Source organism: Momordica charantia (genome assembly GCF_013281855.1).
Source record: "Momordica charantia cultivar OHB3-1 chromosome 3 unlocalized genomic scaffold, Mcharantia_2.0 BLBB01000003.1, whole genome shotgun sequence".
Lineage (NCBI taxonomy): Eukaryota > Viridiplantae > Streptophyta > Magnoliopsida > Cucurbitales > Cucurbitaceae > Momordica > Momordica charantia.
In genome coordinates this window covers 10,566,271-10,638,359 of record NW_028275161.1, presented here as the reverse complement: position 1 = coordinate 10,638,359, position 72,089 = coordinate 10,566,271, and the positions used below count along the sequence as shown (strand labels likewise).

Genomic DNA, 72,089 nt, shown 5'->3' with positions numbered 1-72,089 from the left:
ATTAAGTGGTTTTAGAACACGTAATTTTAGAGACAACTCTCAAATTTGTTCCCAATTTAATATTATTAGCGACAACTGAAAATCGTCGGAAATAAAAATAATAGCGACACCAATCTCAGTTGTTAATAATAGTAGTAGTGACGTAAAGCAGCTGTCGCTAATAAATCTCTTAGCAACAAAAGGACGTCGTCGCTATATATCTATTAGCGACATCAGACTGTTGTCGTTAATAGATTCATTAGCGACAACCAAATAATGTCGTTAATAAGATTATTAACAACAGCGCAATGTCGTCACTAATAATAATATTAGCGACGTACGCTCCATTGTTGTCGCAAAACGTAAAAACGACGTGACTTTAGCGACAACCTTTGCGACGAAGAGTGATATGTTGCTAATATTATTAGCGACGAAATTAGGTTTTCAGCGACACTTTGTCCTTGTCGCTGAAAGCCTATTTTCTTGTAGTGTAGCTTGAGTTTTGTGTTTGGTTAACTGTTTAGTTTCGTATTTAAGAATGATTTAAAGTTGTGAATTTACAATTCTTTTGAGAACTATAGCTTTGGTTATTTGTTCGGATTGTGGAATTGAAATTTATTGAAGATAGCCATCATTTGTGTCTCAGTGAAATGAAACTAGTGTCGACTTTGTTGATAACAGTTGTTTAGTTGATAATTTATGAAACTTAGTAAGGTTCCTTAGTTGAGATCATTGAATAAAACGTAGTTATTCTCTTGATTGATTTGAGTTGAATAACATGTTTTAGTAACGTGCCCCATTTATGTTGTTGAAAATTTGGGGGCGTTACAAGTTAGATGGGTGATTACCCATCCAATTAATATACTCTATTGTTCTTCGAGGTCGTTGACCCACTTTTTATTGTTTGTCCTACCTCCAGGTGTTAAAGCCTACCCCTGCTAAGCTCGGGGGACCCTTCGGCATGAGCAGATAGGCCGATCTAAGAGCCCGGTGCTCTTCATGGATCCCACAGCTCGGCCTGCCAGAACTTTCCTTGAATTGATCCCAACACTAAAATTATTATAGAAAGAAATAAGATAAAAATGAATTTGCATGGACCAAAATGGTCACTTTTTTAAACATATATATGGATCAAATAGACATTTGAAAAGTACAGAGACTAAAAAGAAAAAATATTGAGAGTGTAGTGACCAAAATGAGCATTTTGAAAGTATATGAACCAAAATGAACCAAAGTAAAAAATATAGGAACTGAAATCGAATGTTTTGGGAGTATAAAGACAAAAATCGACTAAAATTTGGAAGAAATAATATTTAAACAAAAAATTTATTATCGAGAGAAAAAAAGTAAAGGAAAAAAAAAACAGAGAGGATGAAAAGGATGAAGACAAAGTCATTATCGTTGAGAAAGAAACAAGAAAAAGGGCAAAGAGATGGATTGATGATCACAATCACAATCACAATCACAATATCTTGAGGCCAAGGGATAGTTTGAAATATAGACTTTGCCTAATTAATGTACTGTTTGACAAAACAAAACCAAGTGCTCTTTCGTTTTCACATCCCTAACTCAACACAAACTTTCTAAAGTCTAAACCCAAATCTTATTCTTTTTTGAACTATTCAACTCAAATATCTCTGTTTCAAAAAAAAAAAAAGAAAAAAAACAGCTCAAATCTCTCAACCGCACAAAATATATATACATACATACTACAATATGTTTAATGGCGCGTTAATAGTAGGGGAGGGTATTAATATTTATATGTAAACTCGTTCAATTTTTACTACAAAATTTTAATTTCATTAAATTCAACTTGCAATTTTTATATTTCATGATAAATAATATTATAGATTTTACCTTGCAATAGCCTATTGTTTGCAAAATTTGTAAAAAGAAAAGAAACTACTCTTACGTGAGTTTAATGAATTATAATGTATATATGTCCAGCTACGTGGAGCGGAAATTTTGTTCAAATTTGGGAGTTTTTTGTTCAATAGTTTATAGTTTGTGGAACTTAGTTAGTTTGGGGATATTCTTGCTTTTTGATAAAATTGATGGTTGAATTTAACAAAAAGTGAATATTAGGGTATAAGTTGCCACACATATTCAAGTCTAAATCAAGTCTAAAGTTAAATTCCATGAAATTTAAAAAAGGAGTTTTTGTGGAAATTTCTAAATATTTTCATTAGGGATATTGCTAATGTATACAATCGCTATGTTTAAGTCAAGACGTAGACTATTTGGTGACATAATAATTATTATTTAAGTGGGTTGATTACGTGTGTAATGAAGGTTGGCGTCCACACTGAGATGGCATGGTTTGGTTCAATTTTATGCTTTTTGGGAACTAGGACGACAATTCTACCCACTTGGAGTTGGATATAAAGTAAAATAGCGACCTTCCACAAAACAAATTATCATTTAGGGTTTAGCTTGGGGCCAACAAATTAATATTTACCACTATTTTACAAAATTTATCTTCTATGTGATATCAATGATAGATCTTAGGTTTAATTTGGTTCACATTTTTCGACATAATTAGCAAGTGTTTTTTCATTGAAATTAAGAATTTTTTAAATATGGTCAAAGCGAGCATAGCTCAGTGGTAATTGGAATATATCTCCAACCATGAAGTTGTGAGTTCGATTCTCCGTCCCCACATGTTGTGCTTAAAAATAAAAAGAATCTTTTAAATATGTCTTTTAGATAATTCACTAAAGATTATTTATTAATTGGTTAAAAGTTTTCAAAATAATCATGGACGGGATGTTTTATTTGATAATTCGGGAAGCAAAAACTTTCCTAACTTGCGTCTAAATCTTACCTTCGAACCCTTTTATGCACCTATTCTAAAACTTTTAAAAGGGCAAATTAGTGAGAAATTCTAAATAATTGTTTGAACATTAAACAACTATGAGGATATAATGACAACTCATTAATTAATATAAATTAATATAAATAAGAGATAGAGATTCAAACTTATGATATTCTATTCAAACGGTGTTTTTAGTTCAACAAGTATAAGATTGGAATCGAGCGGTTAACATTTGAGATAGTAATAAATATCTTATCTATATGTTCCCATTCACATCTCAGTTATGTTTTAGACCCTATTAAACCAGGTGGGTTAATTAGTTAATTTGGTTTGAATTGATTGTCTCTTCATATCTTAATCAATCTACTCCATTTTCCATTGTAGATGAGATGTAGGTTTCTATTCATGTTGAATTAGACTGTTTGGAAAGTATTTGACTCACTCGTTAATATAACGGAGGTACTGACCTTTTTGAAATTTGCATGTTTATTATATTGAAGAGACGCTTCGACCTGTTGAAACTAAAAAAGTTTCATCTCGTTTAAATTATGAGAGGGAAAATAGTTTTTTCTTAGTTGAACAACATGTAGGGGTAAGGATTCGAAACTTCAACTTTTTGATATATGCCTTAACTAGTTGAGTTGAGTTATGTTCAAGGTAGTGCAAGAAAAAAGAGCCTGGCCGCTTATTATAATAGAATAACCTCTTAAATTTTGTTGATATTGTTTGGAGAAGAAAACCAGTGTGGCACGTGGAGGACAGTGATTCGCCCAAAGGGAATATCCCTATAAAAATTTTCAGGCAGGTCCACCTCGGCACCTTCCAAGGTGGAGGACTAGGCCCTTATTTCTCTTATTAAAACCGCCAATATTAAGGATAAACTGTTCGGGTTCGATCTGTTTAACCCGACAGGGCCGACCTCAACTCCAATCAAGGTAACCGCCTGCCGTAACCCCTGTCGGAGCCTAAACCTATAAATAGAGGGCCTCATTTCAACACCAGGTATGATATTTCTCCTCGAACTTAATATTGAGTCCGAGCTGCTTACTGACTTGAGCGTCGGAGATTTTGCCCTCTTATGTAGGTCCTCTTGCGGTGATTCAAATCAGAGCCAGGACCGAGTTCGATCTTGACCCAGGTTTGACGTTGTGCATTTCTTTGTATAAACATTTGGCGCCATCTGTGGGAACGACAACTTAAGTCATCCCTAACACGAACTAAACCATGATGGTTCAACCAACTACTTCCGTTAACTCAACAAACCGACAAGGTCTAAATGGCAACAATGGCCTCCAGCAAGAGATCAACACCAAGGTGGTAGAGGATCAGGTCCGAGGAGGTCACGAGGTTGATCCGCCTCGGAGGTCGACTTGCAACGCGAATCCAATCTTGCCTCCTACTCATCCGAACCTCGCCAAGACACACCAAGGTCGAGGTGGGATGTCCAAGAGAACCACTACTCGGAGGATCGTACCAGCTGCGGATCCTGATGTTGTTGCTATACTCCAGTAGGAGCATGATGATATGCGCAATCAAGTGCGCACCATGGAAGAGACCTACAATGAAATGATGCTGGCAAACCGAACTGTGTCCCAATCCAGAGACCAGGGTGGAGCAGACGACCTGCAATATGATGGTAAGAATCGAGATCCACCGTTCCACCTTGATGACGATGTCCGCGTACCAACAATGGGGGGGTCGATTATAGCCGCCAGGAGGACGATCTGAGAAAGGCCCTCGCTGACAAAAAGAAGAAGAACTCCATTTTATTGTGTGCAGATGTTTCTCCTTCTTGTTCACGAAAAAACTCAAACTTCAAAGCTCAATCCCAATATAATCCATTGACACCCGAAAGGGTGATCACAAGGGAAGAGTTCGACCTGATGAAGAACAAGTTCAATGCACAGGTCAAGGCTCTTAAAGCGAAGTGCGAGAAGAAGCAAAACTCGCTTGATGATGGCGATATGGGTGAGTTGCAATTCACCTCGGATATTCTGGAGGCTCCCATTCCTCCTAAGTTCAAAACGCCAGCTATGAAGTCCTATGATGGGTCTAAGAACTCAAAGGACTATGTTGAGGTCTTTGACGGCCTCATGGACTTTTAGCGAGCATCTGACGCCATCAAATGCAAAGCATTCCAGATTGCCTTGACACGGAGTGCTCGACTCTAGTACAGGAGGCTGCTAGGGAGGTTGATCTCGACCTACAGTTAGCTGAAAAAGAAATTCATAAGTCAATTCTCTTATCGGCATTACAATAGGAAGACAACCACTCACCTCGTCATCATTCGACAAAGGAAGGCGAGACGCTCAAGGAATATGGGACCAGGTTCCAGGAGGAACAACTCAAGGTTGTACACTGCTTAGATGACTCGGTCATCTGTTATTTCAGGTCTGACCGATGAGACTCTGACAGTCAAGTTGGGAGAAGAAGCTCCCGCAACCTTTGTTGAGGTCATACAAAAGGCCAAAAAGGTGATTGATGGGCAAGAACTGCTCAAAACAAAAACAAGTCGACAGAAAAAAGTCTGACCAGAAGAAATCAAACTATCAGGAGAAAAGGAAGTCTGATTCTAAGTCCAAGGACAATGGATCGTCTTTTCATACTCCGACAACCATCCCTATCTCTGAGATCCTCACAATATCAAAGAAACAGAGATGGAGAAGCTCCTCAAGTGCCTTGAAAAACTTAGGGGAGATCCTGAAAAACGCAACAAGGATAGGTATTGTCGTTTTCACCGCGACCACGGCCACGATACCTTGAGTTGCTGGGAATTGAAGCACCAAATTGAAGACCTGATTCAAGATGGCTATTTCAAAAAGTATGTTGGCAAGCTGAGATCGAGCTCAGCATAAAAGAAAGAAGAGAAGAAGTGTTCAAGGATGCCACCTCAGAGGGATGACTGACCTGCGGTCATCAACACCATTTTTGGAGGTCCAAGTGAGGCCAATCTGGAAACAAAAGGAAAGAGCTTGCCAGAGAAGCTAGGCGCGAAGTTTCTGCCATTTAGGAGTAGAGGCTGACCTGCCTCGTATCCTTCTCTGACTCTGACTTGGAAGAGGTTCATTTGCCCCATAACAATGCTTTGGTGATCTCTCATTTGATCGACCATTTTAGGTTAGAATTGTACTTATTGATGGCGGCGCCTCTGCCAACATTTTGTCCCTAACCACCTCTATAGCGTTGGGATGGACCGGGGCGCAACTCAGGAAAAGTCGAACACTCATAGTTGGATTTACATGGTAATTTGTAACCCTTGAAGGAGGAATCAACCTCCCCATCGCAATTGGCCAAGGCGACACCCAAGTCACGCAGATGGCGAGTTCGTGGTGATTGATGGCAGATCGACTTACAATGCCATGTTCGGACAACCGATCATCCACTCACTTAGGGCCATTCCATCGACCCTTCATTAGTCTTGAATTATTCAACTGTTAACGGGATGAGAATGGTTCGAGGTGAGCAAAAGACTTGCAGGGAGTGCTATTCTTCAACGCTCAAAGGATTGATGGTTTGTGCCTAAGAAGATGAGGCAACCCCGCCCAATCGAATCGTCCTACCTTCTAAGGACGAACAGCCCAAGGACAGCCACCGGGAGGTTGCTGCACCAACATAGGAACTAGAGCTTGTTCCTTTGCTCAGCCCAGAGAAGCAAGTGTGCATAGGCACCAAGCTGTGGGCCACTGATAGGGAAGAGCTCATCTCCTTCATTGGATCCAACTCAGATGTGTTTGTGTGGTCTCAGAAAGACATGCCCGACATTGATCCGAAAATAATGGTGCACTGCCTCAACATTGATCCATTATTCCGACCTGTAAGGCGAGGAGTGATGTAATAGTTGAGGAAGTAAATAAACTTTTAAAAGCTGAATATATAAAGGAAATTTTATATCCCGAGTGGCTCTCTAACGTTGTTTTAGTTAAAAAAATCTAACTGGAAGTGGATAATGTGTATGGATTTTATCAATCTTAATAAGGCATGCCCTAAAGACTGCTTCCGACTCCCGAGGATTGACCAGCTCGTAGATGCTATGGCCAGGCACGAGCTGCTCACTTTTATGGATGCGTATTCTGGCTACAATCAGATAAAGATGCACGAACCCGACCAAGTCCACACCTCCTTCATAACTGACCAAGACTTGTATTATTACAAGGTCATGTCGTTTGGCCTATAGGATGCAGGCACAACTTATCAGAGGATGGTGAACAAAATGTTCGCCAATCAGATCGGACGTAATATAAAGGTATACGTATACGATATGCTTGTCAAGAGCAAGCAGTCCAGGTTGCACCTTGCCGACCTGATTGAAACCTTTGAAGTTCTTCACAAGTACCAGATGAAGCTCAATCTGGCCAAGTGTGCCTTTGGAGTTTCGTCTGGAAAGTTCCTTGGCTTTATGTTGAACAATAGAAGAATGGAAGCAAACCTAGAAAAAATCAAGGTCATGCTCGAGATGCAAGCACCGAACACTCTCAAACAGCTACAATGCCTGAATTGGAGAATCGCTGCTCTTAACAGATTTATCTCTAGGTCTACTAATAAATGCCTCCCATTTTTGGAAGTATTGTGAAAGAAGGGGCCATTTGAGTGGACATCTGAGTGCGATGAGGCTTTTGGACAGCTCCAGAGCTACCTCTGCTTGACGCTATTGCTCGCAAAACCTTTGCCAGGAGACAAGTTACACTTGTACTTGGCTATGTCCGACAATGCCGTGAGCTCGGCCTTAATCAAGCAAGAAGGAGTGCACCATAATCCGATTTATTATACAAGTAAAGCCATGACCGAGGTCGAGACCAGATATCCCCAAATGGAGAAACTGGCCCTCGCTCTGGTCACTTCGGCACGAAGACTTAGGGCCTACTTCCAGGCCCATATCGTGACGGTGCTCACAAACTTACCATTGAAGTAAGTCTTTCACAAGCCAGAGACATCTGATCGGTTAATGAAATGAGCGGTGGAGTTAAATGAGTATGATATTCAGTTCGAACCATGAACAGCTGATAACTCTCCAAATAGAGAGTTATTTTGGTATAATGTTGGTATAAATTAGTTAAAGATAGCATCACTTGCACCCTTATTCACTGTTTCTGTGCTGAAAAAATCATAAACACTAGCTTTCTACATTGTAGTATTGTCAATTGCAATTGAGCTAATTTTTGTGCATTTTGCTACAGGTTTGACAATGCTACAACATCAGATTCAGATTCAGAAAGCAGCAAAAAACGACAAGCTAATAGTGAAAGGACTACCCAGGGATTTACCACAGTAATTTGAGGTTTTAACCAAAAGTGATAGCTGGGTCCCTCAAGGTCCGTGTTGTTGCCCTAATATCTGAACGAGGTATAAATACAAACAAGAGAAGAAGCCTCCAAGGAGACACACACATCAAGAAACATTCCTCTTGTTCATTCTTGAAGAAATCCACCCTCACTCTAAGAAACCCTCTCCAAAAAACCGTTGGAGAAAGTCAAAAGAAGAAGAAGACTCTTCAGTGGCATTTGGGAGCTGATCTTCAGCTCATTTTCTTCATTTTCTCATCTTTGTATTATTTTCATTCCTACATTTTGTTTGACTCTCCTTATGGCTTTGAATAGCTAACCAACTTATGTAAGGGGGAGATGTCCTAGACTTATTTTCTGGGCTATAACTATGCTGTTTGCTTTAATGAAAGTTTGCTTTGAGTTGAAGTTGCTTTATCAATCTATTTTCAACATGCCTGATCACCATTTTGAAATACCTCTTTGATAATGTTTGGAAAAATGTATTAAGGAGCGAAACCCTTCATCTTGGGCTAGAGTCTACTTGAGTTTAGCGTATGGTGACTTAGGGATAAGCATCACCTATCTTGGTCATAAAAACGGTGCGTATATGCTATTGATGTTCGTCTATAAATGTTAGTAGTAGAAAATTTGAGGTGTTTGGAAGAACACCTTGTCTGTTTGACCACTACAATACTCCATTAATGCTACAGCATAGTTAGAGTGGCTCAGACGAGTCGACCTCCTCTCCCCTTTACGCCCTTGTTTTTATATGGTGTTATTAAGTGATTGTGGATGTGTGGTAAACTAGCAGACTTCACCCTTGTGTTTGATTTCAGATACTCGCTTTAAATAGTCTTTACCTCAATATATTTTAGTTTTAGTAAAAGAAAAACTACTTGGTTTATTGTATTGTTTCCTTGAGTAAATATTGAGTGTTTAAGCATTTAGTCTCTACGGATTCAAACTTTTATTACTTGCTGCGACGATTGTGTACACTTGCATATATAAGAATTGGTAGAACAATTAGTGGACAACAACAGCTATGAAGGGGCAAGCCATGGCCGAATTCATAGCCGAGCTCACACCACCACCACCCAAAACCTTCGAGTCTGACCTACCATGGACCATGTATGTGGACGGGTCCTCTAATGAAAAAGGGTGTGGTGCAGGCGTACTTCTACTCACACCTGATGGCATGCGCTTCGAGTATGCCTTCCTCTTCAACTTTCGTACCTCAAACAACGAGGCCGACTACGAAGTCCTCTTGGCAGGATTGCACATGGCTAAAGAGTTAGGAGCTGCCCATATCCGGATTTTTAGCCACTCACAACTGATTGTGAACCAAATTAAAGAGGAGTATACCAGACGAAGGATTCTTGGATGGAGAAGTATCTAGGTAAGGTCACGTCGCACCTTACTCAGTTCCAGACTTATGAAATCAACCAGATTTCAAGGCCCGAGAATTTAAACGCAGACGCCCTAGCCAAATTGGTTTCTGCCTACGAGACCGACCTTGCAAGATTGGTCCCAGTGGAGATACTAGATACCCTTTCCATCCTGGAGCCAGACATGATGGAAATTGATTCTAAACCCCCGTCATGGATGGATCTAGCCAGAGCTCCATCAGATCCCAAACAAGCAAAGAGAATGGCGTGAAAGATAGCTCGGTTCGTACTCTGAGATGGAACTCTATACCGACGAGAGTTCTCTCTGCCCCTTCTCAAGTGCATCTCAGCAGAAAATGGGAATTATGTTCTAAGAGAGAACATATTCTAATTTTGTGCTATATTTGAAAATTATAAAAAATATATATATATAGGTGATATATTTTGAAAGGCATAAAAGATTTTTACTACCTTTGTAATTCCCCTCTAAATTATTATTAAATAAACCCTAGACCTAACTTGTATACATAGTGCCTAAAAAAAGAAAAAAAAAGTATATATATATAGTAATGCCAATTTATTTTGAATGTTCCCGTGCACACTTCTTATTGATTTCCTTACAATAACTTTGATTAATCTTTGGGTTCACCCTGTTTTTGAGTATTCAAGGTGTGTTTATTGGTGTTTTGAAAACACACATTTAAAAACAAGGAGTTAAATGAAAATAGAGTTGTATTTTTTTATTTCTAGATTTTCGAATGCGTATTTGGTAGTATGTTTAGAAATTAAATCTTAATTAAAAAAATTGTTAAACCTACGTTAGTATATTTGTATAGCAGGTTGTTACCAACTAAATATTTAGTTCACTCTACAATTTTGTTAAATAATTTATTAACACCTACATTATATTTTTTTATAATTATTACATAATTTATAATATATTATGTTTTAGATGTTTTAATTTTAACAAAATAAAAATAAATTTATAACTAGAAATAAGTATATTTATCAAAGTTTTTTTTATTTTTCCTAATGTAATTCTGTATTTTAAACTTTCAAATTTAAAATTTGAATAAAAAAACTGAAAACATAGCAATGTTATTTTAAAAATTCTAAATCACACTCCAAAAACAATTTAAAAAAAAAACAAATATGCTAGATATTCACTGAACCCTTCAATGAATTAGAAAATAAGAACCATAATTTGATTTGCATAGGAAACCCAATATCAAAACTTTTCAAACGTTAGTTGTTATGATTTATGTTATTTCTCAATGAAGAAATAAATAAAAATTCTTGGCATCTCAATAATCTTATAACGTTGAATATGACTATATATATGGCTGTAATATGTATACCTTTATTTATAAAAATATTTTAAAAAACGTTTCATGTATCTTAATAAATTGTCTATATGCCTCAATTATTCAATCATGTTCCAACATATTGACATAAAAACGAAGGATGAAATTAATAATATCTACAAATATTTCCCCACACGTGAGATCCATACGTACCAAAAAGCAAATCTACAAAGATTTATACAGTTATAATTTTTCTTCTTTAAAAGCTTAATCATGCTTTCCCATACTTGGAGGCTGATTTGAAATATCAACTCCTGGCAGCAGAGCCCCACAACCACCCCTCCAGCTAAAAAATTCAAAAATAAAAAATATCCCCTTTTGCCCCATATGTTAATATTATATACCAATCAAAAAGGAAATGAAAAAAAAAAGAAGTTGATTTCATGTTACTAAATCATGAAAGGTGAAAACTTAATTAAATTAGAACACAACTTTAGGCAAAGGGCTACTCTGCGGCGGTGAACTTTAGGGGATGTCGGCCGGCGGCGGCGGCGGTGGGTTCCCACTGCCGTTAATGGATTCATCTTTAATAATATATTGAAAGTCAGAAATGAGCCAACTTATGAATCCCACTGATCCCACCCCCACTCCCACTTGTTTGGTATTATTTACTCATTGCATCATAATTAAACTCTAATGTTGTGCTTAGGACAGGATCTAGCTCGGCTAATTAAGATTTTTAATTAGCATACTCTAAGGAATAGTTTTAAGGATTATAATTATATTGTTTAGGCTTCAAAAAAAAAAAAAAATTATTTTCTGTCTTTGTTGTTTGAAAATGTATTAATGTATGTGAACACTTTCTTCTATTGCTCTTTATTATTTTAGGGCTTTTGATGTTTATTTGTAGATACCACCTCGGACGAGGATATGGGCTACTTGGATGTTATGTTAACGAATAGATATGAATTTGATGAACAGGTGAGTTTGTATTTTTGTATATGGGATAAATGCAAACTTTATTCTTTTGAGTTATCTATATTGTTCCCTGAGATTATGTCGACAAAGTAAATATTCGTGTAATGTAAGTTTAATTTAATAAATTTTGACATTGACTAAAATAAAGAGTATAATTAAAAATGGTTAGAGATTATTTGTAAACAATAAAGACTCAATTGAAAAAAGAAAAAGAAAAAACAAACCTAAAAAATTGGAAACTAAAATATATATTTAGCCTAAACTAGGTGTGGCTCAATTAAATAATGAAAATTTTCCATGGGTGACAAATCACATTGTCAGATTTGTAAATATAGCAATAGCAATGTAATTTTACAAATATTACAATTTTACTAAAAAGTTAAAAAAATTACGAGCCTATTTAGACATTTCACGTGATTCACTTTTTATCCTTATACATCACTCATTTATATCTATCAATGGTGATAGACTATATCACAATCTATATTTAGTGATAGATGTTTGATAAGCTATATCATTAATACACCAATAATTCATAGATATTTGATACACGTCTATCAATAATATAACCTATCACACATCTATTATAATATAATCTATCAGACATATATTCTGATATATTCTATCAGTGATAGGCATCTAGGCATCTATCGATGAATAGACATTTCAACACTGTTTTGGTATTCTTTTCGAGTGAGTGGGTTTGGGATTTTTTTTTTTTTTTTTTGTTGATATTTGCAAATTCAAAGTGTGGAAAAATTGCAACAACCATCCCCTAAACTATTGATGTTATAACACTCAAATTTTAAATTTGATCGACGTTATAACACTCAAATTTTAAATTTGATCGATCACTCTGTAAAGAAATTTTTGCAATTAAACCCTTAGTTTATCAAAATGCACAAACCCATGTTTAAACTAAATAGACTGTTACAATAAATAAATAAAAAATAAATAAAATCTTGAAGTACAGGGCTGTTATAATTTAAACCAATTTTTTTTTCAATGTTATTAAATTTGAAAACTAATATGAACCATGAAAGAAAAAAAAACATATTTATATTAATTCTGAGGCAAGATCTTGATTTAAGAAAATAAAAAATAAATGTAAGACTTTTGGGTTTGATTGGAACAGTCCGAAGGTTCAATTATAATAATGCTTATATAGTTTAAGGATGGTTTTTATATTTTACTATATTTATGAGTTTAAATGCAACATTGTAAGGTCATTGTAGCCAACGTGAACTTAAGCTCAACACTAATTGACATCTAGCTATAATCAAGAGCTTGTGAGTTTGAATCCCTCACTCCACTTGTTGTACTAAGAAAAAAACGAGTGCACGCGTCTCTAAATTAAATGAAAAGACATAAGTGTTCACGAATCATATGCACTTGTTTTTCATAGGACTATCTAATTACATAAACTAATCTAATTAAATTATATCACATGGTGGTGGGCCTAAAGCCATATAAGTCTAAATCCACCGAAGAGGAATGAGCCAAATCCAAATAAACCAAAGTAGACTAAAGGTAATTTGGCTAAAATCCTAATAAACTCAAGTTCACTAAAGAAGATTGAGATCTAGAACTCACTTTCGGTTGCTTCGCCATCGACTACGCTCCCATTGGGAGGGAAGATCCCATGAGTCTGGTCGCCCACGATGACTTCCATTAACCTCCCTATCTGAGAGGCCATATGAGCGTTAGCGGTTCGCATCTCGTTGCGGAACCCCAAGCTTTTGTGGTGGGGGCACCCCGCATTTCGTTTGCCAATATGGCTGATCTGGCGAGGGCATTGACAGCGTCTCGGGCCCCCTTATTTCTTCCAGCGCAGGAGGGGTCAGAGCAGGTTTATCAGTGGGCTGCTTACTTCGATGCTCCTCGTCAATGAGATTCTCGTAGGATGACTCCTTGTCGGAAGTCATGCCGACGGTAACTTAGTGCTGGGAGCTAGTTTCGTTTTGGCTTGAAAATGGTGTTCCCACAGACGGCGCCAACAGTTGGCGTCGAATTCCAGTCACAAGCCATGTGTCACTCAAACGAACAGTCCGACCAGAAAATGGGTAAACCTGAAACCGAAGTTACCCGACGTCGATGCTGTATCCCGCCTAAAACACTCCGACAATCAAGTTAATCATCGGAGAAGAGATATAAATAAGACACCTAAAGTATTAGTGACAAAATTTTCACTTACTAGTAGAGGATGAGGATCCTTCCTTTTATAGTCCCGGGTAACCAACCAGGAAGGACGACGGTTAGGGGTGGCAGAGGTGCGACCTGCTATCTGGAAAGCGTCTGGGACATACTTTCCACAACCGTAGGGTGCTAGCACCTTCTGCGGCTCAAGGACTCATTCCCTACAACTGTAGGGTGTACCCTTGGTACCGACAACATACACCCTCTCTTACTATGGTTATCTATGGGGTATAACCGCTTGTGGTCCCTTGTTCTGCGCGTCCTGCTCGACAACGTCAGGTTGTGGAAAAAGCCATGCGTGATCCCACTTCCGCTCGGAAGCAGAGACATGTCCTACTCGGGTTTTACCCTCAATAGAGATAATATGTGGAAGGTATAGGTGCAAAGTTGAGAGATAAAGGATCAAATGGTTCATAAGAAGCCGAAGATAAAGGTTTAGAACCAACATAAATTTTAATTTTGACGGGAGAATTATGATGGTGTACTTTCTAAACCACATTTCATGACATTTATGTAGCAATTATTTGAGAATTTTCGACTGTTCGTGGCATATTTACATACATAACTTATATGTTTGCAGGATTGAGCCATTAGAATGAACTAGAGCTTAAGTGATTTCAATTGAGATGAAAATCAGAGTCAAAGTAGGTGAAAGTAGGTGAGGGAAGCTTAATTCTATCCAAACAAGCGCCATAGCGCCCATATAGCACCATGGCGCCTGCAAGACATAGATCCAAGCAAAAAAATCGAAGAAGCAGCATCGCAATGGTATCACACAGCGCCACGGCACTAGCAGATGTAACTTGGGTTTTTTCCCTTAATAACAGTGTCGTAGCACTGTCATGTAATGCCATGGAACTACGATATTTGCGTGTGTTGGCTTTTTGGCCCTTAATCTCAAATTAATTAATATTTTGATGATAACAAACTTAATTTTATTTATTGACATTTTTTCTAGTTTAAAGCGTCCACAGCGTAGAGTTTGTTACAATGATTTCAACGACTGTTAGATCATCCAAATCGGAGCTCAAACTGAGAAGTTACGATCGAAACAAGAAAGGAAAATACCCGAGAAGATGACGTGGACAGTTCGTAGGCTTGACAAATGACAAGCTTGTTTTGTTAATATATATATAGGAAAGGAAAAGAAAAAAAAAGTTAAAATTTTTTTTTACATCATGTAAGCATTAAATGCTAACACGTGTAAGTAAAAAAAAAGTTTTGAAAATTTTTACCATTTCTGACATATATATTATTTTATTATTATTATTATTATTATATATATATATATTTCAAAACTTGTCACATCATATTATATATATATATATTATTTTATTATTATTATATATATAATTCTTAATTCATTTTTTTCAAATTTATCTCAACCCTTCCTTTTTAATAATTAAAATCTAATGGTCCAAAATTAAACTTTATTTATTTTACCATTTTCTTCCCTCTATTTAAACTCAACTTCTCCTTCAAAATTATAGAACAATTCTCTTATTCTCAATCTTCCATAACTTCAAAATTCTCATTTGCTAATCTCTCCAGATTCACAACTTTTCTTTCCATCTTATTTGTGAGAGAAGTTTATTATTGTGAAGATTGCAATTTTTGTGAGCTCAAATTTGTATATTTACTCTATTAGAGAGTTTGTAAGCGTGTTTAGAAATTTCCAACTCATTGTAACGGTGTGATCCTCACCGTGGAGATGATCATCTTTGCTCTTGTGAAGAGCAGTGTACCGTTTTGACTCTTATCGTGGAAAGAGTCAGAATTTCAATTTACATCCCAAGAGGTGCTTGGTAAGTGGAGTAGGACAGTTGTGCCGAACCACTATAAAAATTCCCGATGTCAAATTTCTCTAACCCTCTCTCTTATTTATTTTTGCAATTAATCTTAGAATTTTATTGTTTGCTTTAAATTTCTCTTGTTTGCGTTAGAATTTATTTTATCTTACTTTGTTAAAATTGCATATCTCAAAAAGTGTATTATTTTTGTTTAAATTGGGCCCATTTATTAAAAAGTTTATATTTTGTTAATTAAACCCTATTCAACCGCCCCCCCTCTAGGGTTGCCATACCGATCCAACAGCGTGTTCGTCACAATTTTACGACAGTGTTATGGCACTCACTAATGGCGTTGTAACGTTGCCCTTTCATAAATAAAGGGTTGTCGCCATTTTGTGCTCTTTTGGACAATTTTGAATTGGAGATTTTGATATTTGAGAGGACCAATTCAAGAACTCAAGCTTGGAAGGCGAAGAGACTCTTTTTTAAAGCTCGAGATCGTGGAGATTGAGTTGGTAGTAATGTCCTAGGCCTATGACTCGAACAAAGATTCAGAATCCGGATTTAACCTTAATCGCTCCGGCATTCCACTACAACTTGGCTACACCACTATGTAGTTCTTAGCTATTTAGAAGAGCGTCTTAAATTTGCGGAGAGTGGGGAGTGATAAGGTGGGTAACTATCTCTCACCTCATTATTATATTGCAAAAGAGTTCTGCAATTTAAGTGCTGGACAACTTTCTCTCCTTATCTAAAAATCTTTACTGAATTCCCTGTTTCAAAGACGGCTCCCACAAACCAGTTCTCGTCCAGAGAATAGCGAGGAAGTCCTTGTGGTGGTGTCGGTGTTGGTCTACTGTGAAGAAAAGAATCTTCAAAGGTAACCCTTTTTTGCCTCTTTTTTTTAGTTCACTGTGTGTTTTAATTCAATCGGAAAATTCGAGCAATGCGTTCACGCGCTTTCTTTGGGGATCAAATCTCTTAATTGTGTTGGTCTGTAGGGATAATCTACGCTCTTTTAACTAGCTGAGAACTATATAGTGGTGTATCCAGGTTTTAAGAGAATGTCGGGGCGATTAGAGCCAAATCTAGATTTTGAATCCTAGTCTAAATCGAGCAATCTTATGTTGGGTGACCTCCTAGTTGCTTTACTAGGAAGCATGTGAGTGAGGACAAAACATACTGAAAAGACTCGTGTTGGTCTGTAGGGATAGTCTACGCTCTTATAAGTAGCTGAGAACTATATGGTGGCACAGCCAGGTCGTAGGGGAATCCGAGGCGATTAGGGCCAAATTTGGATTTCGAATCGTGGGCTTAAGGCGTTATAGGGACGATCAATGAGCACAACGAATTTAGTTTCTCTCCTTTCCCTTAGCTTTTCTAATTTAGATAAACTTCTTATTGGTATTTTGCCATATTTTCATGAACATGAGTAGCTAAATTTCTTGTTCTAGGGATTGATGTACCCGCTGGATTTATGAGTTCGATTTATTAATAATTCCCTTGATTGATTTGTTCTTAATCTATTTGTGCATTTATTTATTTAATACATTTAATTTATTGGTCATTGATCAATTGATACTAAATTTGAATCTTACGCTCGGGAGAGGTGGTTTAGATTGGAACTTGAATGCATGACTTGGGTAGTTCTAAAATGGAAAGATTTAGAATGGCTTTAGAAATTGTTAAAAGAATTAGACTTAAGTATTGCTTGTTAACGAAACTATATATATATATATATATATATATATATATATATATTTTGATAGAAACTAGATAGGGATATGGATTCTTAATAAGTTGGAGAATTAATTGTGGTTAGGAGAGACAGTTATGATTTGTGATTTAGATTAATTGCATATTTAATCTTGGCATGCTTGATTTATTTTCTCGTAAATTAGGTTGGTGAGGTCAATTCTCTAGGACCTGTTTTACATAAAAATAAAAGAAAGACCATTGTTGTTTCTCTAGATAAAATCAAGCATTAGTACTTGCGGTATTTGAGTGGACTAGAAACCCAATCAAGTGAACGATATCGGTATTTACTTACCCACTTATATTAAAACTGGACACGTAAACTTGCAGTAAGCAATTTTTGCTAGGAATTAGAAGTCTAGTGTGGAGTCAATGGAGAAACTAGAAGAAGGATGTGAAAGATCTACAGGAGAATTAGAAGACACAGAAGAAGCAAGAAAATGAATAGGTTGAGAAATCACAGAAGAAGATGGGGGAAGAAATAGAGTTAGTAGCACCAAATTGTTAAACTAAGGAAAGGATAATTCATCAAATAAGACATGGCGTGAGATGGAAATTCGACCATCTAAACACAAACACTTGTAATCGTTATGCTACTACAATATACAAAAAAAACAAACAAACAAACAAAAAAAAAACAAAAAAAAAACAAGAACTAGTGATGAGATGAAAAATACACTCATATGTTATATATTTATTTTACATTTTATTAATTTATTATGTTTAAATATTTGAATTTAATTATAATTTATCTTTTTGTGGCAAATTGAAGATATTCAAGAATAATAATCTAAAACCACAATTTTAGAGGATAATACGGATTTCACCAAATTGGGGAGAGCTCAACGGATAAAATACAGACACAATTATTATGGCGGGATGCTTCATATTGAGAATTATTAATTTTTATGATATTTTGTAAATAAAGACATATAATTAAAGTAGACAACATAATCTAAATTGATTAGAAACCCTTTTATTTAATTTGTTTTCTTTTAAATATGATCTTCCCAATTAGTTAGGAATTTCTTATTAGAGATAATTCCTCTTTAAAAAATATAAAATCAATATCCATTAATAGAGGAGCATCCATCATTCTAGTTCCAACGAAAAGCTATTTTCTCGTAAATTCAAATTCTGTCCTTCTACCATGAGTGGCTAGACTTTCATTTTTCCAATTCAAAGGTGATTCAAGTCCAATTGAAAGCTTGAGAGGCTCGAGTACATAAGGATTTTTTTAAGTATTATTTGTTTCTCGTTCTTATTATTTATGAACAGTTTATATTTATTAAATTGACGCCATTGTCTTTATAAAATTAAAGAGAACCTCGAAGATGAAAATAATCATAGGTTTGAGGCTAGATTAGTTGCTACGGGATTCATTTAAAGAGAGGACATAGATTATGATAATGTTTTTTCTCAGGTAGTTTGACATACTTCCATATGCATCTTGCTTTTGTTGCCCATTATAATCTTGAGTTATAACAAAGGGAGGTTGAAATCGCTTTCTTGCATGGTGAGATTGAGGAAACCATTTACATGGAACAACCTCTTGGATTTGAAGCTCCCAAACAAGAAAAGAAAGTTTGCATCCTTAAAATATCCTTATATTGTTTAAAGCAATCACATCGTCAATTGTATAAACGTCTTGAACACTTATATGATTTCTATCAACTTTAATAGAAGTAAATATGATAGTTGTGTTCATTTAAAACAAGTTTCTAAATCTGGTTTAATCTATTTACTTCTATATGTTGATGGTTTGTTGATTGCTTATAAATCTATGCATGAGATTAACAAGTTAAAGAATCTTTTAAGAATAGAGTTCGAAATGAAAGATTTAGGGCAAGCAAAAAGGATTTTACAGATGGATATTACTAGAGATCGAGTTACTAATAAGTTGAGTTTGTCATAAAAGAATTACATAGACAGACTAATCAAAAGATTAGCTTTGCAAGATAGTAGGAAGGTTAGTACACCTTTTGTAAAGCATTTTAAATTGTCTTCTAATGATTCCTCTAAGATCCCTAATGATATTGATGATATGCTTGATATTCCTTATGCTAATACTATTGAGAGTCTTATATATGTTATGGTATGTACTAGACCTAACCTTGCTTATCCATTAATTGTTACTATATTTTTTTGCTAATCGTGGAAAACAACATTGGATGCTATAAAAAATAGATTTTAAGATATCTTGCATCTCATTCACATTTCTGTCTTGTTTATGGTGAAACAAATAGAACTACTAATGATAAAATAGGTACAACAATTGAAGGGTATGTGGATGCTGATTATGCTACTGATGTTCATAAGCATAGATCTTGTTGGTTGTGTTGCCCTAAACTCGTAGTTTGTATTTATGTAAAAGCAAATATATATTCAATAAAGTTTTATTCAATCAATTTGTTGTTGAATTCATAGCATTGCATTGTCCAAAATCCAATAAACTAAACATCCAAGGTTATTATGATGTAACCGAGAACAATATATCTATTAGGTATATATTTGATATACTGGGTATATATTTGATATACCCCTGATATACTAGGTATATATTTGATATACACCTGATATACAAGTGGATAATGTTCCGTGAATAACCTAAAGGGTCTATAGTATATGGATAAGACTGAGTACTTTATCCTGGCAACACTATGGATACGACCCACTCTGTAAATGTTACAGACGACTCGATCTAGGTCGTTCGTGTAGAGACATGCGAGTTGAGGTATCCTATACAATGAGTTTGTACAAGATCGGACTGTGAAATAGCCAATATTTAGATGTAACACCGTTGACTAACAGATTGCTATTTCATAGGATGATCAATCAACTCATTCTCAATCTTTAGTGAGTTATGGACTCCTGCCTATGGGGGCTCGTCCTTTAATCTGTATGGGTGAGACTGGCCCGAGTCGCCGACTGAATATTCCTACCATTTTGGGGACGAGACCGAGTGGAGAGCTGGGAACATAACTTGACAAGGTGTAATTCACTCCTCCCCGACTTTTAAGGAGTGGATGAGTGTTCTCTTAAATGCTTACTCCGGGACTTGAACAAGGGGCCCCACCCTCTCACTGGCCGAGAGGAACTTTTGGTTATTGGTTGGACCATAACCGGGTTGTTCATTAGAGGAGCAGTGATATTTACGGAGTAAGATGTAACTCAGGGGTGACCCAGCTTGAGTTACGAGCACTCGTGAAAGATTGACTTGTCATTAATGTTCATATATCCATGGACACGAAAATATTCTGCAGTGAGAATAGTGCAACTGCGGGTCTTTAGTGGAGTGACTCGTAATTAACGAATGTTGATTAACTCGGTCAATGAGTTTGACCGATTAATCTCATATCGTTGGAGCTTCTGATATGTAGGTCCATTAGGTCCTCTTGCTAGCTCACAACAGGTAGAACGAGGATCAAGTTTTTTGGAAAATTTTGAAATGTTCAAATTGCTCAAGAGATTATAGGTATATCGATACATTATAATATATAGTTAATTATAAATTAAAACTATATATTATGAGAGATATTATTTCAATGAGATTCAAATAAAATTAATATGAATAAGATTCATATTAAAATTATAGATTAAAAATACTGTGCATAAGATGTACATTACGACTATAGGTTATACAAGATAAATGCTATAGGAATATGATTCTATTTTTATGATAAATAATTAAGTGTTAATTATTTATTTGATTTACATATATACATATATACATATATATCAATTGATTCTTAATTAGATTAATAACTAATTAATATGATTAATTAATTAATTATTATATATTATATATATTAATTATTAATATTAATGTAATATTAATATTAATATTAACACTCGTTTGCTTAATTGTAGGGGAGTGGGGGGACAATCCCACGTCATATGTGATTAATGCAGAAGAGTTCTGCAATAGAACGATCCCTACCAAGCAATTCTCTCAAGCTCTCTCTTCTCCATTCCCTATGGATCCATATCAAACGCTCCCACAATCGTGTTCTCGGTATCTAGAGGATAACACGGAAGGTCTATTGGTGGTATTCGTTGGTTTAACCCATTGAAGAAGCGTTCTTCAAAGGTAATGGAAACTTTATTTTCCCCTGTATTTACATTTGCACATTGAGTTTTGTTTCTCAAAATTGATGAACGAAGATCATCGTTTCTGCTGCGGGATTCACATCTCATCAGGTCTTTGACTGGTTTTGTCTTAAACTATTTGATTGCACTATTAGTTTGAAAGCATGTTTACAACCTATAGTTGTTTTTATCTACTACTGAATTTGAATACATTGCGTTAGCTGAAGCTATTGAAGAGTCTATATGGCTTAAAGGAATAGTCTTTGAATTGTGTGATTGTATTGCTCATGTTACTATATTATGCAATAGTCAAAGTGCCATGCACTTATCTAAAAATTATTTTCACAATGAAAAAAAGAACTAAACATATTGATGTTACATACCACTTTATTAGATATATAATTAATGATGATTTGCAGTTTCTATTAAAAATATATCAACTGGTTTAAATGCAACTAATATGTTTACGAAGTAATTGCCTAGGAAGAAATTTTAACCTATGTGTGAGAATATTACAGCTTGACACTGGGTGAAGATGTTGTTTGATTAGTAATGGGCTCCCTTTGGTTTCATAAAATTATGAAATCAAGGTGGAGATTGTTAGTATATATTGGTTTAATAATTTCTAAGTTGTTACTAGTTTTATTAAACATATTTTAAATGTTGTCGTGTATTTAGTTTTTGGACATCTTATTTGTCTTTCATTTTTTTTAAACAGATTGTTGGTTCGGGAGTCTGATTGAGTGTAGGGAAGATGTTAGCACCCTACAACTATTAACATTCAAAACTCTTACCAATGTGGCAACACCTTAGGATGCAATTTAATTTTCTTTTTTTAAATACAACCTTTTATTTTTAAACTTTGTTTCAAAAAAAAAACTCTAAACTAAATATTTTATTTAAAATAATTATTTAATAAAAACAATGATAAAAAAAAAAATTTATTTTGAGGCATGCGACGACTCGAACTTGAGTTATGTATATTAAAGCACAAGTTACGAATTTTGTTAAATTATAACAAAAAAATAAAAACAACTTTTTTATTTATTTCGAAATTAAAGAGATTCTTTAAAAGAAAGATTTTTATTTCAAAATTAACAAAATAAATCAAATTTACTTAAAACAAATTTTAGTTGTTTAGATTCTTTCCAACAACTATAATTAATGAATTTATTTTTAAAGTTTTATTCCTTTATTTATTTTCCTAAAACTTGAATTTTATAGCTTTAAAAAGACTTTTTTCTTTTAAAGTTAGTTTTTACTAATTCAAAGAAATTTATTTTAAATTCATTTACAAAATCTTTACTCTTTTTCCAAAAGAAAATTACTTTTAAAAAAGGTTATTTTAAAACAAATTCCTTTTTAGAAAAAAAAAAACCTTTTATTTGTTTTGTATTAAAAAAAACATGTTTTAAAACAAAATATTTTCCTTTTTTTTTAAATCAACTTTTATTTAGCAAAAGGAAAAAAAACTCTTTTTATGTAAAAAAGAAAATCATTTATCAAAATCATTTACTATTTTTCAAAAACGTATTTAAACATATTTTAAAGGTTTTGTTTTATTTTGACAAGTTTTGTTTATTTAAAACAAATCAATTTTGTTAAAAAAAAAAGATGATTTGTTTTAAATAAACAAAACCTTTTATTAAAAAAAACTATTTTGTTAACAAAAAAAAAGTATCTTGCGTAGGATACTTTAAACTTTTTTTCTAAAGAAAACTTAGTATCAAACTATACCGTCTACCAGTAACAATCTGTGAATCTTGCTTGTTCGAGGTCTTGCTTGGTTGTGGAGGTCACCGAGGCTTGGCGTGGGTTGGTCGTGTATGCTCGCTGGTCTTGCAGGTTACTAGAGTTTATTGTAGAGAGAGAAAGAGAGAGTGGTGAGAGGTAGAAGATGAAGGTGGAGAAAGACTGAGTGGTGAGAGGTAGACGATGAAGGAGAAGATGTCCCTTTTTAAGAGAGGGAAATAAAATTGAATTGTTCCAAGGGGATAGTATTTTCTCCTTCTATGCTATGTGTGCCCATGTGTCTCTATGTGTGTGCCCTTTAAATACACAATGCTCCAACGGTAACAATGATAGGATTAGAGAAAAGAGGGAAGGAAAGGAAGGAGAAGATGCATCTCTAGAACCTTGACAAAAAAAAAATCAAAGGGGAAAAAACAGTTAATATCAAAACGTTTGTTAAAATAAAATATTTATTTTTTAATTTGTAATTTTAAATCAAAATCTTTAAAACAAAATCTATTTTAATTTAAGTTAACTTAAACTTTATCTTTAAAATGATATTATCTTTAACAAAAACAATTAAAATAAAACATAATGAATAATGAATTAATAAAAATAATAATAAAATTTAGGCCGGACCAAATACGGTGTCTACAGCCTGCCCCTTTGTGTATCCTTGCAGAACTAAAAGGGTAGAGAAAGGCAAAAAGACAGTATTGGAAAGGAGAAAATTTTATTCAAACAAAGCAAGATAGAGATGGACCCAGCTTGACACTAGGTGGGATCTCAACATGCAAATGACCTGTACCTGACACAAGTTTTAACCTCGATCTTGGATTGGGTTTTATTTAACCAACATGATAAGTGCGACAGACCTGACTTGACACAAGCTTCGACCTCGTTGGATCAGGTTCGATTTAACCGAATGATAAAATGCAAAGGACCTGGCTTTAATGCAAGCTTCGTCCTCAGCTTGGATCGGGTTCGATTTAATTGGAAGAGAAAAGCAACGGAGCTGGCTGTAACACAAGCTTCGACCTCGACTTGGATCAGGTTCGATTTAACTGAGAGATAAAATGCAACGGACCTAGCTTTAACACAGGCTTCGACCTCGACTTGGATTAGGTTAGATTTAACCGAAAGATAAAATGCAATGAACCTGGCTTTAACATAGGCTTCGACCTCGACTTGGATTGGTTCGATTTAACCGAATGATATAATGCAACGGACATGGCTTTAACACAGGCTTCAACCTCGACTTGGATCGAGTTAGATTTAACCGAATAAGATGCAACAGACCTAGATTTAACAACAGGCTTCAACCTCGACTTAGATCAGATTCGATTTAACCGAATGATAAAATGCAAGGGACCTGGCTTTAACAAAGGTTTCGACCTCGACTTGGATCTAGTTCGATTTAACTGGAAGAGAAAATGCAACGGATCTGGCTTTAACAACAGGCTTCGACCTCGACTTGGATCGGGTTCGATTTAACTGAAAAATATGTTTGATCAAAAACTGACCAAGCTTGTAAGCTCGGTTCGGACGGAAGGATGACCTTAAGGATGAGCTGAAATGTGTTGAGCAGGAGACTTGCACGAGAAAACACTCCGACACCCAAGTCAGGAAGAATCCGAGTTATCTTCGAGATAAAATACAACGTTACCGTACCTGGGATAGAGGGGTAAATGATGTCTATTTATAGGCGAGGTCTCTGACAAGACCTCAGACAAGGCCTTCAACGGCTCTTTAAAGTATGAGGCTGAGCAAGATACATCTAGGTCGTTTCAAACAAATAATGGGAACGAGACCAAATGAGATCTTGTCAGCTCAGCCATAACGAGTGTCTACTCGTTAGATAGTCGAAATACCGAGGTGATAAAACTTCGCTTCATAGAAAACCACCTCCAACATATAAAAATGTAATTTCCAGAAAAAAAAAAACTGAAGTGATTTGATTTACTTGAAATCTCTTTACCTAAGTGCATGGTTTAGGGTTTAGAGATTCTTTTAAACTTGCCAAGTGCATGAGATATGCACTTGACGCATGACGATAAGACTAACAAAAACCACGTGTTCATGCTAATTCGAACTTCCAATGGCAGTATGCAGTACTTATCATAGCGGGAGTCTGACATCCGAGTGAGAGGTCAGACCAATTCAATTCATCCTGACAACCGACAATACACTACGTAGGTACTTGTGCAGGTGAGGCGTCGATCAGTCATTAAAAACAGTCGCAACAGCGTGAGGAGTTAACGACTGGAATGTCCAGAGATCATAAAGAGTGGGATATGAATGGAGGCAGTAGAAGTTGTACTCATTATTAAATTGCGTCCCCTTGTAAACCAAAGAGCTCCTGCCAGAAATAGCCAATGAAGATCAGGTACCCTGTCGCTGACAATTGAGTGTGGCCTATCAACTAGTTCTAACTCTAAAGGCCGAGGAAAAGCTAAAGAGATCTGCAGGATGCTCCACGGGAAGCTGCAGCGCGACTTCTAGTGCAATAGATGGGTGCATGTGCTAGTTTAGAGAGACTATCAAATGTAATTGATCATAGCATTGTTCATCTTGCTTGATTAAACTGCTTCATAACATTAGCCTCGTAATTGACAAGAAGGTCGGATACAAGAAAACGAATTTAACATTAGGAGCAATGGAGGATATAAATCATGATTTTGTAATAAAATTTGACGATGAATAAAAATCAGCGGGCTTCCTTTTTAAAGAAAGGAAATAAAGAGTTCATGGATATTTTGTCAAATCTCTGGAACAATAAGAGATTGAATTTTTTTATTGAAGCTTTGAGTAAGAGATTATACTAGAAGAGTAAAAGTGATCCAATTTCTTTGGATAAATAACCTTGAAAATTGGTTGCGTAACTCCCCAAAAGTTCATCTCATGTACCACACTCCTTCTTTGAGCTTAGCTAAAGACATTTGATGAAATTCTCTTTCTAGCCACACATTTTTCTTCACGAAAATATTGTTGTGGTGTCCACTTTGAATGTAAAGATTGTCTTTTTAGCCTTAGTTCCAAAGTGCCCTTTTTCACAGGAATATTGTTGTAGTCCGCTTCTTGAATGTAAATGACCTATCCTTTTAACCTTCAATTTCAAAGTGAAATTCTTTATGGAATGTTGTCTAATAGCCCAGTTTGTGCAATGAAGGATTTTTTGAAATTGAAAGATTTTCTGTGAGGGAAATGAGACCTTCTTAGTCTGTAGACGTCTTTTGTTTCAAAGTTTTGTATAATTCAGTTACAATTGTGCCCCAATGTAGCATTGCTTGACTTTGCCCCAGTTTGGAGATTTGTAAAAAGGACCTTAAAGTCTTTGGAACCGATGTCGTTGATCTATATGGATTGCCCTAGTCATTGAACTAAAGAATTGTCATGGCTTGAGACATTTCATTTTTTTTTCTTTTTTTCTATTTTCACACCTTTCATTTTTACTTTTCCTGCCAAACATACTCTTTTTTACAAACAAAATAAGGTGCAATCACATATAAAAAAGTCGATGATGCATAGTTGCCTTTTGCAACCCTGACTACTCTTCCAAATTATTTCTTTATTGCTGCTCCAATAACATGATGAAACTATTCTCAAACGAAGCTCATTAAAGGAGTTTGAAATCTTGAGACTATTTGTCGGGTCACTAATTTCCCAATTCTCAAAATCATTATCCTCGGTCTTGGAATCACTTTTTACTTAAAAGAAAAGAACGGACAAAGGATTAAGCTTGAAGAACAATACAGAAGAGAGTTGGGAAGAAAAATTTAGATATGAATAAAAGGCAGTCAAAATAGAGAGATGCTTGTGCAACTACAAGTACCAATTCATGAAATAAGTAAATCATTAGAGTTCAATGTTATTTTATTACCTTTAAAGTTATCAGGAAAACACTAGGTGGATAATTTTAGACATTTACCACACAATTAGATGTAGCAGGCATGACAAAAGATTTTTATGGTAAGTAAACAAATATTGATATTCATCACAAAAATTGTATGTGACGAACTGAGCAAATGATCTTTTCCAGTAAAGAGTTGACCATATTTACCATATACCGGTAGGCCAGACTCTAGGTAGATGAGGCTCAAAGCAAGCTAGACTCAAGGTTTTATAGGGAGTGAGTAATTTTGGATTCCCACCTCAAAAAGGCATTCTTGCCCCAGCATGGAAATTTAGTGGTTTACTAGTTTGCACATGAGAAGAAATAAGGAGGCCAACATAAATCTGCTTTGAGTTAGGGTTTAGCCCAAGAACAAAGCTTGGTAAAATGGTTGAGGACCTTGAAGACATTCATAATTTTTCTTTTTTTTTTCAATTTTCATTTCTTTTTTCACAATTTTTTTTTCACTTTTTTTTTTGTGTTTCCTCCAAGTGACTTACAATGATTGCTTTATGACTCTTGCTAAAGTATCAATTAACAAGAATGATAAGGGTAGAGCTTACAAAATTATTATTGAAAATCTCAAAACATGTAATTTCGATTTATAGACCTTACAAAATTATTATTGAAAATCTCAAAACATGTCATTTCGATTTTATCAAGAGGATTTTTAAAGAAAACATTTCTTTTTTCTTTTTTTAACAAATGATATGATATATAGAGATGTATGAATTAATGAATGTAGGACTTTTTTCTTTCAAGAAAAATAGCTCAATTTCCACATACTCGCATTCTTTTTGACAAGTACTTAGCTAAATCATGGGTGAATAAAACTTCATTGCCGTTTTAACATTAGCAAGCTATGAGTCTTTTGCTATCTTAGAAATCTCAAAGATGACTTTAACGAAGAAATAGACTTTATTGATAACGCCAAGCAATAGGTCAACATTGATTTTCATAGTCTTGTGCACTCATGATTCTAGTGCTTCGTGTGTGGGCCATCTTCCTTTGAAAACCTAAACCATCCTGCCTTTATCAGAACTTGAACTTTATGCTTCAGTGAAGTACAGTTCTTAGTTGAATGACCTATAGCTCCTGCATGGTAATCACAGCAAACTTGCGGGTCGTACCACTTTGGATAAGGTGGTTGTAATGGCTCTACGGGCATTGGAGCTAATAGATGACTTTGAAACAATTGGGATAACAGCTCGGTATTGGATATTAGGATTGGATGAAAGCTCTCTCGCTTTAGTGGCCTTCTACTATTATGATTCCCAGGTAATGTTGGCAATCTCAGTTGTGAGCCATACTGCAAAGATGACGAGTTTATAGGTACTGTAGCAGGATTGTATACCACAGATCGTTATTGGTGCCTCCACCTACGCTTCAAGATTGCCTGGATTCTATTTTTCCTTTTAATAGAGCTTCTATTCTTTTCAAGATGTGACTTTTTATCAATTAAAGACATTCGCAGTTGTTCGGTTGCTTCTCTCCATCTTTGAGTACATTCTTTCCCTAGAGTTTCTTAAGCATTTCCATTGGTAAAATTTTATTTTTCTTTACTTTTTAAATTATCTGAGTAATTGGCCTTTGATGTTTGTCCATCTTGGAATGTGAATTCAACTAGACAGATTGTAGAAGCTTGTTGTTCAATCCTAGAAAGCTGACGATCATGTGATGAATTACGTTGGGAGAAGCTCTTTGTTGGTTGACAAAGAGCTGAGTCAACTCTAGGTGGTGAATTATTACGAGGTTCGACTAAATTGTTTGGTTGAAAAATGCCCCCAACTGTAATATTCTTCTCTAAGAAATTGCAAATCTTTTTTTTCCTGTTGAATCTTACTGATGTCTTGCCTTCATCTTATTTAGCTCAATATTCTGCACCTCCATGACCTGTTCTTGAGTCTCGTCTCTTATTTTCTTTAGCTTAGCATTCAATTCTTCCACGACCCGTTCATGTATATTTCGTCTCTAATATTCTTTAGCTTAGTATTAAATTCTTCTATGTTATGCTGTTTATGTACCTTGTATACAAAGAATAGTAAATATGTGGTTCACGAGCTATTTTTTCTAAGAGTTCATGTTAATTATGATGTAGTGGAGAATGCACAAATTTTGATTTTTTTAAAAAATAGAAATTGATATGCATGAGACGATGTGATGCAAATGTTGGATCACAAATTAAGGGGAACTTTAAATGATTGTGTGAAACAATGCCTGAGAAAATATTGCTTCTATACATATACATATGTATACATGTATACATATACATATATATATACATGTATACATATGTATACACATATACATGTATAGTATATACATATATACATGTAGACACATGTATACTATACATGTGTATACATGTATATATGTATATATATGTATATATATATGTACATGTATATATGTATATATATGTATATAGATGTATATGTATATGTATGTATGTATGTATATATGTATATATATATATATATGTATATATATATATATATATGTGTGTATATATATATATATGTATATATATATATATATGTATATATATATATATATATATAAACGGATGAAATGATGCATGAGAACGATAGATGTTTTTTTTTTATTTAATTTATGCAATGGACATGAAGAATTATGCATGCAAGATATATTCTTTTAGTTTATGATAGTGTTTTTTTTTAGTTTAATTTTCCTTACGGGAAAAAAACTTACTTAAATATGCTACAAAATGCCCTAATGACATGATACATATTTCAGGTGAATTATTTATTTTTTGAAACAATATTTCATGCAATTATTAGTACATGCAAATGCAATGCGCTAGACTTTAACTCACCATAAGAGAGAGAAACATGAATATGTACATAAAATTAAACTCTAGGGTTATAAAGCCAAACTCATAAGTCTTGGATAGAAGTGAATAAATTCAAAAGTTTTTGTGTGCCTACAATAGGGACATTTATAATCCCTTTGAAAGGCAACACTTTATCCAAAACTTAGACAAATAGCACGGAGGAAATAAGGTAAATTATTTTTTATTATTTTTTTATTTTTTTAAAAAAGTGGTTCATTTAAAACCTTATGGTTAAAACTCGACCAAATTGACCCTACCATTTTATTTTTTAAAAAAATAAACAATATGACATAACAACATAACAAATACAAAAAGTATGTTGGGTATTTTGTCCTAAAGCTCGTAGTTTTGTAAACAGTGAACATTAATGTGAGGTTATTCAGACAAGTGTTGTTAAGTGAAAGTGACTTTGTTTTTTAATAACTCTAAATCCAATAAACTACGAACCCTTGGCTATTATAATTAGTACTTAGACTTTATGTGGAGACATAAACTGGATCAAGTTCAAATAAATAGCCTAAATAGTCTATAGTACATGGATCAAGTTGGGTACTTTTTCTTGGAGACACTATTGAAAACGGCTCGCTTTATGATTATTACAAATGTTGTAAGGTATCATAAACGAAGTGATCCTGATTCTTTCATGTAGAAACATGTGAGCGGGGTGTTCTACACAATGAGATTGTGTAAGACTGACCCTGAAATAATCACTATTACGTATAAACACCGTTTACGGATAACACTGATTAATTTCGTTTATTGATGACCTAGATAACTTGATCTAAATCCTGAGCCGTCTATGAACTCCTATTTATTCCAAATTCTTCCTTGATCTGCATAGGTGAGAGTAAGCTCATCAGCACTGCTCAATATGCCTCCCATTTCAGGGATAAGACTGAGTAGATAGCTCAGGACATAGAATTAGTAAGACAGAATTCACTCCTACCCGATTTAAGGATAGTAGAGAGGTTGTTCCCTTAAGGGCTGATCCCGGGTTTTGAACAAGGGGTCTCATCCTCTCACTGGCCTGAGAGGAATTGGATCTAGTGATTTGTTCATAAATGAATTGTTCATTAGAGGATAGTGAAACTTAAAGAGAAAAAATGTAACTCAGGGGTAAAACGGTTTTTTGACCTAGTTGAGGTTACGAACGACCTGCGAAGGATAAACTTACCAATGCTGGTTATATCGAATTGACATAAATATATCTTCAGTGAGGGGAGTGCATCTATAGGCTATAGTGGACAATCCTGTTAGTTAACAAATGTTGATTAACTTGTAAAATAAAAGTTGTTTACTCACCCGGTGAGATGTTTTCTAAGGTTGGGGGTACTTAAGTTGACGGTTTACGGAACACCTCCTACCTGGAAATCAAACCGACGTCTGAGTCAATAACCCTAGTTTTATGAGCATGCGTGAGATATGTGAGGTAATAAAATTAGTTTATCACCTAGACATCATAGGTTAGTCCCAGAATAAGAGTTATACTGAGGAAAATCACCTAGACTTATCTTGTATATAGTCAGCCGGTATATAGCCTAATAATTACCCAATTTTATAATAGAACACTTTAGTGGGAGATTAATAGTGTATGAGATACATTATTTCTAGCTCTCACGTCCTTCAAAGTTCACACCGTGAGATTCATGCTCGGCTTCGAGTTGCTATTTGGGCAAGCTCCCTTCGGAAAGTATTTGCATGGATCAATAACAAGGTGGATAGGGGAAGTAGTTCATAGTAAGTGGGTGAAGGGTGTGTGTCAACACGTCCTACGGTCTCTTCCATTAGGTCACACCGTGAGATTCTTATGTTGCACCTGCTTGGAGTTTATAAGCGCCTATCCCTTTAGATGGTTGTAACATAAGATTCGGAACACCGTGAACTCTAGAAATGGTTAGGGTTACTTATGTCCATTTTCAGCAATTATCTCTCCTTCAAGGACTTGTTTGATTCCGATCTCTGTAATTCGGAAATGGCGGGTCTACATTTACAAGACTCGCTAAGTGTTAGTAAGTTCTTGACCAAATTAACGATAACTAAGTACTATAAGGATATGAGTTATTCCAGAGTTAGTATTTAGTCAAGAATGTCTTGATTCAGTGAATGAGTAGTCGACTGCCCTTCGGTGGGGGTTATTCTGACTCAGTGAAGTATCGTTTGCAAAAGTAATGATGAATGGGTACATTATTTCTTGCTAAATAAAATTGGTTGAAATAATTAAGAGTTATACAATTCACTAATAGTTTTTGTTCACTTTTTAGAAATGTCTACTTCAATTATACAACTGCTAGCTTCCGATAAACTTAACGGAGACAATTACGGAATATGGAAATCCAATTTAAACACAATACTAGTTATTGACGATCTGAGGTTCGTTTTAACAAAGGAGTGTCCTCCAGCCCCTACCCCTAATGCAAATCGAACAGTTCGGGATGCATATGATAGATGGGCTAAAGCTAATGAAAAATCTCGTGTCTACATTTCAGCCAATCTATCAATGTATTGTCTAAAAAGCACGAGAGATTAGCTACTGCAAGAGAGATCATGGACTCTCTACGAGCCCGGTTTGGACAACCATCAACATCTATCATGCATGATGCAATTAAGTATGTGTACAACTGTAGAATGAAGGAAGGATCTTCCGTAAAGGAGCATGTTTTGAACATGATGGTTCACTTCAATGTTGCAGAAGTGAACGGTGCAGTCATGAATGAAATAAGTCAGATTGGATTCATCATACAATCTCTTCCGAAGAGTTATTTTCAATTCAAAACGAATGCTATGATGAATAAAATTGAATACAACCTGACAACCCTTCTTAATGAACTCTAAATTTATGAATCTTTGTTGAAAAACAAAGGTTCTGATGCTGAGGCAAATGTCGCTACCACCTCAAAAAGGAAATTCCACAAGGGATCTTCCTCTGGGAGTAAATCTGGACCTTCTTATCAGAAGAAAGGAATTCAGAAGAAGAAGAAGGATAATGTGAAGGTGAAGGCTCCGGCTGCGACAAAAGGCGAGGAAAAGATTGCAAAAGAAAAATGTTTCCATTGCAATGAAAATGGGCACTGGAAAAGAAATTGCCCAGAATACCTCGTCAAGAAAAGAGCTGAGAAGGAAAGCAAGGTAAATTCGATTGACTAGTCATTGAAACATGTATAGTGGAGAATGATGATTCTACCTGGATACTAGATTCAAGAGCCACTAATCATGTTTGTTCTTCTTTTCAGGAAACTAGTTCTTGGAGATAGCTTGAAGAAGATGAGGTTACTCCCCGTGTTGGATTAAGGGAGCTCATCTCAGCAAAAGCAGTGGGAGGAATTAAGTTGATTTTTGGAAATAGATATCTGTATTTGGAAAATGTTCTTTATGTACCTTCCTGTAAAAGGAACTTGATATCTATTTCATGTTTGCTAGAAAATTTGTACATAGTAAATTTTAATCTTAATGAAACATTCATTTTGAAAAGAGGTGAACAAATATGTTACGCATACGTAGAAAACAACTTATATAAGTTAAAACCAACCAAAGTTAAAGTTGTCCATAATACTGAAATGTTTAAAACAGTTGAAACTCAAATTGAAAGGCAACGTGTTTCTCAAAGTACGTATCTTTGGCACTTAAGATTTGGACACATTAATCTCAATAGGATTGAGAGATTGGTTAAAAGCGGACGTCTAAGCAAGTTAGAAGATGATTCTTTGCCGCAATGTGAGTCATGTCTTGAAGGAAAAATGACAAAGAGATCTTTTACTGGAAAAAGGTCATCGAGCCAAAAAACCCTTAGAACTCGTACATTCAGACCTTTGTGAACCAATGAATGTTAGAGCTCGGGGAGGGTATTGAATATTTCATCAGCTTTATTGACGATTATTCTAGGTACGGTTACATTTACCTGATACATCACAAGTCTGAAGCCCGTGAAAAGTTCAAGGAGTTTAAGACCGAGGTTGAGAACGAATTAGGTAAAATAATTACGACACTTCGATCAGATTAAGGTGGAGAGTATATGGCCTCGAGATTTCAAGACTATATGATAGAACATGGAATCCAGTCACAACTCTCTGCACCAGGAACGCCTCAGCAGAACGTTGTATATGAACGAAGAAACAGAACATTGTTAAACATGGTTCGATCCATGATGAGTTTTGCTCAGTTGCCTAACTCGTGCTGGGGTTTGCAGTAGAGGCCGTAGCATACATTTTGAATAATGTTCCCTCTAAAAGTGTTTCAGAAACACCTTATGAGTTATGAACTGGGCGTAAAGCTAGTTTACGTCATTTTCGAATCTGGGGTTGTCCGGCACACGTGTTGATACAAAATCCTAAGAATTTGGAACGTCGTTCAAAATTGTGTCTTTTTGTGGGATAACCTAAAGGAAGGAGAGGTTGTCTGTTTTATGATCCTCAGGATGAAAAGGTAGTTGTATCGATAAACGCCACATTCCTAGAGGAAGACCACATACAAGATCATAAACCCTGCAGCAAACTAGTATTAGAAGAGATTTCAAAAGATGCTACAGATAAATCAACAAGAGTTGTTGATCAGGCTGGTCCATCAACAAGAGTTGATAATAGACCAAGCACATGTGGTCCGTCACATCCTCCTCAAGAGATGAGAGAGCCTCGACGTAGTGGCAGAGTTTTGAGACAACCTGACCGCTATATGAGTTTAATTGAAACCAAAGTCACCATACCTGATGATGTCTGACCTATAAAAAGGAATGTATGATGTTGATCAAGATCAATGGATCAAAGCCATGGACCTCGAAATGGAGTGTATGTAATTCAATTCGGTCTAGGAGCTTGTAGACAAACTAGATGAGGTAAGACCTATCAGTTGCAAATAGATTTATAAGCGTAAAAGAGACCATTCAGGAAAGGTACAAACTTATAAAGCTCGATTAGTAGCAAAGGGTTACACCCAGGTGGAGGGGATAAACTATGAAGAAACATTTTCACTTCTTGCTATGATTAAATTTATTAGGATACTTTTATCCATTGCCACTTTTTATGATTATGAAATTTGACAAATGGATGTCAAAACTGCCTTTCTGAATGGTAATCTTGACGAAAGTACCTATATGGTCTAACCAGAAGAGTTCGTAGAACAGGGTCGGGAGCAAAAAGTTTGAAAACTTGAAAAAATCCATTTATGGATTAAAACAAGCATCCAGATACTGGAACATGAGATTTGACTTGCGGTCAAATCTTACGGTTTTGAACAAAATATTGATGAACCTTGTGTTTACAAAAGGATCATCAACTCTACGACAACATTTCTTATTATGTATGTAAGATGACATCCTACTTATTGGGAATAATGTAGGATATTTAACTGACATAAAAAATTGGCTAGCAACCGAATTTCAAATGAAAGATCTTTGAGAGGCATAATATGTTCTAGGTATCCAAATAGTTCGGAATCGAAAGAATAGAACGCTAGCTATGTCTCAAACATCTTATATAGACAAAGTGTTGTCTAAGTATAAGATGCAGGATTCCAAGAGAGGTCTTCTACCTTTCAGATATGGAATACATCTGTCGAAGGAACAATGTTCTAAGACACCTTAAGAAATTGAGGATATGAGACGTGTTCCCTATGCATCAGCAGTCGGGAGTTTGATGTATGCAATGCTATGTACCCGACCAGACATATGCTTTGCAGTAAGGATAGTCAATAGGTATCAGTCCAATCCCGGTTATGCAGATTGGACTGCTGTTAAGAATATCCTTAAGTATCTTAGGAGAACAAGGAACTATGTGTTTGTGTATGGAAATAAGGATCTGATCCTTACTGGATACACTGACTTTGATTCTCAGGCTGATTTAGACTCAATGAAATCTACTTCGGGGTCGGTGTTCACTCTTAATGGAGGAGCAGTAGTGTTGAGAAGTATAAAGCAAAGCTGCATTGCCGACTCCACAATGGGAGCAGAATATGTTGCTACATGGGAAGCAGCCAAGGAAGCAGTATGGCTTAGGAAGTTCCTAAATGATCTCGAAGTTGTTCGAGACATACGTCTGCCCATCATTTTGTATTACGATAATAGTGGGGCAGTGGGGAACTCCAAAGAACCAAGAAGCCATAAGCGCAAAAAGCATATTGAGCGCAAATACCATGTGATCAGAGAAATCGTGCAGAGAGGAGACATTAATGTAAGACAAATAGCGTATGAGCACAACATTGCTGATCCAGTAACGAAAGCCCTCTCGGCTAGTGTTTTTTAGAGTCACTTAAAGAGTTTATGACTACGATTAGAATAAATAGGGCAAGTGGGAGAAATTGGGTATAAGATGCCCTAGTATATTGTATTTACATTTCTCGCACTTAACTCAACCATGTTACAAACCCACTAGGAGTTTTAGTCAAAGTGGGAGTTTGTTGGGTATTTTGTCATAAAACTCGTAGTTCTCTAAATAGTGAACATTAATGTGAGGTTATTCAGACAAGTGTTATTAAATGAAAGTGAATTTATTTTTTAATAACTCTAAATCCAATAAACTATGAACCTTTGGCTATTATAATGAGTACTTCGACTTTACGTGGAGACATAAACTGGATCAAGTTCAAATAAATAGCCTAAATAGTCTATAGTACATGGATCAAGTTGGGTACTTTTTCCTGGAGACAATATTGAATACAGCCCGCTTTATGATTGTTACAAATGTTGAAAGGTGTCATAAACGAAGTGATCTTAATTCGTTCATGTAGAAACATGTGAGCGGGTATGTTCTACACAATGAGATTGTGTAAACTGACCTTGAAATAATCACTGTTACGTATTAACACCGTTTACGGATAACACTATTTTTTCACATCAAGTATGTAAACACAAAATTTGGTCCGGCTTAAAATTTATTTTATTGTATTATTTTATTTTTCACTTTATTTTATATATATTTTTATTTATTAAAAATGTTTATTTTATTGTTTATTTGTTTTTAATTATTCATTTTAAAAGAAAAAGAAAATAATTACAAAACATTCAATTTAAAAGTAATTATTTTTTATTTACTTAAATTTAGATAAGAAATAAAAAAAAGTTATTTTAACAAAAAGGTTTTGTTTTTCTTTATTTGTTTTAACGGTTTCAATTATTTCGTCAAACCCTCTATTCTTCCTCGTTATTTTCCTCCTTCTTTTTGTTTAATTTTACTTGACTTTTCCAAATATTATCGTTACAACTTTTTCTTATTTAAGAGGGAGGGAAGTTGTAGAGCGAGGACACGCAGGGATATAGAGAGCAGAGGAAATTTGAGTCCTTCATCCCTCCCCTACTTTTCTCTTTCTTTTATCTCTTCATAATTCCTTCATACCCTTCTCCCCCGTACTTCTGAATCCATTTTCTTTACCGTCCTGGACCATAAAAGTTTGATGCGCTCAAATTTACCAATTATTGTGTTCTAACCTACTACTCCTCCACGCCCCAATTTCATCATCATCGTCGGAATTGGCGCATTGAGAATTTTTCAGCCTGTTCCATTATCAAAGTTTGATGATGGAAAATTCTATATGGGGGATAGCTACATAAGGTCTCCGCATTTGGTCGATCGATCGATCTCGGTCATTAATTTCTTTCCTGAAGGAGGCAGTGTGCTTGATCGGCGCCAGCAGAGACGATAGGCTTGCTTCCGGTGGCAAAAATCAATGGTACAATGAAATCCAAGATACTTCTTTCTAATAGAAGATTTTAATTTTACTAATTATAAATAATAAAATAAATTTATCAATTTTTAATATATAAGTAACTAATGATTTTTTTTATAAATTCAAAGTACCTATTCATTTTATTACTGTCATATAAAATAAAGTAAAAGAAAAAATAAAGTATAAGTGCAAATATCATCGAAATAGTTATGCATATATATACCCATTGGTGCAAATTTGTAAAAAATAATAACAGTAAATATGCAAAAAGCCAATGTAAATATAAAACTAACAACATATTATTTGATATTGATTAAAATATAAGTTCAAATATCATCCAAGTATTAGGCATATATACACGGTGAAAATTTGTGACAATAATCAAAAGTCAATATCTCAGAAGCAAATGAAAATATTAAAACTACACTAAGCATTATTTGTTAGTGATGAAACTCAACTGTAAATATTAGTGAGGTAGTTAACCATATACATATTGGTAAACAAAAGATTAAAATTGGAAATAAAATCTGTTAAAGAAGAATCCAAAATTAACTTAACACTAAATTTTGTTTCAAAATTAATTTGAGAGTAAAATGAAATTGTTTTGAAAAGGAATCCAAATTTAATTTATTACTAAAATCGATTAAACCGTTCCGTTTCAAATAAAATCTACTTAAGAATCATTTTCCATTAATTAAGTTTATTTTGCAATCTAGTATCTCAAAGTGGTGGCACATTGGTGAGATATTTGAGTATCAATACTCATTCTCGAGGTGCTTAATTTTCCTAATGGTCTTCGTGCCACTCATACCTATTAATTCATATCTTATTACAAAATGTGAATTAATATAATATGAGACATTTAAATAAAATTACAAAAATATTTTCTTCTGGACCAATAAAAATAATAGGATAATTTTTGACAAAATATGGTACCGTTTTCAAACAGGTGTCGTAGGGTGCTAACACCTTCCCTACGCTCAGTCGACTTCCAAACCAACAATCTGTTTTCGCATACCTTGTCTTTATTTTTAGGTGATCAATCACACCTTGTAGATGATTGGTGGCGACTCCAAACACTTATTTCGAAAGAGACACATTAGGGGATGACGTCGGCCGCTCCGCGTCGCGATGACGTTGCGACAAAGTAAACGAAATATTATTGGAATATTCAATGAATGAGATTTGTCCATGTAAAATACTTTCTTTTTTTATTTTTTGTATAAATCAGATTTTTTTCTTTTTTTTTTGGTATAACTTGATTGATGTATGAATATTTAAGTTGCTAAATAATAAATTTATAAGCTAAGGTAAAACTTCTTTTTGAGTTCTTGTGTCTCAAATTCTTTCTTAACATATTTTATTACTTCTAAAAAATCTATCAAGAGTTCCAATTATATTCAAATTTTCAACATATATAGGGTTATTTTGATATCTTACTTTCAACAAATATTCACGAAGACAATTATATCACATTTGTCCGGGATGTTTTAATATACAGTGATCTTTGTAATTTAACCAAATATAATTCCCTAGTATTTGAATTATATGATTCTAATATCTTAAAATTTTCAGAGATTTTCATGTAAATATAATTATAAGGAAATTCATATAAATATGTTGTCACTATTGGGTGTGTTACCCTAAACTCGTAGTTTGTATTTATGTAAAAACAAATTGATATTTAATAAAGTTTTATTAAGTCAATTTGTTGTTGAATTCATAGCAATGCATTGTATAAATCCAATAAACTAAACATCCAAGGTTATTGTCATGTAATCGGGACAGTATGTATACCGGGTATATATTTGATATACCCTCGATATACAAGCGGATAATGTCTCAGGAATAACCTAAAGTGTCTATAGTATATGGATAAGGCTGGGTATCTTATTCTAGCAACATTATGGATATGACCCATTTTGTAAATGTTATAGACGGTCTGATCCAGGTCGTTCGCGTAGAGACATGCGGTAGGGGTATCTTATATAATGAGCTTGTTTCAGACCGGACCACGAAATAGTCAATCTTTATATGTAACGCCGTTAACTAACAGGTTGCTATTTCATGGGATGACCAGGTAACTCATTCTCAATCTTGAGTATATGGACTCCTGCCCGTGAAGGCTCGTTATTTGATCTGTATGGGTGAGAGTGGCACGAGTCGCCGACTCAACATTCCCACCATTTTGGGGACGAGATCAAGTGGTGAGATGTGAACATAACTACACAAGATGGAATTCACTCATCCCCAACCTTAGGGGAGTAGATGAATGTTCTCTTAAATGCTGACTCCAGGATTTGAACAAGGGGCCTCACCCTCTCACTGGCCCAAGAGGGACTTCCGGTTATTGGTTGGACCATAACCGCGTTGTTCATTGGAGGAGTAGTGGTATTTAAGGAGAAGATGGAACACAGGGGTAAAACAGTAATTTGACCCATATGTGGTTACAAACGCTCGTGAATGTTTGATTTACCATTAATGGCCAATATTCGTGGACATAGAAATATTCTATAGTCAGAAGAGTTCAACTGTGGGTTTTTAGTGGAGTAACACGTACTTAACGTATGTTGATTAAGATGGTTAATGAGTTTGACCAATTAATCTTGTTACGTTGGATCTTCTGATCTTTAGGTTCATTAGGTCCCCTTGCTAACGCGTAAAGGGTAATTAAGAACATTAATTCTTGGGAGGAATTTTAATTGTTCAAATTTAATTGGAATTTGAGTTGTGTATGACACAATTTAATATAATGTATGATGATACATAATAAAACTATACATTATGAGAGAATAATGTGAATAGGATTCATATTAAAACTATAGGTTAAAAGTTTAATGTAAATTGGATTCATATTAAATACTATAATTTAAATTTTAATGTGAATTAGATTCATATTAAATATTATAGGTTAGGAGGGAAATGTATATTTGAATATGATTGAATTATTTATTGGTTTAATTAAATATGATTTAATTAAATTAAATTTTTTTAATTAATTGATTAAATAAGATTTAATTAATTATTTAATTTATTTATTAAATATAAAAATATATATATAGTGTTAATTATGTTAAACGTTAACATAATTAATATTGACCACTTCCCAGAATTTTTGCTGGGAAGTAATGAGGTAGAGTGGGAAGTTACTCTCTTCCTTCATATGTTAAAACCACCGTGTTTCTGTGGTTTTGGTTGGTTGTTCATTTTTGGGAAATCTTTGCATAGAACACAAAGAATCCCTCTCTCTCACAATACCTTTTGGTTATTCCCGCTACGTTTTCGCCCCCAAAAGAAAGCATCCAACAATTTATTCTTGATCCTTGAGACATAGTAAGGTAACATGGTGGTAGTGTCTAACGTTTTGATACGTGTTTTTAGGTTCGGTTGTTCGTGCCAAAAAAAATTTGTGCTCGAGGAAGAAAGGTTGCCAACGTCTTCAAATGTAAGTTGTTTTCTATCTCCCGTCAGGCTTAACCTCTTTTCTAAATAGAATTGTTCTGTTTTTTTAAAAACCGGTATTGTATCGTTCTGAACCAATTTGAATCACATGAGATCAACTGCTTCCGCTTGGGATTCGATCCCTTCAGTGACTACACCTATAAGACGCATGTCAAGCTTTTAATACATAGTTAAGCGAATTAGATATATTAGTGCAATTGCATCCACCATAAGATAAAATGTCTCCTCGTAATAAAAACAAAGCCTTTGCGATAATTCTTGTGCAACAAGTCTTGCTTTAAATCTTGTAAACTCATTCTTTTTATTTCTTTGTCTTACAAATACTCATTTGTATCCCAAAGATTTTTCATTTTCTGGTGTTTGGACTACTAGTCCACAAACTTTATGCTCCGAAAGTGAGTTTAATTATGCTTGGATTTATTATCTTTACACTCAAGTCAATCATTTTTATGTTGACATTCTTGAACAAATTTTAATTATGAATCATCATTTAAAAAAATAATAGACAGGGGACTGCTTTCCCCCTTATTCTTTTATCAGCATTGAGCTTACAGCGTTTTCCCACACGGCCAAATAAAGGTACAAGTCATCACCTGAGTTTGGCTTTGCCGGGAGTGGCGTGCAGGTTAAATATGTCTTGGGCTGAGTCAGCACCTGCTCGCACTCATTCGTCCATATTCAAATTTGCCCTTATTCCTCGACATTTTAGAGAACGAGCGGGATTTGTTAGAGGATTTGGAGACGAACCTATTGAGAGCGGTAACTTTTTCATTGAGGCTTGTAGCTTTTTTAGGTTTCTTTAAAGTCTCCATGTCCAGGATGGCCTTGAATTTCTTTGTGTTGGCTTTGATTCCTCACTAATGAACTATAAATCTTAGAAATTTATTCGAAGTGACCCCGAAAACACATTTCACCTAGTTGAGCCTCATCCCGTTGGCCTTGTGACCTAGAAAGCCTCTGTCAAGTCCACCTCATGTTGATCAACTGTTTTGCCTTTTAGTAGCATGTTGTCCATGTATACTTCCATGTTCTTCTCGATTTGAGAGGCAAAAATTTTACTAAACATTCCTGATAGGTTGCCCCAGCGTTCTTAAGTTCCAACAACATCACCTTGTAACAGAAAAATTTCTGTTATATGATGAACAAGATGTGTTCTTTGTCTGAGGGGTATATTTTGATTTGGCTGTATCTAGAGCTGACATCCATGAATGTCAATAGCTCATGCCGTGCTGTAGCATCAACTAGCTACTTGATTCTGGTATGGGGAAGTTGTCCTTTGTATAGGCCTTATTCAAGTTGGTGAAGTCGAGGTACATTATCCACTTGCCACCGACTTTCTTTACTAAGATTTCATTCGACAACCAGTCTAGATAGCGTATCTCTCACATGAAGTCGGCTTTCATCAACATCCTTACCTCTTCTGTTGTTGCATCATCCCTCGATGCATCCATGGCTCTTTTCTTTTGTCGAACGAGCTTCACCCTTAGATCCGCATTTAGTCGATGGACCACAATGGCAGGATCTATGCTTAGCATATCGTCGTGGGTCCATGCAAAGAGATCAACGTTACTTTGAAGAAACCTTATCATCTTCTCTTTTCTATCTCCATCCAGCCTGGACCTAACATTGGTGGTTTTTCTAGTCCCAAGATTGGGACTAACTCAAGCTTTTATGCCGACGAGATACTTTTTTCGCTACCTTATCTCTTCTCCTTCAATTTTTCTTTCAACCGAAGCTCTTCGGTCTGCTCAGATCACTTCCAGCAAGATCGGACTACCTCTAAGGATCCACATACCGCCCTCCTTCCACGTCAAGTTTTTACCCTTTCCTAGGGTACGCACCGGGCCATAAGAGGGCATCTCCTCACGTACAATGTTGATGGTACATGTAACGACCCAGAATTTCCCACACAATTCTAGGTCACGTTAACTACCCAACTAATTAAACTTAACCCCCAAATACGTCATGCCAACTCCCTATACAAACGAATATATAAAATCAAGTTCCAATTCTCATCAATTTAACGATAAATCAATCTCATAGAATATCATTCAACAACATTCGTGGACCACCTCACGAGGCAAGTTTATTGTCCAAACTAGGCAAAACTCAAAGAATGGAATAAAACTAAAATAGGCACCTATCCCGAAATGAAACTAACAACAAGGGGGAATCTCCCAATTATTCAAATACGAACAAATAGTTTATTGACCATAACATAAGGTCTTAACTAATCACTTAAGCTAAGCAAGAGTGACTAAGCAGCCTATGGTTCTCGCTCGTCATGTCTCCTCCGTCCCATCACCATGGTCGCCCACGAGTCCTTCACCTGAAACAATCATTGTAGAGGGGGGTTAGTATATAAAATATACTCTGTAAGTAGCCCTCACCAACACACACACACATCATGCTCAACTATATCAAGAAACATTCGTAGTCATGCTTTTCAATACATTATGCATTCAAACATAAACACATTCCATAAAATTTAGTGACAACCACAACCAGGAAGCACGTTAACAACCAACCTCTAGTCTCCCTAACATCACAAGTACCTCTACGCTTATCACAGTTATCTTGTTCGAGTAGAGTCGGCCCCTGACCATTTATTCCCAGAGCCCCGACACTGCTGCATCGGCCCTCGACCATTTATACTCGAGGCCCCGATGACTTCACCATCTATTGGCCCTTGACCATTTATACCCAAGGCCCTAATAGTCTTACTTCTAAAGGACTCCTCGTATCGACCCTCGACCATTTATACCCGAGGCCTCGATACTCCATTAGTGACGTATTAGCTCCCGACCATTTATACCCGAGGCCCTGACACCCATTCATTCATTCCCTCCAAGAATCCAACTCTCACCAGAGTCTTACTATATACTTTCTTATACCACTAACCTTGCATCTTTCAACTCACAGGTACAATTCAGCATGCTTCCACAACATAGACAACTTTCTAATAATGAGATAATAACCCAATCATGCTCAATATCCAACATCATTATTTAACAAGCATTACTAAGGATAATAGCTCACAAAACACGCCGAACAATTCATGCATATCCAGGCAACAAACATTACCACAACAATACTCAACAGTTTAGCAAAGTAGAAAACTCACCATTTTCATCGACAAATATCCAACACTACTCCAAGTATATTGACTAACACAACGAGAATTATTTAGCACAATGACGTAACAAAATTAGCATTAAACGCCACAAAATCAGCACGTTAGAGACCATTTAGCATACATTAACGCACGCACATGTCCCTTGTTTACTTACTCACAACCGCGCCCTTAAGTTTTGCGTCGACCTCACACCTAAGCACTAAAACAGAAAAATACAGCAAGTTACGTAAACTATTTAGCCTTCGAAATCAATTCTAAAAGGGTTCGAATGACTCATTACCACCAAAACTGATTTCGTATAGATGTGGGTCACCTAGATCTAGCTCGCCAAGGTGTGGGTAGCGTAAATCGAGCTTCGAACGGATGTGGGTCACCTCCAAACGTCATAAACACTGCTGTAACGCACAAATCCCGCCGCTGGAGTTGTCGTTCGTCGGATCGTAGCAGTAGGTCGCCGCCGGTTCACCGCTGTACCGCCCGTTCGCCGTGCGCCGCCGCGGATTTGGCCCGTCGCCGTGTGCCGCCGCGAGGAGGAGCGGTGCTGGTTCGTTGCAGACCGTCGGGGAACGCGTCGCCGCTGCTGCAGACCGCCGGGAAGTCAGGGAAGTCGCGCCGCTGCTGCCGCTGCTCGATCCGAAGGAGCGCCGCTGCCGCTGCTGTCCGATCCGAAGAAGCGCCGCAGCACCGCCGCTGCTGCTGCTCGATCTGAAGAAGCGTCGCTGCTCGTGGGTTGCTACTCCACCTTCGTGTCGTCGTCGGGCACCACTGCACCTCGCCGGGAAACGCTCTTGTGGCTGCCGAACTTTACAACAAGAAGGAAGGGGTGGTGGACGGCTAGGGTAAGAATGAAGGAGAAGAGGGAGCTTAGGGTTTTCCTTTTTTTTTTTTTTGTTTTAAAACCAAATTACCTCAATGGAGGCCCAACAAGTCCAAGCACAAGAGAAAAGAAGTCCATCCCTCTTAAAACAAGACCCACCACACGGAGTCCGGTAATTATTAATTTAATTGGAGTTTAGAGCCCAATAAATATAGATAAATTTAATTAATAATCAATTTAAAATTAAATGAAAAATCTCCTGATTCGAGACTAACTAAGTTGAGGGACTTGGGGCATTACAGACTTCCCTCCTTTAAAAACTTTCGTCCCCGAAAGTTGACTGTTCCAACAGTTCAGGGTATCTCGCCTTGATATCGTCCTCCCGCTCCCAAGTAGCTTGTTCCACTTGGTGGTTTCTCCACAAAACCTTAACCAAGCGAATCGTCCGGTTCCTCAACAACTTGGTTTCTTTTGCCAAAATTTTGACGGGTACCTCTTCGTAGCACAAGGACTCCTCTAGTTGTAATGGTTCAGGGTCCAAAACGTGCGAAGGGTCATGAATGTACTTCATCAGCATAGACACATGAAACACATTGTGAACCGCTGCCAACGATGGTGGCAAGGCTAACCTATACGCGACTGGGCCGATACATTCCAAAATTTCAAAAGGCCCAATGAACCTTGCACTGAGCTTTACCTTCTTCCCAAATCGTAAAATTCCCTTCACGGGTGCCACACGAAGAAACACCAGCTCACCTACCACAAACTCGAGCACCCTGGACCTGACGTCTGCATAACTCTTTTGACGGCTCTGTGCAACTTGCATCCTTCCCCTAATCTTTTGAATGGCACTGTTAGTCGCCTGCACCAAATCCGGTCCCAAGAGAACTCTTTCTCCGACTTAGTCCCAATTAACCGGAGACCTACACTCCTTTCCATACAGTGCCTCGTATGGGGCCATCCCAATCGTGGCCTGAAAACTGTTATTATAAGCGAACTCTATTAGGTAGAGGTACTTGTCCCAACTACCACCAAAGTCTAACATGCAAGCTCTGAGCATGTCCTCTAAAACCTGGTTCACACGCTCCGTCTGACCATCGGTTTGGGGGTGAAACGCCGTGCTAAAGTCCAACTTAGTGCCCAGGGACTTGTGTAAACTCCGCCAAAAAGTCGAGGTGAAACGCGGGTCGCGATCGGACACTATGGATACCGGTATACCATGTAGCCTGACAATTTCCTGTAAATATTGTTCTGCCCATTTTTCTACTATATACGTGGCCTTGTCGGGAATAAAGTGAGCAGACTTGGTCAAACGATCTACAACTACCCAAATCACAGTGAATCCCTTAACCGTCCTTGGTAGTCTTGTAATAAAGTCCATAGTCACATCGTCCCACTTCCAAACTGGTATGCTCAAAGGTTGCAGCAATCCAGCAGGTCTTTGTCTTGAAGCCTTTACCTGTTGGCACGTCAAACACTTGCTAACCAACTGAGCTATTTCATTCTTCATGTTATGCCACCAGTAATGTTTCTTAAGGTCTTGGTACATTTTGGTGCTTCCTAGGTGGACCGAGTACGGAGTATTGTGTGCCTCTCCCAGTAAGTCCTTCCTCAAAGAATAATCATTTAGCACACACAACCTTCCGCGAAAAAGCAAAGCTGCCTCACCCAAGAGAGTGAAATCTCCATGGCCCACTATACTAAAGCCTTTGGCCAAGCTAGGGTCTTCCTTTTGGGCAACAATGATCCTCTGTCTCAAGCTAGGTTCCACTGAGAGTCGAGCCAACAACGCGGAGACATCATCCACCGTCAGCTCCACCTCCAAGCGTTCCAACTCGCTGTGTATCGGACTGCAGACCGCTACAAGAGATGCCACACTGGCCGCCCTTCTACTAAGAGCATCGGCCACCGCATTTGCTTTACCTGGATGGTAACTAATCTCACAATCATAGTCCTTCACCAACTCTAGCCACCGTCTCTGTCTTAAGTTAAGCTCCTTCTGAGTGAAAAGGTACTTCAAACTCTAATGATCCGTGAAGACCTGAATTCTTTCTCCGTTAAGGTAGTGCCTCCACAACTTTAAGGCGAAGACAACTGCTGCTAGTTCTAAGTCATGAGTGGGGTAGTTAAGCTCATGCACTTTCAGTTGTCGAGAAGCATAAGCTATAAGTTTCCCATGTTGCATCAACACACATCCTAAGCCCTTTCGCGAGGCGTCGCTGTAAAACACCAAACCTCTCGTCCCATCGGGGACAGTTAACACCAGTGCAGACACCAAACGCTTCTTTAGTTCTTGAAAAGTCTCCTCACACTCGCTGCTCCAAGTGAAGGTAGCATTCTTACGAGTCAACTGCGTCAACGGTGCCGCTATCCGAGAGAAATTCTGGATGAACTTCCTGTAGTAACCAGCCAAGCCGAAGAAACTACGAATCTCTGTAACTGAACTAGGTCTTGGCCAATTGCTAACAGCCTCTACCTTGGCGGGGTCTACTGCAATACCCTCCCTGGTGACTATGTGTCCTAGGAAAGCCACTTTGTCCAGCCAGAACTCACACTTTTAAAACTTTGCATACAACTTATTTTCTCGTAGTGTAGTCAGAACCTGCCTGAGATGCTCATGGTGACACTGCTCAGTCTTGGAGTATATCAGGATGTCATCAATAAACACAATGACAAATGAATCTAAATCCTCCCTAAAGACCCGATTCATTAGATCCATAAAGGCTGCCGGAGCATTTGTGAGTCCAAAAGACATCACGATGAACTCATAGTGCCCATACCTTGTTCTGAACGCTGTCTTTGGAATGTCGGCCTCCTTTAGCCTTAACTGGTGGTACCCCGAATGCAAGTCTATCTTCGAGAACACCTTCGCTCCCTGAAGCTGATCAAAAAGGTCATCAATGCGAGGTAGGAGATACTTATTCTTAACCGTAACTTGGTTTAGTTCCCTGTAATCTATACAAAGTCTCATAGAACCGTCTTTCTTTTTAACAAAGAGCACGGGCGCACCCCAAGGGGACACGCTTGGGCGGATGAAACCCTTGTCGAGTAGTTCTTCCAATTGTAGCTTCAGCTCTTTCAGCTCTGCCGGAGCCATTCGATAAGGTGCTTTCGAGATGGGAGCCGTCCCTGGCAGCAACTCTATACAAAAGTCCATTTCACGAGACGGAGGCAAGCCGGGGAGGTCCTCAGGGAACACGTCAGTGAACTCATTAACCACACGAACCGCCTCAATGCTCGGCACAACCTTCCTTGCATCCACAATGCTAGCCAAATAGGCCTAGGCACCACGCTGGAGAAGATGACTGGCCTTCAATGCCGACACCACCCTCGGGACCCTGGCCTTGACTCCTTTAAAGGTAAAGTTTTGTCCGGAGGGCAAGCGGAAGCTAACTTCCTTCTTCGAGCAATCAATACTAGCCCGGTTAGCCGCCAACCAATCCATGCCTAGTATTACATCGAAATCCTGCATATCCAGTTGGATTAACTTCACTTCCAAGGTCTGACCATCGAAAGAGAGCTAGCCTCCTTTCACCACTTGACTAGTGACCAACACAGATCCTGATGGTGTGGATACCGACAACAAAAAGCCTAACGATTCTAGCTCTAGGTCCGCATGTCGAACAAAGGTAGAAGCAATGAAAGAATGACTAGATCCAGAGTCAAATAATGCGTAAGCAGGCATACTAAGCACTAAAACAGTCCCTGCAAAAGTAACATGCATGCAATAATGTATAAGCATATACCCACAGCTCAAGACTCGCAAAGAAAAGGTACTTGTGACCACCGCCGCAGCTGCTGCTCGATCCGAAGAAGCGCCGCAGTGCCGCCGCTGCTGCTGCTCGATCCGAAGAAGCGCCACCACTCGTGGGTTGCTACTCCACCGTCTTGTCGTCGTCGGCCACCGCTGCACCTCGTCGGGAAACGCTCTTGTGGCTGCCGAACTTTACAACAAGAAGGAGGGGGTGGTGGGCGGCTAGGGTAAGAATGAAGGACAAGAGGGAGCTTAGGGTTTTCCTTTTCTTTTTTTTTTTATTTTATTTAAAACCAAATTACCTCAATGGAGGCCCAACAAGTTCAAGCCCAAGAGAAAAGAAGTCCATCCCCTTAAAACAAGACCCACCACATGGAGTCCGGTAATTATTAATTTAATTGAAGTTTAGAGCTCGATAAATATAGATAAATTTAATTAACAATCAATTTAAAATTAAATGAAAAATCTCCTCATTCGAGACTAACTAACCTGAGGGACTCGAGGCGTTACAGTACATACCAGCTTGGGTTCTTTCATAGCCATCACGTAGCGTTCGTGAGGCTCTCTACCAAACGAAGACTACCCTCTTCCCCTGGGGTGTAGGGAATTTCATCACTTGGTGATAGGTTGAAGAGACTACTTGGAGGTTATGTATGGCGGGCCTCCCTAGGATGGCGTTGTACAATGAGTGGCTGTCAATCACTACAAACTCCTCCACTCTCGTGATCTTCTCTTTTCCTTTCCTCAGTGTTATAGGCAGCTTGATGCTGCCTTTGGGGTATACCCTTTCCCTAGAGAAGCCGATCAAAAGTGTGGGACACCTTTTCAACTTCATCGAATCTCACCCTAGGTTTTTAGCACACGCAAGTTAATACATTCACCGAACTTTCTCCATTGACTAGGACTCGATGCGTGCAATGTGGTCGATGTCCATAATAATAACAAGCGAATCATTATAGGGTTGGTGTTGTGAGGTGGCTTCATCGTCCGATAACGTCATCGGGAGGAGGCTTGGTTGTTCGTGCTACCAAAACCTCATGGGCGGTGGGGCCGCTTCTGGCTTGCTTGGCTAGGGCTTTTTGTTTCTTCCTTGAGTAACCTTGGCTGGTCCTCCACAGATCATGAGGATGGCCTGCGAGCGGTCATCTTTCTTTGGGGACTTTGGCTTCTTATCACTCGTCCTGGTATATTACTTGGCTATTTGATTATAGGTGGCTCATTGGCCTACGAACTCTTTCAGATATCCCCGCTAGAGCAGTGACTTGATCTAGTTCTTGAGATCATGTCACTCTTATGTGTCGTGACCGTGGTCATGGTGGAGCTTGTAGTATTTGGTATGGTCTCACTTGTGGGAGCTTTGCTTCATCATTTCAGGCTAACAGAAGAGATGTCAGCCGATGTCTCATCAATAAGCTAATATATGGCAAACAGAAATACGGGCAGTGTGTATTTTCCAAATTTGATCAACCGATCCACCTTTGGCTCTACCCGTGTCGAGTTTGGCTCCTTTCGAGTCCACCAGTTTTAGTCTGACACTTTTTCCTTTTTCCTTCCGCAAGGATTTGGTGCGACTCTTGCGGAAGGCCCCTGCTTCTACCAGCTTCTCTCCTACGCTAAGTCGTTGTATGTGGGACATGAGCTCTGCCGTAGTGTTGGCTGGGTATTCTCCCAAGGATCGAACTAGACACTTGTCCTTTATCCCAGCCGTTAGTTCCTAACAGGCTAGATTGTCATCGCAGTTCCATACACGCAACCATTCAATTGTAAACTTAGCCACGTAGGCTCGTAGGTCTTCGTCGAGTTTCTCTTCACGGACATGAAATTTGTCTCAATTCGTCGGTTGACACATGAATAGTAGAACTGATTGACAACTTCCAAGCCAGGTCGTAGTAGGTCTCGATAGAGTGCAGACGTAGGTTTTAGAACCGTTACCGGGCTGGACCAGTGAGTGTTCCAAGGATACCTTGGCATTGTTCTACATCACTTTACCTCGAACCTTTCATTGTGTCGAGGTAAGACCAGGTGTGGTTTACGGGGTCAGCTGTTCCATTGTGTTTGTCTATCTAGGAGCTTAATTGCCATTACCTTGTCAGTAAATGCTTCCTACTCTATCTTCAGTGGTTCATAACAAGTTCTTGATTCTTTATTCTCCATCTCGAGCTCATTCCAGATTCGATCAAGGAGCTCCTCTTTGACTTGGTTTAAGTCCTCCACACTGATCTCAGTGTGGGATCTACTCGGGTGGCTAGACGTTTCGATGCTCGTTTGAGACTCAGCATTCAAATTTGTCGTCATCTACCTGAGGTGCCTGACGTTCAATTTGTCACAGAAGTTTTTCGTATCCTACGGGATATTAGTCCTTCTAATGGGATTTTTGTCTTCGAGGCTGCCCTTGGATCCGTCTCAGGGCTCCCCATTATCATTTCCACCGAATCCCTATTCTTAAGTACGAGGTTGGTTATCCTTCTAGCATGGTCACTTAGAATGACATCAGCAAGTCTCCCTATCTGGAAAAAATTTGAGCAGGCATCACCCTAACTTTGACCCGTAGGCCGAGTTTTTTCTACGCGGGTCGCCCACCTTCCTTTTTCTAAGGTAGCCTAGGGGACGGAGCGGGTGGCTCACATCCTCGGTAACCAGGGCTTTGTGAGGAGTAGGAGTGGTGGGAACCGTTTTATTGGTAGGCTTGTCGCGTCGACATTCGTCGTCGACAAATTGTTTGAATGAGGTTTTTTTGTTAGATGACATGATTTTAGTGTCTTAGCTAGGGGAACGATCTTTTGATTTTGGCTTGAAAACGTCGTTCCCCATACGACGTCAACTGTAGATGGCAAGTTTTGAAGAGGTCCACGTATCCCTTAGAACGAGGCGTCGACGAGGAAAACGAGCCTATAATTACAAATCTCGACACCAATGCAGTGTCTTGCCTAAAAAACTACAATAATCAAGTTAGCAATCAGAGTAGAAAGTAGGAATGAACACCTTGTAAATTTAGTGACATATTTTTGCACTTGGTAGTGGCGGGGATCTTTCCCTTTTATATGCACTCGTGGCCGACCAGGAAGGACGACGGTCTAAGGCACAGGGGCGCGCCTTGCTATACAAAATTCTGATGGGTAGGGGCGGACATCTCTAACGCTTGGCTGGTGGTAACGCCAATTGCCAGTCTGTCCCCATTTGTGGCATGCAGGCTATGGTGCACCTCCCATACTATCCTTACAGTGGCATGCTCATACAAGTTCTTAGTGTACGTTTCCAACTACCCTCGGTCCCTTGTCCAATTGTCCGCCTTAGGACTCGACATGTCACCTACTCAGAATTCTCCCTCAACACTAGTACTTGTTATATATTTGTCTGATTTCGATTCCGGACAGTTTTAGTAAATAACATCAAAAGGAATTCTGATTCCGATTCTAGAAAATTTATGGTAAACAACATTAAAGGAATAACATTTCCATTCCGGTTGATTTTCATTCTCATTCATTCTCGCTACGATTCCTAATAATTAAACGGAGTCTAAAATGAAAATAAATATATAAAAGGGTCCATGGAGGAGAAATCTTACCTATCAATTTTATCTTTTTTTCTCGATTTATCTATTATCAAATATTATATAATATTTCATTACATATTTGATTATTTTAAATTAATTAAAATAAGATTTTAGAACAATAAAAAGTTGTAGAGGATGAATAGTGTAAATCTTTTTTAAATTATAAAAACAAATTTTAAAAAATAAACACTATTAGACTGTACCGTGCATGAAAACTTTGAAGAAAAGACTGCTATAAAACTCAAAAAGAAAAAAGAAGAATAAGAGAAGAACACCAAGAGAGTATAAGAGATGATATAGATAGAGTAGAGAGAAAAGTATGATTCTCTCATTCAACTTGTATGAGATGTATTTGCTCATATTTTCTATAGCTTCTATTTATATGGTTACACATTAAGTTAAAAGACCCAACATTAATTGGGGACATGAGAGTTATGAGGGTGAATGAAAATGGATAGATAATATTCGGAGGTAATGAATATCGACATAATTATAATATTTATAACACATCCGCCTTAAATGTCCATTGTATATAAAAATGTCTCATCATCCTAACCAGAAAAAAATTTAGTGAAAGAAAAAAGAGTACACTATTCATATACTTTAAGAAATGCCTTGTTGGAATCTTGCTAAGAAAATTAAGTGGGACAAAATCTTAGTCAAGAAAAAATAATACATTATATTTAATCATTCTCATGGAAATATCACTTGAGATCTTTGAGTCGTTGCATTCCAATATTGTTTATCAACTTTTCAAGTGTTACGGTAGATATCGCCTTTGTAATTAAATATATCGAAGTTATCTTTTAAATAAATTTGTTAGACAGTGATGTTGTCATTTTCTCGAGATCATGAGTGTAAAAGAGTTTTGGGGAGAAATGTTTCACTCTATCTCTTTTAATGCATCCTATTTTGATTTGGGCTATTCATGCATGACATACTAGACTAGCTTTATGAATTACAAGAATTTCAGTATTATGTGAGGGAGTGGTTGTTATAGTCTCCTTCATTTATAAATGAATAACTTGTATGAGATTGATCTAGCTTTATATAGGTTAGATAAATGACCTTGCATCTTCATTACCAACAAGATCAAAACTAAATTTATTATAATAAAATAAACTCATATAAATTGTTCATTGGAGATAACATAATATATTTTTAACTCTGTTCCAATATCTCTCTATCAGAGTGTGACTATATCTATCTAATAGATGTACTGAAAAATGCTCCATTTTTTCAAATATTATTAGCAAGATACATAAGTTATCTAGTGCATTAAGATATGATATATTAGGATAAAAAAGTTCTTCATTATCTTCTCGATGTCGGAATATCTATTTTTTTCACATCAAGTAAACGAAATATTATTGGAATATTCAATGAATGGGATTTGTCCATGAAAAATGCTTGCTTTATTTATTTATTTATTTTTTTTGTATAAATTGATTTTTTAATTTTTTTTTAATTTTTTATAAGTTGATTGATGTATGAATATTTCAGTTGCTAAATAATCAATTTATAAGCCAATTCAAAACTTCTTCTTGAGTTCTTGTGTCTCAAATTATTTCTTTAACATATTTTATTACTTCTAAAAACTTTACAATAGTTCCAATTATATTCAAATTGCCAACATATATAGGGTTATTTTGATATCCTACTTTGAACCAATATTAACTAAGACAATTATATCACATTTGTTCAGGATGTTCTAATATATAGTGATCTTCGTAATTTAACCGAATATAATTCCCTAGTATTTGAATTATATGATTCTAATATCTTAAAATTTTTAGGGATTTTCATCTAAATATAATTATAAAGAAATTCATATAAATATGTTGTGACGGTTGGGTGTGTTACCCTAAACTCATAGTTTGTATTTATGTAAAAACAAATTTATATTCAATAAATTTTTATTTAGTTAATTTGTTGTTGAATTCATAGCAATGCATTGTCTAAATCCAATAAACTAAACATCCAAGGTTATTGTCATGTAACCGGGACAGTATGTATAATGGGTATATATTTGATATACCCTCGATATACAAGCGAATAATGTCCCGGGAATAACCTAAAGGTCTATAGTATATGGATAAAGCTGGGTACCTTATCTTGGCAAGACTATGGATACGGCCCAGTTTGTAAATATTATAGACGACCTGCTCCAAGTCGTTCGTGTGGAGACATACGAGTGGGGGTATCCTATACAATGAGTTTGTATAAGACCGGACCACGAAATAGCCAATCTTTATATGTAACGCCATTGACGAACATGTTGCTATTTCATAGGATGACCAGACAACTCATTCTCAATGTTGAGTGAGTTATGGACTCCTGCCCGTGGGACTCGTTCTTTGATTTGTATGGGTGAGAGTGGCCCGAGTCACCGACTCAACATTCCAACCATTTTGGGGACGAGATCAAGTGGTGAGATGTGAACATACCTACACAAGATGGAATTCACTCATCCCCGACCTTAGGGTAGTAGATGAGTGTTCTCTTAAATGCCGACTCCAGGATTTGAACAATGTGCCTCACCCTCTCACTGGCCCAAGAGGGACTTCTGGTTATTGGTTAGACCATAATCGGGTTGTTCATTGGAGGAGTAGTGGTATTTAAGGAGTAAGATGTAACATAGGGGTAAAACGGTCATTTTACCCATCTGTGGTTACAAACGCTCGTGAAGGATTGACTTGCCATTAGTGGTCGATATCTGTGGACACAGAATAATTCTACAGTGAGAAGAGTTCAGCTGCAGGTTTTTAGTGAAGAACTCGTAGTTAACATATGTTGATTAAGGTGGTTGATGAGTTTGACCAATTAATCTCGTAACGTTGGAGCTTCTGATCTATAGGTCCATTAGGTCTCCTTGCTAGCTCGTAAAGTGTAATTAAGAACATTAATTCTTGGGAGGAATTTGAATTGTTTAAATTTAATTAGAATTTGAGTTAATTGTGTATGACACAATTTAATATAATGTATGGTGGGAGAATAATGTGAATAGGATTCCTATTAAAACTATAGGTTAAAAGTTTAATGTAAATTGGATTCATATTAAATACGATAGGTTAAATTTTAATGTAAATTAGATTCATATTAAATACTATAGCTTATAAGGGAAATGTACATTTGAATATGTTTCAAATATTTATTGTTTTAATTAAATTATATTTATTTAATTAATTGATTAAATAACATTTAATTTATTTATTAATGAAATAAATAAATAAATATATATATAATATAATATGTTAACATAATTAACATTGACTACCGCCCATAATTTTTGCTGAGAAGTAGTAAGGTGAAGAATGAGAATTTACTCACACTCTTTCGTCCTTCATATGTTAAAACCACTGTGGTTTTGGTTGGTTGTTCATTTTTGGGAAATCTTTGCATAGAACACAAAGAATCCGTCTCTCTCACAATTCGTTTTAGTTATTCCCGGTACGTTTTCTTCCCCAAAAGAAAGCATCTCACAATCCGTTCTTGATCCTTGAGACATAGCAAGGTAACATGGTGGTAATGTCTACGTTTTGATATGTGCTTTTGGGTTCGTTTGTTCGTGCGAAACAAACTTCATGCTCGAGGAAGAAAGGTTACCAACGTCTTCAAATGTAAGTAGTTTTCTATCTCCCACAAAGCTTAACCTCCTTTATAAATAGAATTGTTCGGTTTTTTTAAAAACCGGTATCGTATCATTCTGAACCGATTTGAATCACAAGCGTCAACCGCTCCCGCTTGGGATTCGGTCCCTTCAGTGACTATATCTATAAGATGCATGTCAAGCTTTTAATACATAGTTAAGCGGATCAGATATATTAGTGCAATTGCATCCACCGTAAGATAAAATGTCTCCCTGCAATAAAAACAAAGCCTTTGCGATAATTCTTGTGCAAAGCTCATTCATATTATTTCTTTGTCTTACAAATAGTCATTTGTATCCCAAAGATTTTTCATTTTCTAGTGTCTGGACTACTGGTCCACAAACTTTATGCTCTGAAAGCGAGTTTAATTATGCTTCGATTTATTATCTTTACACTCAAGTAAATCATTTTTATGTTCGGTTCCACCTTTTTCCTATCATGACAATAATTTATCAAAATTTTATTATTATATCTTAAAGTACTTACCCTTTTTAAATATTCTTACGAGTAGCCATGTTCAGACTTTCTTATGAAATATACACATTCTCAATCAAGTTATAGCGATTATTGAGAATTTTTTCTTTTGATGTTTTTTAATCTTTGGAGCTAATTGTTCTACCACTATAAAGATGCATACCATACAATTTCCTTTTCCAACTTCTGAATTATTCCCTCTAATGTTATAAAATTTGTCTCATACCGTACCCTTTAGAGATTTATCAAGATATATAATAATTGACAGCGAATCAAATCCAACATATATTACTAACCTCATTTAAGAATCTACGTCACTAAGTTGTGGATGATCAATTAGAACATGTATTGCACATATAAAAACTTTCAGATAGTAAAGATTTGGCTTTTGGCATACGCTAATTGTAACGTCTGAGTACATATAGATAAGCTGCTGGTCTAATGCGTATATGTGACTGATGTATTAAGTTGGTGGAATATTTTTATTAATCTTTAACTACCTTCAATTGTAAGAGGTGATTTATATTTATAATAGGCAAACACAACTAACCCCCAGCTAATTAATTATCTAACTCTAGTGGCTAGTTACAAGGCTCTTTTTCTAAAAAAAATAAAAAATAAAACCCTACACCAAATTCTTCCTGACTAAAATGAATTCATCCTCGAGTTTTAGGTAGTCAATGAAAATGAATATGGGGCATGATAATCATATAGGTCCATCACATTGATGGTAGGGTTGATGAGGAGATAAGAGGATATATTAATCTTGTAGGCATTTTCACCAATCTTGTCAAAGACCTTGAAAGACCAATCTTCTTATGGGTTAATTTGTTATGTGATCCAGTATTTTGGCAAATGAATCGTCACCAAGTCGCTTATTTCAAATGATTCCAGACGTTTGTGAGCATACACATGTTGCTTGTACTTGGTATTTGCTTGCTCGAGGTGTTCTTCCACCTATCTGTGTAGTTCTTGAATTTGTTCAACCATGTCTTCAACCTCTAAACTGAGATCGATGGTAAGAAATATTGGTAAGATGAATCATTATAATGGTCATTAAACTCTTTTAAATGGTGACTTCTCAGTCGATCAGTTAACTTTGCTCATGTGATTGTTGGCGAATTTAGCTTGAGCCAAGGATAAGTCCCACTATTTTGGTTTATCACCACTTAACAATGGATTAAATTTTTCAAAGTACAATTAGTGATCTCCGTTTGGCCATCCGTTTGAGGATGACCTCTTGTGCTAAGTCAAAGGTTAATTAGACTCTTGAAAAATGTTATTTAATATACTATTTAGCCTATTAATTGGCAAGAAAAGAGAGAGCATAATTATGCAAACCAGAAAATGATGATATTTTACTATCTGACGCTTCATACAAATGCGAAAAAAATTAACAATGGATTTGAGAGACTTTCTCATACTAGATTAAAAGAAAAAGTGATTGTGTCAAGCGATGCTGGAGTACACTTTCCATTACTTATGGGTTAGAGATCGATTCGCTGCCCTCTTAAATGGATGATTGTTTAAGACGTATCATGTTTAACTATATAAATAGTGCAAAAGAAACAAAATGCTTAACTTACACTTTGATTCGTAATTTGAAATTAATTATTACGAGACCGTAGTGAACTTACAAACATTGTCGACCCAATCTATAGCATTAGAGTATCTAATCTTCCTAAATAAATCCATCTGACCAAAGTTCTCTCCTCTTTGTTCTTTCTTCATTTGAAAATACGTAAGTATTAATAATCACAAGTAATGATGTACAAAAAAAAAAATATTATTGCACTGTACCTTCTCTTTTACAATAATAGCAAACGCCTTCGACCCAGCTCGATCGGTTGAACGGGAATTGCGACCTATTTTGTTTGTTGGTCTGATATTTTTTTATATAAAGTATGCAAAATAAATATAAATATTAAGTACCTTCCACTCATCTGTGTTCCACTATCGCATAGCATATTCCAATCTTATATTCTTGCTAACAATCGCTAATTCATTTTTTTCGTTAAATTCTAAAATATTTTGTAGACAAAAATAGTCTTGTAACCAATTAAGTTTATACGCATCATTTTAGGGATTTAGGATTTTTAACTAATAGCAAAAATAACGGGCTTTCATTTTAGGAAATCAATTCTATCTAATTAAATGTGAAATTTAAACAATTAACTTAAATCTAATATAAAATTGATAATAACAATTTGAGAGTTGATTTAAGAAAAAATTATTAAAAATGTGTTGAGGTAGATTTTGAAATTTACCCCTCTAAAATTCCAAAGATTATTACTAGGTAAATGATAAAATTTACTTCTCACATTTGAGTTGAGTTAGAGAACTTAGGGTTTTAGGAGTCTCACCTTATTCCCACCTTTTGGTCTCACGCAACTTCATATGTCCCACAGCCATCGTCTTCCTCACGAAGCAGATCCGCAAGCCGCCATCCCGCCACTCACCTTCAAGGCCACCATCTCGTTTTGCTGCTCACCTCACGAAGCAGATCCGTGCGCCGCTCACCTTCACGCCGATGTCCACGAACCAAAACCAGACTGTCGCCGCCGCACCCAACTGCTGCCACCCTCCTCGTTGGCCGCAACACGTACCATATCTACTTGATGCGTCACGTCCTAAACTAGATCTACCGTCCCATCGCCCGACCAGATTTGCCCAAGGCCGATACGATCCACCGACCGCCCAAGACCAGATCCACCTACCACCGCTTTGATATGTTTCCGATCTGCCACCCAACTTCCATCTTCTAGCAACTGTTCGAGGAAGGTAAGACTCTTTGTTCAGATTTTGCGTATTTTAGGGGTATTTAAAAAGATATTTTTTGTTTTCCTATATTTTAAGGTATTTAAAAAAATACAAGTGTGAGACCGACATATGTCTTTTGTTTATAATTAGATCTGAGAACTATATATCTACAACTACAACAGACTTACTATATTTATATAGTTTAAATTCTAAATAGTATCTATAGATAAGGTAAAAGTTAGAGGAGGAACATTTCAACAATGACTAAAAGCTACTGGTATAACATGACATTCAAAGGAATCGTGCAAAATAAACTTAGAAAGTGAAAAAGATGTATAGATACAGTAGTTTATATATTTCTTGTTTATTAATTTTTACAGTAATATTTACAAATTAGATTCACTGAGCTAACTATACTCGTATATTTCAGGAAAATGAAAGGGTCTCAAGATAGTTGAGGAAGAACGTGTTAGTGAGGTAATTATTGGTATATACATTAATTGACAATCTACTTATGATATTTGAGTTGTATAGTTGTATGTACATGTATTGACTTTCTTATTTTGTTAATTCTTGAATTGGTATATACATGTATTGACATAATTGAGTTTCATGGTGATATATACGTGTATTGAATTCTAATTTTGATTTTTCTTTAATTGGTATATACGTTTATTGACTTTTAATTTTGATAAATTTTCTAATGTTTTAAAGGACAATACAAAGTCTAATGAAGAGAATGAAAGAGTGAATAATGAATCCACCGATGAACATAAGAAAAATAACTCATGGTCAAAAGAAGTTTAAGAAACTGAATATGATGACGTAAACGCCCAAAGACTACAAATTTAAGAGGCATCACCTATTTTCCTAATCGTTTTGATTTATGGGTTGTTAGTCTTTGATTTTTTTAATTTACTTTTGTTGTAGATGATTTATTAAATGATAAAGAAATAGGAAAATAAGAATACAAATAATCTGTGACAGCATATACTCCTTAGTGGTTAGGTATATATACTAATTGATGCAAATATGTATATATACATTAAAGAAGATAAAGTAGAACAATTGGAGAACGACGAGACGAGAGATGAATCGTTGTACACAAATCATTTAAATTAACTAAAATACAAAACAAAGTAATTAAAATAATTAAGTTGAAATCCCTTGAATGTAGGAAAATTATTTTGAATTCAAAACAAAGTTTGTTAGGTGGTTGAATATAAGAAAAAACCAAAAACACATAGAAAAGGGTATTGTTGGAAAATTATGTTTTTTTGTAAAATTCCTAAAATACCCTTTAGCCATTTGTGCAAAATTTAAAACTAATAGACATTTTTTAAAACGGGTGGCAAAATTTAGCCATCCACTTAAATTTTCCTTTTGACTTTTGGCTCAATTTGAGTTAATGTCAGCGTGTAAATAAACCAACATGCAAGAATGTGATCACATTTTCTATTGCGATCAGGGCAAATACATGTGAAGTGATTGAATTAAATGCTCGCACTTGGAAGGAGGTCCTAGAAAGTGACAAGATCGGGTTATAACTGATCTCAAAGAAGAATTCTTATAACATGATACCTTTTATTATTTTGAATGATGTAACAGTAATATCACATTGTAGGTTCATTTCATATTCGACACGACAGATGTTGTCATGATGAAGTTCATTGATCATGTGATGCAAACTAACATCGAAGGAATATAGGGCAACTTTATACAAATTCTAAAAATAACATCCCACACCAAAGATTATTGTTCACAACAATCCACCTGAGCGATTGTTGGCGAGAATATAAATGAGTGGAAGGTACTTAATATTTATATTTATTTTGCATACTTTATATAAAAAATATGAGACCAACAAACAAAATAGGTCGCAATTCCCGTTCAACCGATCGAGCTGGGTCGAAGGCGTTTGCTATTATTGTAAAGGAGAAGGTACAGTGCAATAATATTTTTTTTTCTTTTGTATACCTCATTACTTGTGATTATTAATACTTACATATTTTCAAATGAAGAAAGAACAAAGAGGAGAGAACTTTGGTCAGATCGATTTATTTAGGAAGATTAGATACTCTAATGCTATAGATTGGGTCGACAATGCGAAGGACAGCTAAAGGTGAGCGTCGCAGGTTCTACTAACTTCCAGAAGAATCTTCAAGAGTTTATAAACGCTCTACAATGATTTTTCTCACTTTTCTCTGAAACAAAAATTCTCATTAATCACTCTACAAGCTTTCTAAAACTTTTCAATATAGGGATTGGACATAAATTTATCACAGAGAAATAAAACAAAACTAAACCATTTTAATTGAAGCTTGGATTATCCATATATGGTAATAATTTTGTCTTGTACACCCCCTACACAGCATGCTCACATAAAATTATAGAACAAACAAACATTATGATTTAAATTTATCAATACACAATAAACTCAATGACTTCAAAGAGCTTGGGAGGCTAATTTATCAATCTAGTTGGGCATTGCCAGAAGTTCCTGCGCCTTCTTTTCATAGCCAAAACCATTGGCTATAGAATCATCTGCAGACCAAACAAAGATTCCATGGAGGAGTTTCTCCGCTCTCAGCCTTCGACACGCAGTGAAAAACCCGTTCTCTGCCAACAATCCGCCGCTATCATCGCTGACCAAGCTCGCCAAAACCCTACCACCTTCATAGTTTGAGGTTTGAGCCTTGAAATGTTGGATGAACTGAGGAACTGTGGTGGTTTTATCGTAAGCATAGAATTGGAAATTGACATAGTCTATCAAGTGGCCGTAGCTTCTCCACAAGGCCAAGTAATGGCTCTGAACTTCAGCTTTGTCAAATGGGGCAATGGAAGCAAATGAGATGGCTCCTTTCTTCTTTAGTCTTTTGATCAGCCTTCCGATGCACTCGGCGAATGTGTTGGGGTCGGACTTAAAGTGCTCGTAATCGATGTCGATGCTATCAAGATTGAAGGCGTTTATGAGTTTTGTGAGTGAACGTTCCGCGTTTGAAACCCATGAATCTATAGAAGAAGGTTTGAAATAAGCAAAGCCATTTGGGACAGTGTCTCCTCCAATGCTTAAACCAACTTTCACGTTTGAATGATCCTTTTTAGAAGAAAAAACAATAGAATGAGTGACGACCATGGAGAAATAATTCATGCGTTGGGTTGTAATATTAAGTAAACTTTGGGATCTAATCTAACAAATATTCTAAAAATAAAGCTTGATTATTAATATAAAATTGAACCTAATTAAGTTAAGAGGATTGATCAATATCTATCATTTTTCCAATTAAGATATAATTGAGAAAAGCAATATAATGAATGGAGTACAATTCACGGGTTGGATTGGATTAATTAAAGTTTTCAATCTAGTAAAAAAAAAGTTCTAAATTAGTCCAACAAATTATTCCAATTAAATTATGGACCTTATCCTTTTACTAATTAGGTTGGCATTGGTTAATAATCAAGATTCTATTTTAGAACATATTTGTTAAAAAAAAATGACATAAAGTACTAATATATTAAGAGCTTACCTGTCTATTTTAGTTTTAAAAATTAAAAAATTAAAACGTCATATCAATAAAAATGAGAGAAATAATAACTCGGAGAAGATTGAACGAAGAGAAAAAAACGAGAGAAAGAAACTGGAGAGGGAGAAATCAATTGAACAGAAAAAAAATGTGGTTATTAATAGCTAGCCACGAGAGTTGGAGTGTAAAATAAAGACAAAATTGTTCCACTGATTCCTTTTACTTATTTCTTATTTATTTTTTTTACCAATTTTCCTTCCCACCTACGTGGCTCACTAGTAGCCATTTCTTCTTATCCCATTTTCTAATTTCTCTTTCTTTCTTTTCTTCCTCCAATTATCCTCTTTTTCATTTATCATTTTCTTTGGTTCTCACTCTCCACATTTCTTTTGGATCGGGTAGATCCAGACTGATCCATGTTCACCTCTACATGGTAAACAATAACGTAGGAATTTGAATACAGGACCTCCCGCTACTAGATGAATAAACCACCACTCATCACAAAAATTTAAGCTGATAGGTTGCGTAAATTTAATTTGGATATCTAACCGTACAAACTAAATTCTTTTTAACTAACACAAATTTTAAAATAAGATCGTTTGTTTCTTATACTATAACATATATATTTTACCTTTTTAATGGCGACCACATCGGAAGGATTAAGGTTATGAGAGTCCCAAAAAACGTTGAAAATTCCATTGGTGAAGGAACGGCGGGAGGCATCGAAATCAATGGCGAACGACAGAAGAAAGTGGAACTCAACGTCTGGATTTATTGGAACATCGGAAAATTTAACGTCTTTGAACTCAGCTCCGATGTATTCTCGAAACAACTTCGCCGCCGCGTGCGACGGCGGAAACAGGAGAAGAAGCTGAAGCGCTACCAAAATGAATGCCCTTATTCCACTCCCATCCATTTCCATTTTTTATGCTGTTTTGGAAAGGAATGTGATGTTGGTTTATTTCGTGTTTTGGCTGCTAATTTATTGAAATCATTTGGTCAACTTGCATTTTAAAAAATAAATAAATAATAGTTTTTAAAAAATTATTTGATAGAAACAATCACCACTAAATCCAAACTCTCCCTAACTTATGGATTTAGAAATTAAATTAGTTGGCTATTATATGAAATGAGAAAGAGTGGGTGATATTGCATTTGATTCCAACGCACGATATCATGTTAATTTATTGCTAGACTAAAAAGTTTAAAGCAATATTGTTGATTTACTTGGTATGTGTTAATATTCATGGATTCCAACTCAAAATCAATGGCTCTTCAAGATCATGATTCTCCCTTTTTTTTGACCGGATGCTCGTTTGAGCTTGTTGAACTCTGATATCATATCAGTATTGATGTGGTTTCATCTCAAGACCAATTGACAATGAGATGAGTAGCTCATGTCTATTATAAACATGTGTATGGTTACTTCTTTTATAAATGTGAGATCCTTAACATGCCCCCTCAACATCGTGACTTTTCTGGCTCATCGATCTTTGCTAAATCTTTTTTTTTTTATGACCAAATGCTTGTTTGAGCTCCATCAATATTAATAGTTTGGCTAAATATAGGTTTTAATCTTTAGTGTTTTGAACGAGGTTTTTTCAATTTAGTTCTTATAATATTATTTAAAAACGTTTCGTTTTAGTTTCTTAGGTTTTGATATATTTTTAATTCAGTATACCTTAGCATTTGGTGAAAGTTAAAAATAGTTTGTTTGGGGGTAAACATACCCAAGACACGTGGAGGACCCTTATTAGTGTTTGGAGAAATCAAATAAAAAAAAGGATTGTTTAGGTCCACCTCGGCCCCGCCGAGGAGACCGGGTTTTGCCCGTTATAAAAGATGAAGTATGGGCACCAAGGTTCGGCCTGACTGGGGACCGACCTGCTCGGAACCCGACAGGTCCGACATGAAAAAAAAGGGCTTCATTTCACGCTCAGGTATCGAATCTCACCTCGAACTAAATAAGGAGTCCGATCTATACTGACTTGAGCGTCGGAGTGCTTACCCTCTTGTGCAGGTCCACTCTAGTGTTCAGGTCGGAACCGGAGACCGGGTTCAAGCTTGATTCCTGAAGAACGTTGTGCAAATTCCTGCATAAACATTTGGCGCCGTCTGTGGGAAGGACATCTTAAGTCATCCCGATCTAGAAAATATACGCAAGAATGGTGCATCTAGCAAACTCTGCCAATACGACAGAATGGAGGGGTGTGAACGCTGATAATGGCACTCAGCAAGACCTCGACGCAAGAATGGTCGAGGACCAGGTCCGAGCAGGACAAGAGAGAGATCTGCCGGGCAGATTTGCCCGCCATGCGAACCAAGAGCTACCACCTGCTCACCCGAAACCCTCAAAAGCCAACAGAGGCTGAGGAGGGACCTCGAGAAAAACCTCCCAAAGGGCCAACCAGGCAGCAGACCCTGAAGCTTTGTCTACTCTCCAGCGCGAGTTGGATGATATGCGCCATCGGTTGCGCACAATGGAAGAAATGTACGCCGAGGCAACGCGTGCTAACCGAACTGCGTCTCCCTCTAGGGTCCCGGGCGCACCTGGTGAAAAGAGAGCCCCATCCATCCAACCTGGCGACCGCGAGCCCATTCCCAACGTTGAAGGAGTGGATTATAGCTTGCGGGACAACGATCTGAGAAAGCATCTCACTGAAAAGAAGAAGAGAGCATCTCGGGAGCCAGAAGACTCTCCTTCCTACTCCCGAGAGTTCTCGAACTCGAACCTAAAGGCTCAGTCAAAATACAAGCCTCTGATGCCAGAAGCTGTGATAACTAGAGAAGAGTTCGACCTGATGAAGCACAAGCTCGATGAGCAGGTCGAGACGCTTAAGGCCAAGTGCGGGAAGAAAGAATGTTCGTTCGACGATGGTGACTTGGGAGAATCACCATTCACCCCGGACATCCTGGAGGCTCCAATCCCTCCGAAGTTCAAAACTCCCACGATGAAGCCTTATGATGGGTCTAAGGACCCTAAAGACTATGTTGAGGTCTTCGAAGGCCTCATGGACTTTCAAGCGGCAACAGATGCAATCAAGTGCCGCGCCTTCCAGATCGCGCTCACCGGTAGCGCACGCCTGTGGTATCAAAGACTGCCGGCTAGGTCGATCTCGACCTACTCTCAACTGAGAAAGGAGTTCATCAGTCAGTTCTCTTCTCGGCATTATGACAGAAATACAGCGACTCATCTCGCTACTATCAGGCAGAAGGAGGGAGAGACGCTGAGGGAGTATGTCACGAGGTTCCAGGAGGAGCAGTTGAAGGTCGCGCACTGCTCCGATGATTCGGCCATGTGCTACTTCCTCACCGGCCTGGCCGATGAGACCTTAACAGTAAAACTTGGAGAGGAGGCTCCAGCCACCTTCGCCGAAGTCCTGCAGAAGGCAAAGAAGGTCATTGATGGGCAAGATCTCCTCCGAACCAAAACTGGCCGACCTGAGAAGCAGATCGACCAGAAGAAGTTGAGCCAAGAGAGGAGGAAGGCTGATTCCAAGTCTAGAGATATGGGATCCTTCATCTTCCGCCAGTAGAACAGAGTACCGTAGGTCGGAGAGCGGCCCCAGTCGGAGCCGACCTTATGAACGGTATACTCTAACCACCATCCCCATCTCCGAGATACTCACGAATATCGAGGAAAGTGGGATGGAAAAGCTCCTCAAGCGACCTGAAAAGCTCCAAGGAGACCCGGAGAAGCGCAACAAGATAAGTACTGCCGTTTTCATCGCGATCACGGCCATAATACGACAAGTTGCTGGGAATTGAAGCGCCGGATTGAAGACCTCATTCAAGATGGCTACTTTAAAAAGTTCATGGGCAAACCAAGGTCTAACTCGATCAAAAAAAAGGAAGAGAGGAAGCGTTCAAGAACGCCGCCTCGTCGGGATGATCGACATGCAGTCATCAACACTATTTTCGGAGGTCCGAGAGGGGGCCAGTCCGGAAACAAGAGGAAGGAGCTAGCTCGCGAGGCCAGGCGCGAGGTATGCATCATCAGGGAGCAGAAGCCCACTTGCTCCATCACTTTCGGCGATGCCGATCTGGAGGGGATCCATTTGCCCCATAATGACGCGTTTGTGATCGCCCCTCTCATTGATCACGTCCTGGTCCGAAGAGTATTGGTTGATGGAGGTGCATCTGCCAACATCTTGTCTCTCCCAACATATCTAGCATTGGGATGGACCAGGTCACAATTGAAGAAGAGTCCAACACCCTTGGTTGGATTCTCTAGAGAATCGGTCTCCCCAGAAGGGTGCCTTGACCTGCTGGTAACGATCGGGCAAGATGCTACCCAAGTAACGCAGATGGCCGAGTTCGTGGTAATCGACGGCAGATCGACCTACAACGCCATTTTTTGGAGACCCATTATCCACTCATTTCGGGTTGTCCCCTCAACATTGCATCAAGTCTTGAGGTACTCAACCCCGAATGGACTGGGCATGATCCGAGGTGAGCAAAAAACCTCGCAGGAGTGTTTTGCATCCGCGCTTAAAGGGTCGGCGGTATGCGCCCTGGAAGAGCAAGCCAATCGTCGCAAGCTGCAAGGGTCCGAGACAGACCTGCCCAAGGAAGGCAAAAGGCAGTTCTCCCTGCCAAAAGAAGAGCTCGAGCTTGTTCCTTTACTTAGCCCTGAAAAACAAGTAAGCATAGGAACCAAGTTGGGGGCCACTGACAGGGAATAACTGATCAACTTCCTCAGGTCTAACTCGGACGTCTTCGCATGGTCTCACGAGGACATGCCTGGCATCGACCCAAATATTATGGTGCATCGCCTCAACATAGACCCATCATTCCGACCTGTAAAGCAAAAAAAAAAGACCTGTAAATAGAAAGAGGAGTGATGTAATTGTTGAGGAAGTAAACAAACTCTTAAAAGCTGAATATATACGAGAAATTTTGTATCCTGAGTGGCTCTCTAATGTAGTATTTGTTAAAAAATCCAACGGGAAGTGGAGGATGTGCGTGGACTTCACTAATTTAAATAAGGCATGCCCAAAAGATTGCTTCCCCCTTCCGAGGATCGACCAGCTCATGGACGCAACAGCTGGGCACGAGCTACTCACCTTCATGGATGCCTACTCTGGATACAATCAAATTAAAATGCATTTGCCAGACCAAGATCATACCGCGTTTATAACAGACCAAGGTCTGTACTGCTACAAGGTGATGCCTTTTGGCTTAAAGAATGCAGGTGCGACCTACCAAAGGATGGTGAACAAAATGTTCGCCAAGCAGATCGGTCGGAATATGGAAGTGTATGTGGACGACATGCTTGTCAAGAGCAAGCAGTCAAAGTCGCATCTTTCCGATCTGACCGAAGCCTTTGGAGTGCTACGCAAGTATCAAATGAAGCTCAATCCGACCAAGTGTGCCTTTGGAGTCTCCTCGGGAAAGTTCCTTGGTTTTATGGTAAATAACCGTGGGATTGAGGCTTACCCAGAGAAGATAAAGGTCGTGCTCGAGATGGAGGCACCCAAGACTCTAAAGCAGCTTCAATGCCTAAATGGCAGGATTGCAGCCTTGAATAGGTTTGTGTCAAGATCAACGGACAAATGCCTTCCTTTCTTCAAGGTTCTTAGGAAGAAGGGACCATTCGAATGAATAGTAGAGTGTGAGCAAGCGCTAGCAGTTAAAAGACTATCTCTGTTTGGCACCACTACTCACAAAGCCACTGCCAGGAGAAAAGCTCCACTTGTACCTGGCAGTATCTGATAGCGCCGTCAGCTCGGCACTGATCAAGCAGGAGGGTGCGAGCCAAATCCCCGTTTATTACACCAGTAAGGCCATGACAGAAGCCGAGACCAGATACCCCCAAATGGAGAAGTTGGCCCTCGCTTTAGTCACCTCGACCCGAAGACTTAGGTCGTACTTCCAAGCGCACACGGTCGTAGTACTCACAAACCTGCCTCTGAAGAATATCTTCCTTAAGCCTGAAACATCAGGGTGTCTGATGAAGTGGGCATTAGAGTTGAGCAAGTACAACATCCAGTTCGAGACCAGAACCGCGTTGAAAGGGCAAGCAGTGGCATATTTTATCGCAGAGCTCACTCCACCACCTCAGTTGGCCAAGTCCGACCTCCCGTGGACGATCTACGTTGATGGACCTTCTAACGAGAGGGGGTGCGGGGCAGGAATCCTCTTCCTCGCACCAGGAGGTGAGCGATTCGAATATGCTCTGCGGTTCAACTTTCGGACGTCAAATAATGAGGCCGAGTATGAAGCACTCCTACCAGGCCTGCGCATTTCCAAAGGGCTGGGGGCCAACCACATTAAGGTCTTTAGTGACTCCCAGCTAATCGTGAATCAGATTAAGGAGTACCAAACAAAGGACCCCCGAATGGAAAAATATCTAAGCAAGGTCAGATCACACCTCGCCCAGTTCGGGACTTACGAGGTGAGTCAAGTTCTAAGATCTAAAAACTCTAATGCGGATGCCTTAGCTAAATTGACATCAGCATTTGAGACCGACCTGGCTAGATCGGTCTCGGTCGAGATCTTGGACACTCCTTCAATCTTGGAGCCAGATGTAATGGAGGTTGATAATCCATCACCCACTTGGATGGACCCAATCGTGGACTTCATCAAAGGAAACCCACCGTAAGATCCGAAAGAGCAAAAGAAGATGGCGCGAAGAGCAGCTCGGTTCACACTCCGAGAAGGAATGTTGTACCGACGTGGCTTCTCCCTGCCTCTGCTCAAGTGTGTGACTCCTGAAGAAGGCCTTTACATTCTTAGGGAAGTTCATGAAGGGGTGTGTGGAAACGACTCTGGCGCCAGGTCGTTGTCAACCAAGGTGGTTCGACAAGGGTACTATTGGCCCAGTGTCGAGCAGGATGCAAAGCAGTTTGTGGAAGCTTGTGACAACTGCCAGTGTTTGGCAAACATTATCCATCAACCTCCCGAATTGCTCACCCCCATCTCGGCCCCATGGCCATTTGCGCAATGTAGGGTAGACATCATAGGTCATTTTCCTCTGAGCAAAGGACAAACAAAGTTCGCCGTTGTCGCTGTGGACTACTTCACTAAATGGGACGAAGCCGAGGCACTATCCCACATCACAGAGTCCAGAGTCACGTCGTTCATATGGACAAACATCGTCTGCCGCTTTGGCATACCGAATGCTATTGCGACGGACAACGGAAAAAAGTTTGACAATGCAAAGTTCAAGGACTTTTGCAGAAAACTGAGTATAAGCCACCTCAGTTCGTCCCCTGCGCATCCAAAAGCAAATGGGCAGGTTGAAGCAGTAAACAAGATCATAAAGCGAGGACTCAAGCTAAGGTTGGACTCCAAAAAGGGAAGATGGGCCGAGGAGCTACCCGAAGTTTTGTGGTCATATCGAACCACCCCAAGAGAGTCAACTGGTGAAACTCCGTTCTCGCTAGCCTTTGGCTCCGAAGCTGTTGTACCAGTCGAGATCGGCATACCAACAGATAGGGTAGAACAGTACGAGCCAACAAAGAACGAGGAAGAGCTACTCCTTAACCTGAACTTATTGGAAGGGAAAAGGGAAATGGCTCAGCTGCGCTTAGCAGAGTAACAGAACAGAATGGCCAGACATTACAATGCCCGAGTTCGACCTCGAAGCTTCCAAGTTGGACATTTAGTCTTAAGAAAAATTCAGAGTCATGTCGGCACCCTTGACCCAAGTTGGGAGGGACCATTCGAAGTCAAAGGCATAGTCCGACTTGGAACTTATATGCTGGCTGACCTGGAAGGAAGAGTTCTTGCGCATCCATGGAACACGGAGCACTTGAAGCACTATTACCCTTGAAATGTCAAAATAGTCCAAAAATGGGCTTGTAAAAATTTTTAAGGGGCGGAACTTTCAATAAATTGGATTATTTAATTTCATAACTCCGAGTTCGATTAGAAATTAAATGGGGGCCACGGACTCCCGTAAGATTTAAAATCGGCAACCTCAAAACCCACGGGTTCGAGGTGCGATGTGAATAATAACTAGGGACTCAAAATTCAACCCTTTGAATGAACGAGTTAAAGGCGCGATGTAGAAAGTTCCAATTGCTTAATGTTCTTTCGGACTTTCGAGTTCGAGGAGATATATTAAAGATTAATAAAAGAAACTCTCAAATTCAAACCTTAAGTAAGAGGTACAATGTGAAAAGAGTTATCTTGAAGCTCAGCCCAAAGTTAAGTTAGAGGTGCGATCCTTAAAGTTAGAGGTGCGATCCTTTAAGTTACAGGTGCGAGATGAATTTATTCATTTGTAAGTTCCAATTTACAAAAGCAAGTTTAAAAGCCTAAAGGAAAAGTAGCAGAAGAACAAATGGAAATGTAGAATTGGAAATTTCATTAATCAAAAGGGCAGAGCCAAGGCTTGTATACCTTGTAGCCCAGCCCAAAGGCTTACAAAAGAAGAGAAAAAAAAACAACAACAAAGCTAATGAGGAGACTCAGCCGCTCCCGAGATGAGAAGATAGCTCGCCTTGAGAGCCTAGAAGGTCGACCTCCTAAGATTCGTTCTGCTGAGAAGGGACTCCTTCTTGAGTGGTGCCGACCTCAGTAGGTTCCTGACTTGGGACCTCGTCTTCATCCAGGTCGGAGTAGTCAGAGTCCAGATCTCTGACATATTTGTCCACTAGGGATGCAGGACTTAGGGTGCCGTTAGGCCCAGAAGCCCATTTCTCAGCGTACCTCTTCTTCAGATTGCTAAGGTCGACCTGGAGGTGTGGCATATCAGCAGCAATCCCCTTCATCAAAAATTTGAAGCCTGCGTCGCTGAAATCTTTGGCAAACCCATCAAAATCTGGGTGTTGCCTGAAGGCTGCTTCAAGGAGAGCTTCGTTGGTAAGGCGCTCCTTCTCCGCCTTCAGCTCAGCATTGAGACGCCCAATTGCAGCGTCCTTCCCTTCAAGGGCCTGGAGCATGTCGTCCTTCTCCTTAAGGAGTTGGAACTTTTCCTTCTCCAACCCTTTTGTGATGGCGTGGGCAGCTCGGAGGTGCAATTGGGTTCAACCTCGGCCCTCAGTATATCCACCTCGCTCCGAGCCTTCAGCAGCTCGCCCTTGAGCGTAGTGGCAGCCTCCAAGGCAGCAGAGAAGTTCTCCCTCTCCTTCGCTGCCAAGGCCTCCCTTCCATCCAGCTCGGCCTTGATCATGACTGCTGAATGGATGGAGGCAGTGAACGCCTATAAGACATAGAAGGCGAGCATATGTTAAACCAAATCACAAAATAAGTAAAACCAAGTGCTAAAGAGCAGGTCTTACCTCGACGGCATGGTCGATAGTCCATTGCAGCACGGACCCTGGGTCGCTCA

The 72,089-nt window shown here is 37.5% G+C and overlaps 1 protein-coding gene and 1 pseudogene across 1 annotated transcript; one reads left to right on the top strand and one right to left on the bottom strand.

Annotated features, from left to right (window-relative positions):
* Window positions 1–35,614: 35,614 nt before the first annotated feature.
* On the top strand, window positions 35,615–36,259 carry LOC148212360 (secreted RxLR effector protein 161 pseudogene; annotated as a pseudogene).
* A 25,316-nt stretch (window positions 36,260–61,575) lies between these two features.
* On the bottom strand, window positions 61,576–63,775 carry LOC111023583 (chitinase 2-like). Its single transcript, XM_022301052.2, has 2 exons — window positions 63,441–63,775; window positions 61,576–62,382 (listed from the first exon to the last, which is right to left on the bottom strand). Exons 1-2 carry the CDS (start codon window positions 63,729–63,731, stop codon window positions 61,762–61,764), a joined length of 912 nt encoding a protein of 303 aa, XP_022156744.1. The 5' UTR covers window positions 63,732–63,775; the 3' UTR covers window positions 61,576–61,761.
* Between the last annotated feature and the right edge of the window lie 8,314 nt (window positions 63,776–72,089).

Bases quoted from the DNA above. Each gene is read 5' to 3' on its own strand.
- LOC111023583 (XM_022301052.2), bottom strand. From the start codon at position 63,731: ATGGAAATGGATGGGAGTGGAATAAGGGCATTCATTTTGGTAGCGCTT. The intron at 62,383-63,440 runs GTAAAATATATA...TCTTCTAAAAAG, and splicing joins ATGTGGTCGCCATTAAAAAG to GATCATTCAAACGTGAAAGT.